Consider the following 72089-nt stretch of genomic DNA (forward strand, 5'->3'; position numbering starts at 1 on the left):
TCCAAGGAATCAACTTTCAGCTAGAATTTTATTTAAAAATTTATACAAGAGGCAACATAAGTTTATATTTTGCTATAAAAATTAAGACGTTATGGCCTAGTACAGAAGCAATTATACATTTTTAATCATGTGTGAGCAATTTGCATACATGTAAGCCAGGTTCACAATTCCTCGGGATGGGGAAGAAGTTTTGAAATAACTTAATTACCTGGACCTACAGCATTTTCACTTACTTTGTTCATAAAAGAACCCAAGAATAGATTCTACAATAGTTTTGTTGTCAATGTTGTTTTGTTGGTATGACTGCATATTGAGTAGATAAATGAACTGAACTATTATATAAAAATACTTGGTAATGTTCATTTAAATATAAGCAAGTGTCTCATCCAGATGATTTTCAGTTTTTGTTAATTGATAGGAAGCTATTTTTTCTTACTGAAATACTGAAACAATTATTTAGCTGTTCATAAAATGACTTCTGAAGCAAAATTTTGTGTTATCAGCAAAAGCAGCAGAATGTAAACCATATGATGTGGCAAATAGTACCAATCTAATCTGAGACCTGAAATAAATATAAGGCAATGAGGTAAGGAATTAGTAGGTAATCTCCCAGTACCAATTATTTGATAGTATTTTTAGAGTATTGGTCTTTAGAGCATTACTACAGTGGTTTCTAGGTCAGCATCTTACTTTTCATTTAATTAAAAAAATAGTGAATGATAAAAATTAAGAGAAAGTTCTTATATTGTTCTTAGTAGTTTTCCTATTAAATAAAAAATACTGAGTAGTGATCAATATTGGATTATTTTTCCTAATAACCTATTTGTCCCTCATAAAAGATTTTATAGAGGCAAAAAAATAAGTGGAAACATTTTCAGGAGAAAGCTACCAGAGAAGCTTAAATGAATGTTCCACCAGAATAGAGCCCGTGATTCTTTTATTTTTTAGTTTAGTAGAGTTAACTGTTCAAATCTATGAAACAGTCTCAAGAGCACATAGCCAAAAAGAACAGTAACAGCTAAAACCTCTGACTTGAACATGTATTGATCATTTTCAAAATCTTTCCAAAACCCACTAAAAGGGTACTCAAAAATGAAAAAGTCATCAGGCATCAACAGCAATAATCACATTAGAAAAAGTATTTTTATATTGTTTTGGAAAAAGTAATGCAGATAGAAGTGTGATAACTGACTTAATATGAAGAAAGGTATAATTTAATAGGCTGCAGATGGAAAAAACTGTGATCTAAGTCAATTTTCCCCACAAAATCTCTTTAGAAACTCAACTTTTTCACACACTCAGCCCCACAGAGGACAGAGGTAGGACAAGGTAGGACAAAGTAGAAAGATTGCTTGAAGCTTTTTATGCTGAACACTGAGAAAGTCAAGTCAGCTCTGGGAAACTCTGGTCTGTTGCTCTTCTAACTTATGCAGACCAGGCAACTGTCATTACCCCTCCCCACTCACCCAACTCACTTCCCAACTCTCTAACCAGAAGACTAGAGGCAAATTCTCTAGAGAAAGGGAACCAGACAGGCACAGCAGATCTATTTCAGAAGAGGTTAGGGAGAGGCATGGGAATGAAAAGTAGGGAGTTCAGAGAGGGTGTCCACCTAAATGCAGGACCTACAACCTCCTTCCTCCTTAGTGTACTTTTAGAATACAGCTAAACATATACCAACTCTTCAATGCACGCGCACACACATACACGCTGACACCACTCAAAATAGAGATAGAACTCTTCCTTGAAGAGACTGAAAGCTTCTGTCGTCAGTGCCACTATTTGCCAAATTACCAACTGCCCTGCTCTCCCTCATGCTCTCCTGGTAGCACACATCTGTAGAAATATTGCTGTCAAAAAAATAACAATAGTAATTCCAGTTGGGCTGATAGGAAGTGGGGCATCAGTTTTCTGTATTCTTGGGTGGTTTCTATTAACATTTATCAAATCCACACATTCCCTCTGTATCACATTTGTCATAAGTGTCTCATGCATGGTTTCATGTTGCTTCTCAATTTTTTTTAAAATTGCCTTTTGAAAATGTCATGGAAGAAAAACCTAGTCTTATTCTTTGCGTATCTATAAAAATTGTTTCTACCTAGATGCTACCTTTAGAACTTACGCTAAGAATGGGACTTCTCCTTCGTGGACTCTGGATAGGAGTAAACGTACTTAACACAATTTCTATATGTTTAAGGGTCAGCAGTTACACTGTATAAAGTAGGCAGTTTCAGTGTTATCCTGTTACATTTGTTTCAGGACTCAGAAAAAGGAAGATATTAGACAGCAATGTTTCTATGAAAACAATTACCAAGGAGAAGTCAATTGGAAAAATTACTTTAACGTGGAACATATGATATTTAATGAAAATTAGAAAACACTGAACTACAACGGGAATGAATTCTGTGCAAGGAAAGTAAACATATATGTGCTTTGTCTTACTGCTTGAACCATATGCTTTCTTTTCCTCCTTTCAACACGTTGCCCACTCTTGGAGGTACTCAGAGGAGTCTTGAATGACTCCTACGGTAGCCAGTTTCCAAATATGGCCCCCAATAAACCATCATGGCTGGCATTCACCCAGTTGCGTAGTCCCTTCCCATGATAATTGTTGGATGATCTTGTTGACTTGCTTTAATCAAGAGAAGCTGGTGACGGACACTGCATCAGTTTCACTTCTAAACCTTAAGATGACCTGACAGCTTCCATTTTCGTGCTTTTGAGATCTCTTAGTTACCATGTAAATAGCATAGCTATAAGAGAGAGATGACTTGGAGAAGCCATGATGATACATAGAAAGGAAAAGGGGCCCTGCTGCCCAGTGTTCAGGTGTCCCAATGGAGCCTCCAGGTGAGTTGAGCCTCGGCTGCCATCTGAATAAGAGAGTAATGAAATAGTCTTTGAGCCCAGTCAACTACTAAATTTTGAGGCATTCAGTTACACAGCAATAGATAACTGACATAAGTCCTAAAATCATATTTGCTTCCTTAGGATCCTGGTAACTTTCCAATTGCTCTATAACAAATATAACTATACCATTTAAACAATATTTTTTCAGAATTTTATTAAACAAATTACAAACATATCTGCATTAATGTAACAATGATACATTTGTGATGTGTAAGTGTGACCCTTAGCTATCTGTTCAGGTTCTTTTTCTCTGTAATAGTGTTCATTTTAACAGTGTTTGTTACACAAACACCAAGCATATCTAATTTAGACACTTTCTGGATTGAAGGGTAGAAGGGGCAGAGAGAAGTTGTGTTTAAGATTTTGACATGCATATCTGTGCTTTTCCTAGTCCCATGTCCCAAAATCACACAGAGCCAAATTTATGGCTCGCTTTATGCCCAGAAACAAACCCAGATTAAACTAGATTCAACAGTTTTGACTTGGATCCAATTACCTACTGGGAACAAATTTTCTAGGCTAATATTTTCTAGTCACGGTAAGAGTGGATGCGCAACCTCCGCTCAGTTTAGCAAATATGTTGAGAATTTATATATATTGGCCAAGACCTGGATTCAAAAGGATACTTAAAAGTGAATATTGCCCCTTCAAAAATTGTACCTTCAAAAAATTCCAAAGTATGAAGTAATATTTCCTCAAATTAGTGAACCATCCTCATGTGACTTTCCTACACATTCTCAGAATTCCAGGTTGCCAGAATATCCTTCTAATCTTGAATGAGAGGTGGAAAATGTACTTCACGGTGTTTTTACACCTCCTTAGAACTACTTCTGCACATATAGTTAAATTTTACCAAGCACCACCACAGTGGAAAGCATGAAAGGAACACTCTTATTGATGTTAACTGATACTCAAGGCTGAAGGAAGTGGATGAAGACTATACTGAAGCTCCTCTCTTTGACACAAAACCACTTTAAATATTGCTGTGGAGGTTCAAAACAAGAGGGGTAAGAAATATAGGTAGGCAGCAAGAACAGATTAGAAACTTTCAAGCCATTCAGACAAGGATGAAAAATTAGATGTAATTATCATTGTGTAACTCTAACCGACATACAGTACAGATGCTTTCTTGGCAATCAGCATGGGGACGGACAATCAATGGGATGTGAGTCATCACAATATGATGTATTATTTGGCCGAACATATACAAAAGTAATTGCTGAAACCTAAGCTACTCTAAGTTCCATTATTATTTCCCACGAGAATCCTGGCAGACTCCCCAACATTCTCTGTAGCGGTTAGCATAGTTAACAACTGAAATCACCATTTGAGTCACCTTGAGTCTTCTCTCCAGGCTGCCACTTTCTCTCTTGGCTCTTTGCTGAAATTTCCTGCCACTGCTGTGCCATCTTGGCATCTCATTTACTTGATGCAGTTTCTCTGTGCCCTGTGTGTGTTGGGGGGAGTCTCTTCTCTTTCTCTCTCTCCTTCCACCAAATCTCACCTTTCCTGGCGAAGGAAAATAACTTAGAAAGTCTCTTTTGTGGGTGGAGAAATAGTTATTTTTTGCTTCTTTGCCCCTTTCCAGGTTGAAGGCACAAAAGTATTCCATCTTTTGAATGGTGGAACAAGGCCTCTCTCTCTCTCTAGCTCTACCAAGGGGTCTCTTCATTCTGCCCCACTCCATTTTCCTCTTGCTCTCCCTCCTCCATCTGTCTCACATATTTATACACATGAATAATTATAGTGTTCAAAGGCACTTTTCTGGAAAACATTAGGCTAGGTACATTCACATATATTAGTCTCAATCCACACAACAACCTTGGAGGAATGTGTACAGGACTATACCACAAAGAATTTTTAACATCAGAAATAAAGCATTTGAACATTATGTGGTATGAAGCCTGGTTCATACTAGTGTAGCAATCTAGTAAGGAAGAAAAACATAAAATTTATTTTAAATTTTAAGGACGTGAATGGTTCCAACTAATGTCCTTTGACAGTTCAGACAAGGAGAAATCAATCTGGGCTGAACTGTACTATAGCCATCAATATGGCTTGAACTAAATCTTGAAGAACTGGTAAGATAGGATAGACAGAAAGAAGAGGGCTTTGAAATGAAATGAGATGTGGCATAACTGAGTTGGAAACAAGCCCCCACAAAGAATAAGGGTGACATAGAGTGGGAATAGGCTTCAGCTGTAATGAGAGACAGAGGAGGGGTTAAATGCCCATTGTGCTGTGTCAAAGGAGGGATTTGGCTAATTTACTTAGCAATCTGACCTTCCCTACCTTATCTCTGAACTATAAGCAATTTTATAAATATGAATTCTCTAACAACTCTTTGGCAGCATTTTCATCACAGTCTCTACTCGTTATTTTAGAATATTGGAAATCATTGTCTTTATTAAGTATGTTTTTAGTTTTGTGTTCTACATAGTCAGATAAGGCTGGAGAATAGCTAGACTGTTACACATTGTGTGATGTATTTGCCGTAAGGAAACAGCTTGGGAATCATTTCAACCACTTGCTTCCCCACAAACTCATCTTCTATTTGGTTCTTCTCGCTTCACATGCAGTCTCTGTCTGTCCAGATGATAGAAGGATGGATCGATCCATTCTGTGTGTTGGCCAGGGCAGGTCTCCAGAGAAAAGAAATGGGAAAGCAGGCCTTCTCCTCTATGCCCTCTATTAATTTTACTTCTCCTGTATCTGGGAATCCAACTTTTGTTTGTTTGCTTACCTCCTGCCTCACACACACACACACACATCACATTATTGCCAAAGAATGTTGCATTTTTCTCAATATATGATATAAAGCTAATAGAAGGAATTGGAAAATAAAATGTGAAATTTGTTGTTAGTGCCATCCAGTGTATTCCAATTCTTAGGGACCCTGTGTACAGCAGAGTAGAACACTGCCCGGTCTTTTTGTGCCGTCCTCTCACCTTTGGTGCTACATCAGAATGCTCCGCTGCTATTCATAGCGTTTCTATGACCAGTTTTTTTGGGAAATGAGTGGCCAAGTCCTTCTTAGTTTATCTAGTCTGGAAGCTCCGCTGAAATCTGTCCGCCATGGGTGATCCTGCTAGTATTTGAAATACCAGTGGCATAGCTTTCAGCATCATAGCAACATATGCTTGCCACAGTATGACAACCAATAGATGGATGGTATGGTACCCTGACAGGAAATGAACCCAGGTTGTGACAGGTACAGAGCCAAACCTTAGCCGCTAAACAACGAGGCTGGCTAAAGTGTGAAATATCAAATGGAAAACATCCTGAGACATTGCTCTTCCCACTTCAAAATTGTCTAATCCTAATAGAAAATCAAGGGAACAATTAGCCCTTCCTCCCCATTCTCTGCTTTAACTATTGGGGAGATAAACTTGGTTATGAAGACAAAAATCTTATCTGAAGCTGAATTAAGTTTGGCGATTATTTTTCAGTCCCTGCTAAATCTTGCCTTTTAGACTAGCTTTGGCCAATTATTATAGCTCAGCTAAACTGCTGACTTTCATGCTCTTAGTGATCAAAGATCTCTGGCTTCACCAAAGCCCCTAATGCCTCGGACTAACTCTTAGGAAATACTTCTTCGTGGTAATATTTTCAAAGTATGATTAATGAGGAATATTTTTCTGAGCCATAGCTAACAATATTTGAGAAAATGTTGAGAGCAGAGGATTAATCAGTTTTCTTGTATTTTTTCATAATAAATATTCAGTATTGAATTTAAATCTCTGTGATGTAGTTCCAGCACCCTGATCATTTACTACCTTAGCATATTCCATGATAGCTGGGGTAACTGCATAAGGCAGATTACTTCAAAATCACTTTGAGATAAATACATTTTTAAAGTAGAAGTTATTAATTAAAATATAAATATCTACGTCTAGATTGATCTCAAAATTTTCACTGAAGTTGAATCATGATAATTCTAGATGGGAGTTTCTGAACTACACCAAGATTGGCATTTGGACTCAGTAATTCTTTGTGTTGGGAGACTATATTGTGGAACATAGGGTATTTAACAGCATCCCTCATTTCTACCCACCAGACACCACTAGCATCCCCTTTGTAGTGACCATCAAAAGTACCTCCAGACACTTTCAATTATTCCTTGAAGGGCAAAATTGCCTCTTTCTAAGAACCACTGCCCTAGATAAGAATATAACTGTAAGCTACGAAGACTGACTATTATCGTAAAGGATAGCAATCATTTATTGATTATCAAATGTAGGCCATCCCCTGCACTAGGCATTTTATGTACAATAACTGTCACATAGAAAATCACTTTGATGCGATGGTGGCATCCACACAAACTATCCCAGAAGAACAGAACAGACTCATAGACCAAATTAAAATGCTCAAATTATATAGTTAATTAATTCAATGTAAAACAGCCAGTGAGGAAACAGGGAAAATGAATGGGATATACTAACAGACTTAATATAGGGTCCAAGCGCACAGACCTGAGTCCAAAGTTATGCAAAGTTCTTATGTATTGTCTTTCTCTCTTCCATAGCTCAGCTACGCGGTTAACGGGATTATGGTTGAGGTTTGAGCGAGGGAACTCACAGATGGAAAGTATTGTATGGGAAAGACAGGTGGCCAGTTATTCTCTTTTTAGCATATCTTACAGATTACCAACTTATTTACCTTTCCCACAAGCTACTTGATTATTCATTATCTATACTTATTAACACATTTTATGAGTTTGGTTTATTATAAGCTACTAGCTTTACTTGCTGTCTGTGCTTAACACTTCCTATGGACAAGAGATTTTCACATATTGAGGTATATGAGGTAACTATTCAAGTTCAAAACTGGTTGGGCTTGAACTAAAAAGCCTGATTTATGGCCTTTCAAACGTACTTTGTACATCTGCTTATCCATTTGAGAATACACTCTCTTAAGAATGCATACTTCCCCTCCCAGGCTCTATTGGTAATGCCCCTTTGGTAATGCCTAGATTAGTCCCTTTCCTGATATCAGGGTCATGTTGACCTGCTAATTTGCAAATGAATACCTCTTAGCAATTTTGATGGAAAAGTATCCTGGGTGTGTTTAATGTATGTTCTTTGTCCTAAAAAGATAGAAGAGCTGTACTGAAATCTGTGCTTCTCTGGAACGCCTTCTAAGGCATTCCCGGATTATGATCCTCACTCTGGCTCATAAAAAACTCACCCTAATTTTGATTTATACGTTGGTTATGGATTATTTGTGCCAACACTATAGATTTCATCTACTCCATAAGTTTCTTTCCTTTAAACAATATTCAATATTCTAAAAACAGAAAAATTACATTATAACAATTCCAATAATACTAACTAATTTTAGTGGGAAATTAACTCAAAGAAGTCACCTTGCTTAATGTTACACAAACAGTACATTTTGTAGAGAGGATCCATGTCCCTCCGTATCCAAACTAATTTTTGTTTGTTTTCCTTCTTTTACTCCATCATGCCATGTTTTTGACTAGGGATTCCTAAAATAAAGCCTAGTAATGTTTCTCTGGGTTTTCCCATCAAATACTTTTTTCCCATATATGTTAATTAAGAAAGCTGCTGGAAGAAAGAAAATCCACAAAATAAATAGAACATATGTATAAGATTGAATCTTACAGTTCACCCTGAATATATATACCAAGAGCCTTAAAGTTTTCTTCAGGTGCCGGCCTGGTGGTGCAGCAGTTAATTGTGCACATTCCACTGCTTCGGTGGCCTGGGGTTCACCGGTTCGGATCCCCGGTGTGGACATGGCACTGCGTGGCAAGCCATGCTGTAGTAGGTGTCCCACATATAAAGTAGAGGAAGATGGGCATGGATGTTAGCTCAGGGCCAGTCTTCCTCAGGAAAAAAAGGAGGATTGGCAGATGTTAGCTCAGGGCTCATCTTCCTCGAAAAAAAATTAATAAAGTTTTCTTTAGCTCTACTAAACTTTACATAAACTTCTTCCTGACTCTAGGCTTTGACCTCCCTTTTCTTAGAGCATCTACTGTAGAAAATGTGTAATTATAAGTTCTTTCTTTGCCGCTTTATGATGTAAATCTTTTTAAAAGTCTCTCACTCATTTTACTCCCAAGGGATGTCTTTGTCAAGGACTTGGGAGGCAGTCCCTTTGAAAGCTAATCATCACAGAAAACAGAGTTCCTATCTCTAAGTTTCTGAGGGAGGGTAAAAATGCTTTCTGTCATGAAGAGAAAGTTTACTTTTCCTTTGGCTAAAGTCCATTAACAAACACAGATGGCGTACGATCTCCCCACCCCACCCAGTCCCAGCTTTGAAAAACTCCCCTGCCTATTGCTCCAGGAAAGTTGAGCTCAGACTGGGTTTTGGCCTCTTTCCCCTGTTTAAACAGCCTTGAAGAAAGTCTTCCTTGCCTGCGCTATATCTGTAGTCAGGAATACGTTATGGCAGAGCACACCATTCCCAAATTCAAGGATATCAAGAGGTCAGACTAGTAGCACTCATTCTATCCAGAGGCTCTTGGACCAGGAGGTTGATGGTGTTAACCCCTCAGCTTGGGGCTTTGCCTCTCCTTCAGCAGCTATATGTCTGCAGCCAGAATAGAGTGGATGGCTCAATATGCATTACGAGGCCGTCCTGGACTCCCTGAACCGTTCTCCTTCCCTAGGGGTCGTTCTCAAAAACCATCTGACTAACTGGCAACCATGGTCCACACAGAGGCAGCGTTGCACAAGCCATCCATCACAGAGAAGCCCATCGCTACTTAGGAGGTTCTGGCCTGCACCCTTAGATTGATGTTACCCAGGATGGAGGAAACCTTGAGTGACAAGGCCCTGAGCACAGCTGAACCCTGTAATGTTTCTCTGGGTTTTCCCATCAAATACTTTTTTCCCATATACATTAATTAAGAAAGCTGCCAGGCATCATGCTAAGAGGCACTCAGAGAGGTGTGTACCAGGCCTTGCTCCAGTGGATTCAGGCCAAAGACGCTCAGAAACAGTTGGTACAGATGACCGGGTGCCCAGAGCAGAAGCAGTGGTTACAGCTCCTCGAGTGTCTGTGGGAGCTGGACCACTGCCAGGCAGTCTTCATGTCGGAACAGAAGCCAACACTCATCAGGGAGGTGGCCTGCTGCATTGTGGGCAGCTGTTGTATCTCGATGAGCCCTGCACAGGTAGAGAAGCACATGCAGCTTGTCTCTGAGTTGTTCCCAGACTGCCTCAGCCTCCACCACGTCTTCACTTAGACGTACACCAAGCTGAACACGTCTGCCAACCTCATGGGCATGACCACGCTGCTAGGCTGCCTTGCCCCTTCACAATTGCCATGTGAGCAAACAACTGAGTTGGAGGCTTGCCAGCCTGGGCCCAATGCCATGCCTGTGTTTTAGTCCCCTTTATCAATGTAATGCATTTTTTTCTTCCCTGCTTCAGAGTCCCCGTGAGGGTCAAAGGTTGGATGTGGACTCTGGGCTGCAGGTCACAGAGAGTCTTCTTCCGATCGTGATGATGGGTATGCCATTTAAACTGGTTCCTGTTGGTGTTTAATATCATGAAAGATGGGAGGGTGAAATGTAAGATTCAATTTTAGTTTGAAATTTTCACTTTCTCTTAGTACATTTAATCGAAGCTTGTTACGAGCATCTTTTTTTTTTTTTTTTTTAAGATTTTATTTTTCCTTTTTCTCCCAAAGCTCTCCGGTACATAGTTGTGTATTTTCAGTTATGGATTCTTCTAGTTGTGGCATGTGGGATGCCGCCTCAGCATGGCTTGAGGAGCGATGTCATGTCCACACCCAGGACTCAAACTGGTGAAACCCTGGGCCGCCGAAGCAGAGCGCGCGAATTTAACCACTTGGCCACGGGGCTGGTCCCTGTTATGATCATCTCAATCCATATTATGTAAATTAATTATTACTTAAACTCCAAAAGTTAAATAGCTCAGGAGGAGGAGAAGTGGTTTTTAAAAGAACTTGTTTTTTTTCCTACCTTGCTAACCAAATGGTGTATCTGCTACTATTATGCAACCTCAATTCATTAGCCTATATTTCCTATCAGTATAAAGGGGTAGTTCAACAATTAATTTCTAATATGAAAATACCACTAAATTTGTCTAAAATATATTCTGTCATCACTGTTTCCTGTAAAATAGCAGAAAAAAATGTTATTTCACAAGAATGCAAAAATGTCTTACTGTGATCCCTTTCTATTCAGAATTTTGAATCAGTACCTCTGTTCAAAGCCCTAATGATTGCTCAGGATTGGCTTATACGTTAGATGCTGGGCAAGCTGCTGATACTCACCCAAGTTTCAGAAAATAAAATGTGCTATTGGAACTCCTCCTTTTCATTAGTATAAATATGTCTGAATACCGATTGCAGCACTGAGACGGACTATTTAGTTTTTTATAGTTTCTATGTCTAGTTTTCCCCTCAGGGATTTTCAGCGTAGCACAATATTTCTATCTGATAAATTATATAGATAAAAAATATTGGCAAGAAGTAGAGAATGTCCTTGGCATCTTCCACAATAATAGAAGCATAAGACCTTTGCCAGAGAAGGTTTAGGAGAAAGCTATCAACGAAAAGATAATTCTGACATTCCCTCAAAATGCTGAAATCTTGCCTATGGTAAAGCAATTAATCATGCAACTCTGCATTAAGCACCTATTTAATTGCATTCATCATTGAACTGGGCACCGTGTGCAAAACTAGAAAAAAAAAAAAAAGTAAAGTAAGCTCTTCACTGAGATGCCTAAAACTGAATTCAGGACACGAGATACATACTCAACAATTAACCTCACTTATTCAATCCTGAGTAGTTCAGCATGAGTTCCAGGAAAACTGACATCAGCATCACCGAAGTAGTTTTCTGAGATGATAACTCTATTGCAGTGTGGAGTATGGACTGGAGTGAAGAAAAGATTAGTTGAAGAGATACCCGTCTATAAAGGAGACTGTTGAAAAGTTCCAGGCAAGAGATAATGAAGGCCTGAGCTGGGGCACTGGCAGTGGAAGTGGAGAGGAAAAGCCAGATTCAAGAGATATTTATGAGGAAGGATTACTAAGCTAATGATTGGATGTGTGAGATGAGGGAGACATCAGGAGTCAAGGTTGGCTCTGAAGTTTCTATCTTGGGAGACTGGGTGTCTGTGATGCTTCCTGAGGTAGAAACACCAGTTGACTTACTTCAAAATTTCCATGATGTGCAGGTTTCCAGGAAGTTCTATTGTGCTTATAGGGAGAATTCATCCTGATATCTCAATTACTGTAAGTGAGACAGAATGTGTCAGTTTCAGCAAAAACGACAGCGTCAGTTCCAGGTTCCCTCCTTAAAGGAGGCTGCATATTTTCACACTGCCAGAGCTTGAGGTAAGCCTAGAGGAAGAAGCTTTCACATCGTTTGACATGAAGGGTTCATATTTCATTATCCTTCCCTTCTTTTCCTGCGTGCATGATTGCAGAGTTTTAATTCCTTAAATAGATTTGCTAGACCTATGCAATTTTATTTATTTTATGACTATAGGAGGAGATTAAGTCAAGGCTATAGTACTTACAATTATATGACTACCATTATACAACAATTCCTACTGAAAGGCATTTGTTCATTTTAAGGATTATGTACAGAATAACCAAATAAGTAACTCAGATTAATTTATGACAGCAAAGAAACAAGCCAAAGCTCTTACAGCACTGGAGCAGGAGTCAGAATGTTTTGGTGCAAATGTCGCTTCTTTTACATATTACCTGTGCAGTTTGGATCTCAGCCATCGCCATCCACTATAACTTCAATATCTTCTCTGAGCATTCTCTTTATCTTCTAGTACTAAATGGAATCGAGTTTCCCTTGGAGACACTGTGTCACATGGGGTCTGCTACAACACTACCCCTGGAGTTGGGGAATGGAGGTGGACACCTTAATCCTCTTTGTCTCTTTTAAACTATCCTTCCATTTTTTCTCATATGCCCACAAATTTTAATCTCATGTCACAAACTAAACTATCCACTTTGCTCTTCTTTTTCTGTCATCTTCCAACTTCTATGAAACTCTATCCTACTCTTTTAAGATTTTACCTCCTGGCTCAATAACTTCTTCTCTCTAATACCATTGCTTCAATGAAAATGGGTGATTTCATTACCTGTGAATCAATATCTGCACCTCTAATCCAGAATCTCCTCCTTTCCAAGGATTTTTGTCCTCTACCCTACTTCAGTCCCTCATTCCCACAGCCATACCATAGAGCTGGTCAGCATTAATAAAAGCAATATCTCAGCTTCAAGCATTCACCTTTCTGACACCATCTCTCTATTTTCCCTCACTCCCTCAGGACTCCAGTCCACAATCCTCTGCTCAAAACTATTACATGAATTGATATTACCACTTTTTTACCATGCCTTGTCCTCTGCATCTTTCATGAATTTTATATTAATTGATTCCCATGTATACTCACTTAATTCTTCATTCCCATCTTCTTTTGGCATTTTCATCTAAAAAGTCATAACCCCGGTCAAATAAGACTCTTGCCTACTCTGCATCTGCAGCCATATAGATGAAGATGTTTAGAGAAAAAAAAACCCAAACATGCTGACTAGGCTCACATTAAATGCTGAATCACTAACATGGATGTCAAGCAATACCATTGAATTCTCCTGCCTTTTCTCTTTTCCACTTTCCCAGTAGACTGTTTCCTGCCTTCCAGTCTCCACTGACTTCCTACAGTTTCTCATCCTTATTCACATATAACGAACTGGCTTCGTAATTCACTGAAGCACTCAGAAGATAACTTGCCGAAGCTCCTAGCACACATCTAACAACTCATCTGCATTCCTGCCCTTTCTATGATCAGTAGTGCTCTGTCCATTTTCTTAACTAGTGTGATCTCTGCATTTAGTGAACTAAAGAACACCCTCTAACATTTGTTTTGGATTTAGGCTTCAGAAATTCTCTTCTCTTTCTCTTCTACTGTTTATAATCTCTTCTACTGCTTATCCATAAAAATATTTTATAATTTCTCCCTTGTTAAACACAACAACACAAAACGGCTTCTCTCTTGGCTCCAAAGAGGGTAACGCAAGTTACCATCCTGTTTCTTTTTATGGCAAAATTCTTTAAAGTGGTTGTCTCCAATTTTTCTCTTTCCATTTGTCGACGAAAATAATCCACAACCAATCTATAAATGAAAAGTTGGGTGAGTTTATTCTGAGCTTAAATCTTAGGATTATAACCCGGGAGAGTCTTTCCACAAAGGAACAGAGCACTCCAAAGAAGTGGGGGTACATAGGGCGGTTATATACCCTCAAAGAGGGTGTTTCACATATGATTGAAATGTCCCTCTCACAATAGTCACAAGATGGCCCTGTCTGCACAGCGCTTGATGGACACAGCAGGTAGTGGTCTGCTATCTTCGTGGGCGTAGCAGGAGGCAAGTCTATTGTCTTGAGCTGGACGGTCACAGGTGAGCACAGCAATCAGTTTCTAGCCTAAGGAAAGATGCTTAATCCTTAAGGAGACACCAATGTTGGGAGGGGGAGGGAACTTGCACCTTTATCTCAAGGGCCTTTTGCTCTTGCCATAGGGAATCTCTAAAGCAGATATACAATGCTTGCTCAACGGCCTCGGTCAGACCCTTTTGGAAAGACAAGGTCAGGCCGAATTAGGTTTACACCAAAATGGCTTCCTCATATATTCCAATATATCCTATTACTTGCCATTTTTATTTGACACATTCTTTTTTGCACCCATGCTAATTAGGTTTTCTTCGCCTATTTCACCAAAACTCTTCTCGTTCATGTCGCCAAATAACCTCCATCTTATTTGACTTTACAGCAGCACTTGCAGTTCGTTATTCTCTCATCCTTGAAACACTTTCTTCATTTGGTTTCCAATACACTTCACTCTCTTAATTCTTCTCCTACTTCACTGGCAAGCAATTTTCACTCAGTTTCCTTTGATGTTTCTTCCTGATCTTACTGAATGGACATTATAGTGCAGTAGGAATCTGTATTTGAACCACTTATCTTTCTATATACCATTATTCTTTTGGTTATTACCTCCAGCTTTATGCCTTTAAATATCTTCTGACTAAACGGTATTTAAGATACTTCATAATTCACAATAGTCGCATGTGTTCGATAAAATGGTATGTAAAGGAAGAAATTCTCAACTCTGTAATGTCTAATTATTGCTTCTCAACTTTATATCTCTATCGTTGAGCTTTCCCATGAACTCTAGATTTTTGTCCAATTGCTTATTAAACATCTCCAATTGTATGTCTAGTAAACATCTCAAATTTTAAATGCCAGCCACCCATTTGATAATAGTAACAGCTACCACCTATATAGTGCTTACTACACACCAGAACATAGGCTGAGTTTTACATGTATTAGCTTACTTATCCCTAACAACAAGCCTGTGAAATAGTTACTATTATAAATGAAGAAATTGAGGTACAAGGAAGTTAAACAAATTGCCCAAGGAAATGTAGCTTGTAATTGAATGCGCACAAAGAATTTAGGTACCAGAGTGCATGTCCAGTATACCACATCTTAGCTATTTTTCCACAAACTTCTTTTGTCTACATCCTTGTTCATATCAGTAAATGGAAACTCTACCCTCCCAACCACTCAAGCCAAACTTTTGGAGCCTTCTTTGACTTAGTTTCCTTTCACAACTTTTAATCCTATCCGTTCTGCCTTTTGAATCTGTTTACTTCTCACTACCTCATCACCCTCATTTTGCTTGAAGCCACATTTGTTTCCCATTTGGATGCCTGTAATAGCTTCCAACTGGTCTCCCACTTCTACCTTTGCCTCCTGTTAGTCTTTCCTCAACACGGCAATGGTATCAGGGCATTCCTATAATTATAAAAGTTTATAGCAGTTCTGTGCTCAAAACCTTTTATTGGCTTACATTTCACTGAAATAAAAGCAAGCATTATGAACGTGGCCTTGAGAGGATGGAAGTCATCTAGCTCCCTGTTATCTTTAGCCTCATCCATCTCTGTTTTTTAATGTAATTTTTTTCTATTTATTGACTTTATTTTTTTAGACAGTTTTTGGCTCACAAAAAATTTGAAGAGAAGTTATAGAGATTTCCAATATACTCCCTGACCTCAGATGGCCTCCCCCAATATCAACATCCCTTGTTTATTACAATTGATGAACCTACACTGACACTTCATAATCACCCCAAATCCAAAATTTACGAGAAGGTTCACTCTTGGTGTTGTATATTGTATGGCTTTGGACAAATGTATAAATGACATGTATTCATAATTATGGAGTCATACAGAGTATTTTCACAGCCCTAAAAACACTCGGTGTTTCACCTACTCACCCTTCAACCCCGTAAGCCCTGGCAACCATTGAGCTTTTTACTGTCTCCATAGTTTTGCCTTTTCCAGAATGTCATATAGTTGGAATCATAGTTTGTAGCTTTCTCAGATTGATTTCTTTCACTTAGTAATATACATTTAATATTCTTCCATGCTTTTCTACAGCTTAGTAGCTCATTTCTTTGTACCACTGAATAATATTCCACTATCTGGGTGTATCACATCTTATTTACCCATTTACCAACTGAAGGACATCTTGGCTGCCTCCAAGTTTTGGCAATTATGAATAAAGCTGCTATAAACATCTATACGCAGATTTTTGTGTGGACATAAGTTTTCAACTCATTTGGTTAAATATCAAGGAGTGTAATTGCTGGATCATATGGTAAGAGTATATTTTGTTTTGTAAAAAGCTGTCAAACTGTCTTCCAGAACGGCTGTACTATTTTGCATTCTCACTAGCAACGACTGAGTGTTCCTGTGGCTTCACATCCTCACTAGCATTTGGTGTTATCAGTGTTCTGGATTTTGGACATTCAGATTTTCAAGATTTTGACCATTCTAATAGATGTGTAATGATATCTCATTGCTTAATTTGCATTTCCCTGATGATGTATGATGCAGAACATCGTTTCGTATGCTTATTTGCCATCTGTATATCTCCTTTGCTGAAGTGTCTGTTAAGGTCTTCAGCCTATTTTTATTGAGTTGTATATTTTCTTATTGTTGAATTTTAAGAGTTCTTTGTATACTTGAGGTAACAATCCTTTATCAGATCTCTTTGCCAATATTTTCTTCCCCTCTGTGTCTTGTCTTCTCATTCTCTCTTTTTTTTTTTAGGAAGATTAGCCCTGAGCTAACTACTGCCAATCCTCCTCTTTTTGCTGAGGAAGACTAGCCCTGAGCTAACATCCATGCCCATGTTCCTCTACTTTTATACGTGGGACGCCTACCACAGCATGGCTTTTGCCAAGTGGTGCCATGTCCGCACCCAAGATCCAAACTGGCGAACCCCAGGCTGCTGAGAAGCAGAATGCATGCACTTAACCACTGCACCACCGGGCCAGCCCCTTCTCATTCTTTTAACGTTATATTTCTCAAAGCAGTTTTATATTTTAATGAAGTACAGCTTATCAATTCTTTCTTTCATGGATTACGCCTGTCGTGTTGCGTCTAAAACCTCATCACCATACTCAAGATGGTTTTGATTTTCTCCTGTGTTATCTTCTAGGAGGTTTATAGTTTTGCACTCTACATTTAGGTCTATGATCCATTTGAGTTAATTTTTGTAAGGTGTAAAATGTGTGTCTAGATTCTCTTTTTTTCTCACATATATTTCTAGTTGTTTCATCACCATTTGTTGAAGAGATTATCTTTGCTCCATTGTATTGCTTTTGCTCCTTTATCAAAGATCAGTGTGCTATGTTTGTGTGGGTCTACTTCTGAGCTCTCTGTTCTGTTCCATTGATCTAATTGTCTACTCTTTCACCAGTACCACACTACCTTGATCACTGTAACTTTGTAGTAAGTCTTGAAGTCAAGCAGTGTCATTTCTCCAACTTTATCCTTCTCTTTCAATATTGTATTGGCTATTCTGGGTCTTTGCCTCTCCATATAAACTTTAGAACCAATTTGTTGATAGCCATAAGATAACATGCTGGGATTTTGAATAGGATTACGTCAAGTCTATAAATCAAGTTGAGAAGAACTTACATCTTGTCAATATTGAGTCTTCCTCTCCATGAATATGTACATCCATCTCCTTTTATGCTTTCTCTTTTGCTCACTCTGCTCTAGTCCTACAGATTCTCTTTGTTGTTGAATATGTCAAGTGTGCTCCTACTTCAGGATTCTCGGTCCTTGCTGTTCCATCTTCTTGGAGTGTCATTTCCCATATACCCAAATAGTTAGTTACCTTACCTCCTTCCAGTCTTTGATCACAAGTCATCTTCTTAGTTTGGTTATTCTTAAAATCCTGCATTAACAAGTGTTTAATGAGGAAAACACAAACTGATTTAAATGTTTAAACAGGAAGGGATTAAATACTTGGAAATAACATCTGGAAAAAATGTTTGAGAGACTGAGGAAGTATGCCATAGGCTGTGTTTCCAGAAATGACTCAGAATTCAACTTCCACTACAACTCTCTATAGTCATGGAGGAAACTGATGACTGACTCTAGAACTTCATAAGCATATGTTCCCTCAGAAAACAGCAAAACTGCAGGAAAATGGCCTTCACCTCATTTCTCCTTTATAAAGCTCACCCAAATGCATCAATTGGTAAACTCTTTTTTGTACCCAGAATCTTAGTTTCAAAGATGTTTGAGAAATGTAGTTTTTAATTTGCTAGATACTGTCATACAAAGAGGAAGAAAAGGAGATGAAAATGGATGCTCCATGCCAACAGATGTAGGCAGTACACCACAATTTAAAGAATTTTATGTCCCACTAACAATACTGTCAATTATGCTTTTCCTCTATATTTCTGCAAAGCACTTACTAAAATCTCATACACTGCATATTATATTAACTGATTTTGCTTATTTTCTATTTTTTCCCATTGGGATTTTTGTCTGTTTGGTTCTATCTATGATTTAAGACCTTAAATAACACCTGGCGAATAAAAAATGATAAGAAATATTTATTGAATTAACATGTGTATGTTCTAAATCTAAAGTCCATTTTATTTCTACCAGAAATATCAGAATATCTACCAGAAGTATCACAAGGGAATATTATTAGTACTATTAAACTAACAGGTTGTTTAGAGTATTACATGAGGTAAACCTATGTGTATATGTTTAATAAATTCCCCACATAGATCAAATCCTATGTTTATCAAGAAATAATATTTGTAAATTTTGTTTGTTTTTCTTTTTCCTGTGTTCAATACACTATAGGAGAATTCACTACACATTTCCTTAGGCATTCATTCAACTTTCCCTCAGCTGGATATCTCCTTCTGACTTTGCAACAAATCACTATGATTCTTCATTCATTAATCTTCAAAAGAGGTGAAGATTTAACTCCTCCTCTGACACTGTCTTCTAAAATTTATTATTGCCTCTTTAAGTCTTTTGCTACACATTTCAATTTCTCCGGAAGATATGAGGACCAATCTGCCAACACCCTGAGATGATGTAACCATGTTTGTAATAGACACAAGCCAAAGACCTCAAGCCCAGTGCCAGTGTGTGCGATGCCATATCATGTGAATTGTGGCTGAGTCTAAATTCAGCAGGAAAGAGTACATTTATGTTAATGATATTTGCAAGGACTTGGAAAAGGAAAGTGGCAACCACCATGTTTACAAGTTCTATATTATTTTCTCAAAATATTACCACTTATTTTTTCATAAGTGAGGTGTCTATAATTCCTTGAAGCTTTCATAGTGGCAGGATTAGCCAGGTTTCTACGGACAAAAGATAAATGCCCCAAACTATTTTAAGCCAAAACACAGGAGGGTAGTAGATTCAGACAGTTTCCAACTTGTTAGCAGCTGAAAAGACTGAAAGAAAAACAGAATGCATGACATGAGATCATTTGAAAGGGTAATTCAAATGAATTAAAAATTTTTGTTGATTTGTACTTCTTACCTAGGGAAGTCTGACAGATTAGACGGACATGACCTGGAAAATCATGGAGATCATACAGTTCAGTGAATCTGCCCTTTCTACATACTTTTAAAATTTGTTTTTCAGTTAGGTGAGATGATTCTCAGATTCTTGTGGAGCCAATGCAGACCAGTAGCATAAGGCATATTTTTCAGTATCAAGATGTATATTTTTTATCCATAATATATTGTATTTGCCACAATCACTACTATTTCTTAATTTATATAATAAATAATTTATTTCTTATGAATAAAATATACTTTTAAATACTTGTAAAAGAAATGTCCCTTGCTTTATATAGTCAATTTGCTTTGATATGTTTTGACACACTTTCTATGCTTTCAATTCCCTTCAATAGTTTCTTCTGAAATAATTTTCAAGGAAGATAGTTTTGTGATTTTGATTAAAAAATCTCTAAGTATTTTATGATTTCCTTTATAATAGTTTAAAATATTTTTGACTTACAAACTCAGTCTCAAATAATTAGAAAGAACAACATCCACCAATTTTATTTTTTACTTTTGTAAAAATAGAGAATAAATGTAAATTTTTAATATTCCTTTTGACTTCACCAATTGTTCATGCATGCACTAATTCTGATATAAATTAGCTTAAATAAAAGGATGTTTTCAAAGAAAGTATTCAGTATAATCCCACAACCAACTCCATAGCAACATGAGTTTAGAAGAAATTCTGGTTGCTGTTTTTTTTTAGAGAAGGAAATAGCAAAATATCTTTGCTATAAGAAATAGACATCACTACTGAGGTTCATGATGTACACTCCTGTTAAATATCAATAATCAAGAAGAATTCAACAGAAAAAAAAAACTCAAAGGAAAATGGACAAAGGAACTAAATAGACATTTCTCCAAAGAAGGCATACAGAAGGCCAAAAGATATATGAAAAGATGCTAATATCACTGATGATAAGAGAATGAAAATCAAAACCACAAAGAGATATCACCTCACACCTGTTAGGATGAATTCTATCAGAAAAAAATGAAAGATAACAAATGTTGGCAAGGATGTGGAGAAAAAGGAATCCTTGTCCTCTAGTGGTGGGACTGAACATTGGTGCAGCCACTATGGAAAACAGTATGGAGGGTCCTTAAAAAATTAAAAATAAAACTACCATATGATCCAACAATCCCACTTCTGCGTACACATCCAGAGGAATTGAAACTAGGATTTCAAAGAGATAACTGCACTCCCATGTTCACTGCAGCATTCTTTACTATAGCCAAGACACGGAAGCAAACTAAATGTTCATTGACAGACGAATGGATAAAGAAAACGTGCTAAATACATGCGGTAAAATATTAGTGTTAAAAAGAAGGAAATCCTGTTATTTGCAACTGCATGGATGAACCTGGAGAACACTATACTAAGTGAAATGAGCCAGAAACAGAAGAACAAATATTACACATCACTTACATGATGAATCTAAAATAATCAAACTCATAGAAGCACAGTGCAATGGTGGTTGCCAGAGGTTGGAGAGAAGGGAAAACAGGGAGGTATTAGTCAAAGGGTATGAAGTTTCAGTTATACTGGATAAATAAGTCTTAGAGGTCTACTATACAGCATAATGCCTACAGTTAGCAATACTATATAGTACACTTATAGACTTGCTTAAAGAGTAGATTTTATGTTGTATTTTTACCACAAAATAATAATAAATAAATAAATAAATAAGACAGTGGGAGGAAGTCATCATCTTTTGGAAGTCATGGATAGGTTTATGGCATAGACTGTAGAGATAGTTTCACAAGCATATACTTAGCTCCAAAAAGAAAAAAAGAAATAGACATCAGTATTGAGGTTCTTGGAGTGTCTGATGTACAATCCTATTAAATCTTCATATAAAGAGATCTTTTATTTCTCCCAAGTTAAACTAATAATATATCTCCAAGGTTATCAGTTTCTGATATGAGTGAACAGCACATGTGGGAAATGTCAGGAAACTAAGCTGATCCAATTCATTATGCTGGAGGTTATAAGCACTGTGGCATGAAGTCGAGCTAGAAGCAACTTGGACTTCAATTCTTAACTTTTTCTGTCTTGCCTACATTTTAAACAATTCAATCCTTCATCCCTCATTGAAGATATTTGACAATGATGGTCGATAACAATGGTAGTTGATAACAGTGCTACGAGGATAATCCTAGCATTTTGAGATGGCTTCTCAGTCAAATATTTGGTGTCTAACTTTTAAAGAACTTAGGTAAAAATTGCTCTTACCTCTTTCCATCGAGTCTTGACATCTCCACGTGCTGTTTGTTTCCTTGTTAATCTTACATGAATGAGTCTGATTGGTGGGACTTAGTCTACATGTTGAATCCTACTGCAAAAGCACCTGGAAAATATAGGTCTGTGTGTTGTTGTCTTAAATCCTGGTTTGTAAAAGTAGGACTCATAATATGGGAAACTCACAAAATGTAGCCAAGTGGTTAAAAGATGTGCTGGGATGTTAGTCAACCCCAATGACAGATGTCCACTACATACTCTATATAGTAAAGGGTAAGCAACAGAATCAATTGGGCAAGTCCTTTAGGATATACATACTCAGTTACCAACACAGGACTACTAAGTTAAAATCTCTGAAGCTATGCTTGAGTAGTAGTGTTTACTGGGAGGGGGAGGAGAATCTAAGGTGCGCTCTAGGATGAGAGCAATGATTCTCTTCTGAGGTAAACCTCACTAACACCTAGGATAATGTTAAAGTTAATATTCCTGGGCCCCATCCCCAGGGCTTCTGATTTAGTAGCTACCAGGTGAGGTTCAATAATCTTCATTTTTAAGATATACTCTGAAGAAGTATTTAGATAGAGCTGGTCCAAGGACTGTGCTTGTGATAGTCTGTTGAACATAAGTATAAAGTTCAAGTAAAAGTGAGAGAGAAGAATGCAATTAATGTAGAATTCCAGGAAAAGATAATATTTGGACAATTTAAAGCCAGCTTGGAAAAAGTGTCAATTCAAACCTCATAAATAATACTTCTCTCTTTAAAATTTTAAGTATATGAACTACACTTGGAACAAGAAACTCATTCCTCTCATAAAATTTAATTTCACATATCACACATAAAATATACTCCGTATTTAAAATTTTAATGTATTGGGAATTGTATGGCATACAAACTGACTTCCTTTGTTAAACCTTTTCCCAAGTCCCCCAAATTATAATTGGCTATAATAATTATAGATGAAAACATAACATCCATAACATTCTATCTACTAACTATCCCTCCCATATTAGCATGAATGTTCACATTTATATTATTCTATTGATCCTGAGAATTGACAAACAACATTAATTTCCTTTTAAAAAAGAGAGAAAAACTTTACTGTGATTCAACTGAATCTCTTTCTCACTATCTTTATGTTTCTTAAAATGATCTGGAAGTTTGTTTCCAGATTTTCAACATTCTTGAAAATAATGTCCAAATTTTATAAACAGTTAAAATTTTAATTTCAAAATTTGAAACTGTATTTAGATTAATTGTGTTCATCTATATATTTTAATGCCTGTTTTGTTTAGCTTCTTTTCCCATTAGCCCACAATTTCCTACTTTCTCAATATCATCCTGGATGACCTAACCAGCATAGTGTGGCAAGAAAATAAATAGAAAGTATGTAGATTAGGAAGAAGAAACAAAACTCTCATTAGTTATTCATGGCATGGTTATTATTTAGATTATTTAGAAAATATCAGCAACTAAGTTAGCATCGTTTAAACCAAGATATCAGTTACAATTGCAAGTACAAATATATGATACCTCTTAAATAAATCTGATAAGATATATTTAAGACAATTGTGAGGAAATTATAACATTTTTGAAAAACTTTAAAAAGTCTTGTGTAAAGTTCAAAGATAGAAATATTTAATATAAAAGTGTGTTAATTTCCCCCAAACTGAACTATAGCTTCAGTGAAATTTCAATTAAAAATCCCAAGATTTTTCATAAGAGAACTTTACAAGTAGCTTTAAAGTGTACTTTAAAAAGCGAGAAGTCTGCAATGTCCAAGGAACTATTGAGAGAGAAGAATAAGAGTCTTTCCATTAAAAAATAAACCCAAATTTATCAAAAAGTTTTAATAATTAAAACAAACGTTACTGGCACAAGCCTAGGTCAATGTTCTAGAACATTCTTCAGAATTGTTCATAAGAGGTAACTTAGAAACAGCTCTTCATTTATGGAAACCAATTTAACGCCACAGAGAGTATTGCATATGTGTGGAATAGAGTAGATATACGTTCATGACAGATTATCTATATACAAACAAAAATAAAATTAGACCTCTATTTCATATCATAAACAAAAAATCAATTCCAGATGGATAAAAAAATTGTGAAGGCAAATTATTACACGCTTTAAAGAACGATAAGTTAATATTTTTGTTACCTTTGGATAGATAAGAATTTCTTAGAGACAAAATATTAAAAACCTAAAGAAACTAATATATTAGATTTCATTAAAATTAATAATTCTGTTGCTCAAAAGATTCTCAAAGAAGACATTTGCGAAACACATAATAAAAAGAATTGTGATCTCTGTAGTATAAAAAGAATCACTATAAATCATTAAGAAATATAGTTAACCCAATAGAAAAAATGGACAAAGGACAGAGCAGGAATTTCCTAGAAGTGGACTGGTCAACAGCAGATTTAATATGATCAACTTATTAGTCATCATGGAAATGTCAATTAAAAATATAATGAAATGCCATTTTACAAACTTCCAGATTGGAAAATATGCCTATATCAGTTTTGGCCAGTAGATGAAGCAGTGGAAACTCTTATACGCTGCTGAATGCAAGGTAAACTGGTATCTCCATTTTCAAAAACAAACTCAGTATTTTCTAGTAAAATTGAATATGTGCACCATCTAACAGCTAGTGATTTCACTTTTGAATATATACTCTAGCGAAACTCTTGCATCTCCACTCCCAGGGAGTGAGTAAGAACAAAAGCAGCATTGTTTAAATAATGTCTATAATAAACCATGGATGGGAGAATGGATAAATAAATTATTCTATATTTGAAAAATGGATTATTACAAAGCAGTAAAAATGAATAAGTAGGAACTAGGATGTGTGTTTTTTTCCACGCCACCCAACAATTCTCTGACACCAGCTGGGTATCCTACAATTCAACTGAATTCTGACACTGCTTACCCAGAGATAGCATCAGACCCCACAAGTGAAGGGCTTGGTCCCACAAGATTCACCCCAGTGCAGATGCCAATTGCAAGCCCAGGCTGTTACCTGTACTTCTGATCAACTGGTTATAAATAGTAGGTTCCCACATCTCCTCCTAGGGTTCAATTAATTTGCTAGAGTGGCTCACAGAACTCAGAAAAATAGTTTACTTGCTAGATAACTGGTTTATTACACAGGCTATTAAAGGATATGAATGAACAGCCGGATGAAGAGACCCATAAGGTAAACTCAGGAGTTTCTGTCTCTGGGGAGTTTGGGGACAGCATGTGGCTGTGTTTTGACTCAGGAACCTGAAAGATCTCTGAGCCCCCTTCTTTTAGATTTGTACAGAGGCTTTATTACAAATTCATGATTGATTAAATCATTGGCCATTGGTGATTGATTCAACCTCCAGGTCCTCTCCCATCCCCAGAGGTTGGGAGGTAAGGACTGAAAGTTCCAACCCTCTAATTGGCTGGTTCCTACAGAAACCAACACCCCATCTTTAAGCGATTTCCAAAAGTCACCTCATTAACATAACAAAAACCTCCTTTGTTGCTCTTGGTACTTAGGGAAAGTCCATGGGTTTTAAGAGCTCTGTACCAGGAGTAGGAAAAAGATCAAATATATATTTCTTACTATAAATCATAATAACACACACACCCATGAACATAATGAATCTCATCAATAAAATTTTGAGGGCAAAGAGAGTTTTAAGAAATTCATATAATATGATTCCACTTATATAAAATTGTCTGTCATTGAGCTTGTCTTTTGGGGTATATTTACATATATGATAAAATTGCAAAGGAAAGAAAACAATGATTAACAATCACTCTAAGACTTTGGTTACCTGTAGGGGAATTATGTACTTGGAATAGGTTCAGATGTTCTTCAAAGACAATGGTAATATTCTATTTTTTAAGTAGGAAAATTGCTGCATAGATCTTCCTTTTACTGCTATTCTGAACTGTACATGTCATATATATATGCATATATATAAACATCCATTATACATATATAACACATATTTATAGAGCACATAGAACATACATACATATATAAGTATACACATATATACATACACACATATATGTATGTATATACACGTATAATGGATACAACATATATTGTATTTTAAACGTTTAAAAGGAATATTAAGCAAAAAAACAAAAACAAAAGAAATATATGTCTGTACTTAATTTTGGATTGACTAATGACTAATGTTAATCTCATAGCGATTCTGGAGAATAGAGACTCAAATTATTTACTTTTGAAGTCAATGGAGTGGATAAAATGCTATCTTCCTTGGATCCCTTTCCATTTCTGAAGGAGTATGTACAGGGCAGAACAATGAACAGACAGGTAAAACGTGGGTGAAGGAGGACTTGTTTTCATGCAGAGACGGTGCAGTGTATTAAAGAGAGCATGGATTTAAAATCAAGTTGATCTGAATTTCCACCCTGGCTCACACTCTTGAACACATCATTTAATTTCTCAGTATGTTTCTTCATTTTTAAAATAGGTATAATAATACATGATATTATAGAGTTCTTGAGAAGATTAATTATAATCACTACCAGTATGTTTCTTATATGGTAGAGTCTCAAAGACTGTTATTTCCATCTACTTTCTCCATAATCTATGACAAGAGCAATAATAACCAAAGTACAAGGTAACATTTCCAGTTCAGTTTGGAAGTATATCCCATGAGAACAGACTTAAGGAGATTTTCATAGAGGCTTTAAAATAAGATGTTCCTGAGACCAATGGTCACTGAGAAAGACAGTAAAGATTACCTATTTTTTAGAGATTTGAAAATAAGTTTTCTATATGTATCATTTCCCTTCTAAAGTTCTAGTCTGTTATGAACACTGCCAATAAGAAGTTCAATTTTGTGTGAGTAAATAGCCAAGCTCAGCATTTCCCTACACAGTAATGCAAGAAAATATTTTGAAAGAAAATAATAGTCCTTTTTTCTTTCTGACATCATCTCCCAGAGTAACCCTTTTAATAACTATATTTCTAAAAATAGACTAAAGCAGTCTGAATTTGACAGTGTCAGATATGCAAAGAAATGCAAATAGCTCTCAAAAGATTAACCAACCAAATTTTTGTGAGCCTAAGTGCTATATTTTGAGATAAATATGCTTTGCAAATCATGGGGTTAAGATCCAGTTTAGTTTTCTGCACAGGATAACATGAAGAAACCCAATAGCTACACAAATGGTCTGAGACTGTCAACTTAAGGAAACACATCAAGTCCAGCTTAGTATTACAAAACACGGCAGAGTTGGAAATTTCACCAGCAGAACTAAATCTCTCACAGGAATTCTAAATTGCCTTTCCTTCAGCCCCTATTTTCTGATTACAGGTAAGATGCTCATTTTCTTGCTCCTCACTTATTCTTGGACCTTGGTGCTGATTCCTCTATACTCTCTCACTTCTTTGCCAGCAATAGGCTTGACCCTCTGCTTTCCAGTGGACAATATGGCCCGTGAGCTCAAATGTTCTTTTGCTCTAGACTTGACCTTAGGAATCTGTTTTATTTGAAGCAGGAGGCTTCAACTAGAAGTCAGGTGAAACTTTTCCATCCCTATTATGTTGGTGCTCGCTCATTTGGAGGTTGTTTGTCCTTTGAAGAATTTCTGTCTCAAAGCTCTCTAGAAGCTGCGCCCAGTTAAGATTCAACTCTCATTCCACTTCTAGTTGGTTTACTTTTCTATTTCTCTCTTTAGACCTTGAGTGTCAATCAAGATAACACTGAATGCCTTAAAAGCATAAGACAAAAACTCAGTCTTCAGCTGAAATTACTAATATAACCTTAAATTCAGTGGTCCTAGTAATAGTATTTCAAGAGATGGTCAGATGACTTTGGTCAAGATCAAAGAAACATGATGCCAAATATTACAAATATTAGATGGCTGGGACTTCAAAACAAATTATCAGTGCTCAAAGGAGAGGAAACAAGAGTCCCCAGGAATATTCAAACATTTTCTCTGTCATTGAAAGCTTTAACTTACCAATGAGTAAATAACCAAATATTAGTTTTTGTTTTGTTTTATTTAGAAGAGGAATTGAGAAAAATGTGAAAAAAGGATAAACAGAAAATGTAATAGATTCCAGCTGGCAATCTCAAATGCCCTGTATCAGGAAGTGCTAGTGATAAGGAAACCTGAGGTAGTTTTGTTATATGAGAGCAATCTTCCTCCAATGACAAAAGCCATGGTATAAAATGAATTTGGGGAACTGAAAAACAAAAACTGTAGGCTCTTTCATCATTTGGCTTTTCAATAGTGCCAGCAATGTGGAAGAGAATATGTCCCATTTGCCCCAAGCTAAATGGGTTTCTGAGTGAACAAGAATGAATGTGAAATCTGATGTCACCCCAGACACTTCTAGACAGTTACAATAGGAACTGAAAATATGTCAAAATCATCCCCTGCATTACAAAGGTACATTCCAGCCTCCAGCAAGAGACTATTTCAGCTATTTTAAGGGCATGAATATATAGCAGATTGGTAAGATAACAAACAAGAACAGATGGAAAATTCATTAACTAGGCTGATCCTGCAAAATAAAGGGTGACTCCAAATATGTTAGAAATGAATATGAAGCAGGGCTTCAGTTTTTTCCCTCCTTACCTTTTCAGTACCTTCCTTTTAGGATTTGTGCAAAAATAGAAATCAATAAAATTAGACTGATGTGTCCTCTGAAAATCTATGGCTTCCTACGAGGATTCTTGATTGTGGCATTTTAGGAATTTCATTAAATTTAATAAACTGTTACTTATATACAAAAGAATTGTGGTGGGCAGAACAATGGCCTCCTAAAGATGTCCACAACATAATCCCTGGCACCTGTGAATATGTTAGTTTACACGGCAAAGGGGAATCAAGTTTGCAGATGGAATTAAATTTGGTAAGCAGCTAATATTAAAAATAGGAGGTTATCCTGGATCATGCAGCTGGGCCCAGTGCAGTCCAAGGATTCTTAAAAGCAAAAGAGGGAGGTAGAAGAGGAAGTTGGAGTGATTTGATATAAGAGAGACTCAACATGCTGTTTCTGGCTTTGAAGATAGATGAAGGGAGTCATGAGCCAAAGAATGTAGGCAGTCTTTAAAAGCTGGAAAGTGCAAGAAAACAAATTCTTGAGAGCCTTCAGAAAGAACTCAGCTATGTCAACACCTTAATTTTTGCCCAGTGAGACTCATGTCAGACTTCTGACCTATAGCACCATAAAATAACAAATTTCTGTTATTTTAAGCCACCAAATTTATGGTAATCTGTTATGGCAAATTATTACAGCAATGGAAATCTAATACTGACCAAAGACCCTATATACATTTGATTTTATTGTCACATATTTGCTTATAAAGGATAAATTAGGTTATACCTAAACCTAAATCAGAAATAAACCCAGGGTATGCTGGGGTGACATCTATTTAATCAAATGTAATCTGTCTAGACATTCATCTCCTCATTCTACAGTCAGTCAATCTGTCAGTTATAAATTGAGCACCCACTGTGTGCCAGGAATCATGGAAGACAATCTGGAGACAGAAATGAAAAGTATATGCACTGTACCTATCTTCTTGGAAACTAGAATTCTGTCTTTCCTTCAACAATTGAGAAACCTGTAGTTACAAATATGCCCCAAAATATCATATACTTAAAAAAATTAGTTAATGTCTTATGCCTGCATTAGTGCAGGTTGCATGGTTCATCCATCTATTCCTCTCCGAGCTGTCATTCAATGATCCAGGCCCCTTCCATTCTGTGGCTCCATCATCTATGAGTTTTCAGTTCCATCAACGGAAATGGGAGAGACAGAAAGCATAGAGGATCTTATGACTGTTTCAGGGCCAAGCCTGGAAGTGACACACATAATTCTTGGCACATTCCCTTAGCACAAGCTCAGTAGTGTGGCCGCAATTAACTGCAAGGAAGGCTAGGAAAAATAGTTGTCTTGTAAACCCAGGAAGAGAAAACGGGATTTGGGAGCATGTTTCCGGTGTTAGCTACAGTCTTCTCTTGTGGGTTGGATTCTCTCTTCTTCGCACACTTGAAATATCGCACCTCTTCCCCAAGTGGACAAACCCAAAGTCTCTGCCTTTACTGCAAACAACTCAAATGTAAGATTGTAGTAAAGCTCAGTTCTTTCCACCTTATTCAATGACCCTAAAGCATCTCCCATCTCCCTTCCAAATAGTGGACAAGGTACAGCATAACTACTATCAACACTCACATTGGGGTAGAAAAGAAAGGGAGACAATTATGTACACCTGTTGTTGACTACTTAAAATCTTTGACACAGTTTTAATGAGCAAGGTATAGACAAGACACCAGATTTAAAAAGTAGTAACCTATAAGATGATGTTAAATATCACAGCTATTGTGAAGATAAACATGGTTATAGAAGTTTAAAGTTTCCACATAGGCATAGGGGAAAAAGTCAAATTTTTTCTACTTCTATTAATTCACTTTAATTAGTTTTGTGGTAGTACAGGCTGATAGTATAAGGTCAATAATATCCACATCACACAAGTATCTATATACAAAATTTGTTAGTATCATGGGCAGTATGTCAAGTCTAATAATAAATTAGCCTGGATAAGTAGGATCAATGCAAATTGAGCTAACTAAATATCCTTATAAAATTCATAAGATTAGAAATCTTTTTAAAAGAGTAACCTGATTCTGGCCTTTTATAAGTTTTCTCTGAATAAAAGGAGCCTGGAAAGTCAAAATTTTATTCAATTCAGTGTGGATATTAAGTTTTGCCAACATGCTGCTTGTTTTAGAAATCTCCTAAATGAAGTTTAGCATATTTGTATTATGATTATATTGTTATAATGTTTCTCATCATGATATATTAATAGTTTGATAGAGTTCAATGTTTATATTTGTTTACAGATATACTTAATATTCCCATTATATTTTACATTTAACTCTCTTTTTTGTAAGGTAAATGGGGAGATGTGCTACTCATAGAGGCATACGAGATTGTGAAAAGTGTTTTTGAAGAGAAATGGAAGCTGCTTGAAGTGGATTTTAATCCTTTTAGGTCCAAGATCACATACTTAGTAGGTATCAGAGCAAAAAGTTGAATCCAGATTTATTTGTCTTCAATGCATATGATGTTCTTTTTATTATCCCAAACTTCCTATGTAAAAATCTTTAAACATTGGTTCTTGAAGAATGAAAGTCTAACACTCATGGAAGAACAGTATTTCCAGATACTTGTATACATTTATAATTTAATTTGGTATTCTCAACAAACCCTCAAGTTAGTATGATTCTGTTAGTAACTCTCTTATCACACTCAAGATTAAACGTAAGCCCTTAGCATGTTCTAGCCCCACTGGCTTTCTTTTTTCTCTTTTTTTGCCCCTCTACCATAGGAAGTACATTTCTGCCTCAAAGCTCTTACTCCCTGCTCCTTCTATCCTAAAGTAGAAGAGTTTTATGTATTTATTTGGTACTCAATTTCCCAGTCTTAGTCAATTCTCCTTGAAGAGACTTTACTCGACTCCTGTGACCGTCATTCTTTCTTCTTTTCACATTTTATTTGCCATATGGAAAAATTATCTGTATATTGATTTAATCATCTGCTTACCTGCCAACCTACAAATCTATGCAGTTCTCCCCACAATTAGAACACAAAAGTCAGGAGAGAAAATCTTTATTTCTTTCACCTACATCCCTAGTATCAAGAACAGTTAATACATATTTGTTTCATGGAGATGCTGACCTTAAACAAATAGACAGCCAGTTATTTCTCCAGTAAAAATGGGTTTGTTTGGAATCAGCAAAGAATTGTGATTTCGGGACTGTAACTGTGGTAAGACACTATGAGTCCCCAGCAGCAAGGGAAGGAGAAACTCTTTTACAGAGAGGAAGAGGAAGTTGGGAGGGCCACTGTAAATGAAGAGTTCAGAGCTGTAGTGTCTTTTCTTTGGCTGAGTTGTTAAAGTCTCTCATTGGCTGAGCTTCTTGTCAGCCAAGAAAAGGAAGTCTTTCTTCTTTCTCTTGGGCTCTGCAATCCACTTAGGGTGGGAGAGCTCCCCCTTTTGGGCTGTCAGCCTCATTTAATGAGGTTTTGGTTTATTTTTACAGAAACGATGTGTACAGCTGAAGAAACAGAGGTTGCAATACAGCTCAGAAGTTCATAGAGTGAATAACTATTGATAGTTTAATTCTGACTCCAAATTCTTCATTTATTTCACTGACTTCCTAAAAGTTTGTTTTTAGATAAATCATATTTATTTTATATTTCAGTCAAAGTAATTTGCTATGGATATAGGAAGGAATGTTTACCACATAGAGCAGGCTAATATTATGAAAATACCAACAAATGAGATTATAGAGAAGACTCTGTGTTCTTCTCTTGTTAGAGGATTTATGCTTGATTATAAAAAGCATAGTGAAGAATTTGTCTTTAAAATTTCATGCAAGACATATGCTAAAAGATAGTCATTTAGTAGAGTCAGTCACTCTGAATAAAAATTTCATATTGATAATGTGGTTGATAAATGATAGTGAACATCAAAGAGATTTGAAAATATGACAGTTTCATATATTCATATAATGGAAATTCTCTTTCAGTGGTTTTATTTTTGTATCCCCTCTTGTTCTTACCATGTCTGTCATTTAAACTTTAAAGGTTCTTGTGGTATAGTGCCTCAGGATATGATTTTCTAGTTTATAAATAAATGATACCTAGCCTAAAGTGGTGAACTATTGGGTAAGTGAAAGGAGAGATGAAAGACCATTTGACTCTTAAAAATCCTGGCAGCAAACAAAATATATGTTGGCAAGAAAAATTAGTCCTAAAAGAAGTATAATTGCTCAAAACTAAAACATGAAATTAAAAAAATATTTTTCAGTTATTAAATATTTACTGCATTTTATCAAGTAGAGTGATACACACAAAAATAAATACTTTATGCCCGGACTTCACAACAACTGCAAAATGCAATCCTGAGAAAAATAAAACTAACAATAATAATAGTAATGTGAAAAGTCAATATATTACATAAAATATAAATTGAGTTAAATAAAAATTGGTCTTGAGCAGCGTGATACTGATTGGGTTATAGGCAACCTCTGCCATCACTGCAGCATTTTTTTCTAACTATTGTAGTGAAGATTTAGAGTGGTTTAGCAGGTTTTACCCTGATGTCTGAAACCACATTATTTTAAACATGTAAATCATAAAAATAATGTGGTGAAGTCACAAGAATATGAAGCAGAATGTTCTGTTTTTGTACATGTTCTGGCTGAAGGCAATGAAATAGTCTATTGAAATTTTAGAAATATTTTCTAGTTTTCTCAAATTTTCAATAGTCCAATTACTTTTAAGCCATAGAGAATTCAATGTGCTTTCAAAGTGCATTAGCACTTTCCACAACAGGTCTTGAGATTTCTTTCTGGCTGCAGTATTCTAGATCCTTGGACAAATGTATAATGACATGTATCCAACATTACAATATCAGACAGTATTTTCACTTCCTTAAAAGTCCTTTGTGCTCTATCTATTCATGACCCCTACCCTAGCAACTGATTTTTTAAATTTTCTCCATAGTCATGCCTTTTCCAGAATGTCATATAGTTGGAAACATACAGTTTTTAGTTTTCCCTTTTGACATCTTTCACCTAATAATAATATGCATTTAAGTTTCCTCCATGGTTTTTCACAGCTTATTAGCTCATTTTTCTTTTGTGCTACTGAATAATATTCCATTGTCTGGATGTACCACACTTATTTATCCATTTACCAGCTGAAGGATGTCTTGGTTGCTTCCAAGTTTTGACAATTTCAAATAAAGCTGCTATGGAAAGAATCATCAAAAAGAACAGGCAGAACCAACGCAACAGCTCACACAGTACAGAGAATAATTTGTGTTCTCAACATGAACATTGGAAAAATTCACAATTAATGAGGCACTGGGTAATCAGGATGGTCTTATTAGTTGGGAAAAATCAGATCTGGACTAAAGTTCTCTGGTTCCAACTAACAAAGCTTAAAAATATAGCCTTGAAAGGATCAAACTGTTTCCAAGTAAATTAACTGCATCCCAGAAGAAACTCAGCAGTATTTATAAGAATACAAAATATAAACTGCTCAATATGGTAAAATTAATAATTTCGGTATCCAGTCAACAATTACCATACAGACCAAGAAACAGAAAAATGCAACCCAAAATAAAGAGAGAAGCAATCAATCAAAAATGATGCAGAACTAACAGATATAAGAATTAGTAGACAAGGATATAAAAACAATAATTGAAACTGCATTGTACGTGTTCAGAAAGGTAGCGGGAAGATCGAACATGTGAAGTAGAGACATAGAAGATATAAAAGAGACCTAAATTGAGCTTCTGGAAATAAAATAAATACTACAATGTTTGAAATGAAAATGCACTGATGGCATTAATAGCAGATAATAAATTACAGGAAAGAAGATTAGTGAATAGGATGACAAACGAATAGAGGCTATTCTAAATGAAACACAAAGAAGAAAAAAGACTTCAATGACACTAATAGAGCATCTGAAAAGTGGGATAAGGTCAATTGACCTGATACATGCATAATTTGAATTCTGAAAGGAGAATAATCAAAGTGTGACAGAAAAAATTTGAAAACTAGTGGCTCAAACACTTCCAAGTTTGTTGAAAAATATAAACCTATAGAGTCAAGAATCTTAGCAAACTCTAAGCATAGGAGTCAAACCAAAAAAAGTGACACAAAAACAAATTATAATGAAATGGCTTAAAACCAGTAATAAAGAGAAATTTTAAGCAACCATAAAAAAAGACAGATTGTATGCAGAAGAATAAAGATTAGGAAGACAACAGACTTTTTATCAGATAAGATGCCAGCCAGAAGACAATAAGGCAAATATCTTTTATTAAAATATTGATAGAAAAAGAAAAATGAACAAAACAAACAAAATGCTCCCAACCTAGAATTCTGTACCTAGAATTAGTATCTTTTAATAATCAGGAAAAAACAAAGAGTTTTCCACACCTAGAAAATGTGAGAAAATTTGTTATAAGCCAATTTATTCTACAAGTTAGAGGAATTCCTTCACACAGAAGGAAAATGATAACAGATGAAAATCTGTACAAAGGAATCGTAAACACTGAAAAAGGTAAGAATGAGTGTAAACATGAGTTATTTTCCGTATGTTAAACTATGTTAAGCTGATAATTGAAACTTTAAAGCAAATATAATAAAAATATATTACGAGATTTATAACATATAAGTATTATAAGTTTATGAGAACAATAGCACAAAATATGCTTGTATAATGTTCTTATATTTTCCATGAAGTAACATGATATCACTTAAAGATAGGCTGGGGTCAGTTTAGTGTGTATACTCTAAGCCCCAACACACCACAAAATTAAAAAAGAATGAGAGGGCCCAGCTCAATGACGCAGTGGTTAAGTTTGCATGTTCCGCTTTGGTGGTCTGGGGTTAGCTGGTTTGGATCCTGGGTGCAGACCTGCACACTGCTTGTCAAGCCATGCTGTGGCAGGTGTCCCACATATGAAGTAGAGGAGGATGGGCATGGATGCTAGCTCAGGGCCAGTCTTCCTCAGCAAAAAGAGGAGGATTGGTGGCAGATGTTAGCTCTGGGCTAATCTTCCTCAAAAACAAAAGAGAGAGAGAGAGGGTTATAGCTAATAAGTCAACTGCACTAACGTTGGGAGACAAATAGGGTTGGTTTTTTAAAAAAGAAAAACAGGACCTAAAATGTTATCTTTTATAAAACTTCAATATATTTCAGGAAAATGATACAATATAGCAAAAGCAATAAAATAAAATCTTGCTTTGCTGCAAATGGGCTGTCTTACAGTGAGCAATCTGGAAATATTGAGTAGACTTGTATTGTCCTCTCTTTGCAGAATTATTCCAGACTCACTTTTTCTCTTATATCAGGAACCGCTGACATGAACCAGAACACTTCAGAACCAGGGAGCTCAACATGGAGTCTTGTCTAGATTTCTTACACCCTGCTGGTCACATAGGAACATTATTGTTATGTGATCAGCCACAGTGGCAAAACCTATGAGGGTCTCATCAAAACCAGGTGCAAAGCATCGATCTTGCTGTTGCTGATAATACTGACAAGTTGGCACAAAATGCTCCCAAACTTGTTTCAAATCCAATGTCCTGTCAATCAGCACATTTGTGCATGACCAGTGGTCAGTGCCATGCAGGCACATCTCCACTTGAGCAAAATAACTCAGGCCAATTCCAGGGCTGCTGGAATGAATCTTCACATCATAGTCCACTCCATTGACCCATGGACAGAGAGTTTTATGACAAAACAATTGCTCCTAATTTGACAGCCTTACAACATCATGTAATCAATTATAGAATAAAAATGCACATGCAGTTACCTAACATTTTCAATAACTGGTGATATGGAGTTAAACACACAATTTAAAAATATGATACCAACATATACTTCATAAAATGAGTTTCTATAATAACTTGACAGTTGTTCTTGCCTCCCAAATCTAAAGTTATCTGCATTTTTTAGTGTACATCTGCTGTATAATTAAGAACCATAATCAATCTACCATTAATCATATTTAAATCTGCTTCAAGTCAATTCTTCTCCATATGAATAATGTCTCAAGAGGATTATGATTCAATCTTCCACTATGCTTTGATCATCAACACCAGTATTATACTTTTTTTGCTTTTCTTATATTAATTTTACTTGTGATTCCTGTATTTCACTATGTAATACTGCTATGTAGTACTTCAGTGCATTGCTACAATATAAACTTAACATAATTATAGTACTTTTCCTATCCAACAAAATCTACCTTGTTCCATCTACAATACATGGTTTCTCATAGGAAGATAGTTTAGAGACCATGACTCTGTTATTTAAGGATTTCAAAGTCTTGAACAGACAACCAAATTCCTTTCCTAAGGTTACATGGTTTAACAGATATTCATTTCCAGTAAGAAGTTTCCCATGCCAGGACCTGTCTGTCTCCTATAGAATATACTCTAGCCCTGTTTCAAGTTTATCTTAAAATATCCACTAGTTGTACTACATGTAAAGAATGGTTAGCATTCAGTTGTGGCACCAGAATTGTCCAAGAGAATCTCAATAGATTATATTCTCCACTTAAAAGTCTCCACAGACTAGGTGGCTCATATATCTTCCACAAGTGCATACCTTATACTCCTATGAGGACCACCAGCCATTTTGTCTGGGATACTTCAGATTCCCTTATAGTCACCATATCTAATATTCCCATTTATTTCAGTATGTAGACTTGCTCCTACCTCTGGGTTTGAGAATCTTGATGTATACTCTAATTGCAAAGCCCAGGCTATTTAGGCCATGTTATCTTTCCAATCAGCTTGCCAACCCTGTCCATTTACCTAGAGTAGGATGCTTTCAAGATGTCCTATCAGTGCTAGGATATGCTCTTTATCTTTATCTTTATCTTTTGTGTGTGTGTTTTCTCATTAAAAGAGAATTTTAACTAGCCAGTAATCTTACCCCCCCCCCCCCAAATTCAGCTAAAATTGTCTTATTTCAAATGAGTCAATTCTGTTCAATCCACTTGATATATTGTTGGTGAGTACTAACTGCTGCTATATTGCAATCAGGAACTAAACATGGAACCCCCAATTTTTGAGTTCCCAGGGGTCAGGACATATAGATACTAAGTAGTAGTCACTCCCAAATGGTTTGAGTATAACGTAGTGCTCGCTATAACCACTCACATGAAATTTCTGACTTTTTCTTCTGGGGAATGTAGGACCACCAAGTTATACACAATTCTTGTTTGTTGTCAGTGACTCAAATGTACCTATTGGCTCTCCAACTCTTTTGAGCATTCTACCCGCAATGACCAGCCAAATAGTTAATTTTACATATGATATAATGATGGTGGGTCATGCAGCAGACAACATCCTACCATTATATCCTAGTACTCTTCTTATGCCTTCATCATCAAAATTAATGGCCACACAATGTTCATTCAGATTACTAGTCAATGTTCTCTGGGTATGACTGGGTAAATACTCCTAACACGGATCCTTACTATTCTGTGAAACAAGAATCAAAAGACACAGTGACATTAGTATTTTTCCATGTGGTCACAGTCAGAGCTCCTCTCTGTTCACCACTTTGAGGTTGTAGACCAGTCCCAGAAATATGTTTATTAGGTTGGCTATTATCCAGTTCATTCTTCGTTCTTCAAAAAAGAGGAATTTTCAGCAGACATTTAGGTAAGGGAGATGCCACCAAAGTGTAAAAATTTTTTTTTATCATGCATCGCAACTTTTAAGGAGATTTATTTTTTTTCCTTTCTACTTAGCATCCCCATATCTTACTAAAGTAATTCGGTGACACCTAAGCTGCTTATCAGTAGTCCTAGGCAGTACTGTATTATGTGCCTCTGTATCTGGTAGACCTTTAAAGGGAGTTTTCTCCAACACCATCCCATTTCCCCCGCACGTATGTAAAAGACTTGAATCCCACAATGGGAGTTGTGTCAAGAAACACTGGCCTTCCTATCATTCATCTTTCTCCACTACCACTTGAATATTAAATGTAGGCATTTTGTTGTCCAATGCTGGAGGCTTTCTCTTTATGTAATTCATTTAAACTCAGATAAATTAAGCATATCTGCCTTGTGATTTTCACATTCTGGGAAGTTTAAGGAGACACAGTTGTGTGTTCCCCTAGCTTCTTATAAAACACCAACAAAATTTTGGGTTGTACACCAATGATTTCTTCTTTTTTCATACTATTTTTAGTTAACCATTTAAGGACTTCCAAATGTAAGAATCTAAATTATTATCCTCTTTCTTATTCTTATTTCCTTTTGTAAAGCCTTAATCTTCTTGCCTTGAAGTCATTTATGGGGAAGCTGAGACGACAGATCTACAACCACCTTTGTTATATCTTCCTGGAGTCCCAAGAACAAAGTCAAAAATGGTGCCCCTGATGGTGTATTAGTTGGCTAGGGCCACCACAATAAAGTACCACAGAATGGTGTCTTCAACAACCGAAATTTATTTCTCACAGTTCTGGAGGATAGAATTCCAAGATCAAGGTCTCTGCAGGTTTAGTTTCCTCCAAAGCCTCTCTCTGGGGGTTGCAGATATCTGTGTATTTGCTGTGTCCCCACACGGTCTTTCCTCTGTGTGCACACATCCCTGGTATCTCTTTTGTGTGTCCAGATTTCCTCTTCTTATAAGAACACCAGCCATATTAGATAGGTCCCCCCATATGCTCTCCCATAACACTTACTTATCTCTTTGAAGGCCCTATCTTCAAATTCAGTCATATTCTGAGGCACTAGGGCTTGGAATTTCAACATCTGAATTCAGAGTGGGGGACACAATTCAGTCTATAACAGCTGGTGAGCCACCTTTTTTGTAGTATCAATCATAATCTTAAAGCAAAAATGTAGACCACAGACAAATGTTGCTCCATAGCAACTTTTTATATATATTTATATATATAGATATTTAAAAGAAACTGGAGGGACTATATTTCATACCAAAAGAAGTAGATTTCAAAACAAACAATATAATAAGAGATAGAAATAAATATTTCATAATGATAAGTGATAAATTCACCTAAAGGTCATAACAAACCTGATGCTTATGTAACTAATAACTTTAAAATTATGAGAAAAAATATTCTGTTCGACATAAAAGGAAACAAAGATAAGTCCACAGTTATATTCAGACATTATAAAACCTTTATTTCAATAGATAAAATTCAGCAGATAAAATTCATCAAGGGTACAGAATATTTGAACAACACTATCAACCAACTTTGTCTAATTTGTATTTGTAAAATACTTACCCAAGAGTAGAATACACATTTTTTCAAGTATGCAAAGAATATTTACTAAGATATACCATAATCTAGGTCATAAAACAAATTTGATTTAAAAGGAATCAAATCCTATAAAATATATTCTCTGAACATAATGATATTAATTAAAAATTAATAACATAAAGATATCTGGAAAGTTCCCAAGTATTTGAAAACTAAATAACACATTTCCACACAATCTATGGGTCACAGAAATAAAAAACCCAAAGAATTTTAAAAATTACTTGAACTAATAAAAATGAAACACAGCATATCAAATCTGTGAGATTCATCTAAAGCAATTCTCCTAGAGAAATTTGTAGTGCTAAATGCCTATGTTATAAAAGAAAAATGGCCTAAATATCTTGAACTTCTGCCTTAAAAAACCAGAAACCGAAGGCCAAATTCAACCCAAAGTAAACATAAGATGAGAAATAATAAGTATCAGAGCACAAATCAATGAAATGGAAAATTTTAAAAATAATAGAATCAGAAAAATGCAGTTTCTTGGAGAAGATCAATACAATTGATAATTCTCTACAGAGATTGATAACTAAAAGAAAAGAGAGAGGAAATAAAATACTAATATCAGAAATAAGAAAGGGGCCATCTTTACAGTTATTGACTGTATATAGTAAGAGGAAAATAAGGAAATATTATGAACAATTTTATTCCAATAAATCAACAATTTGGATGACCACGGAAAAATGCTTTGAAAGATGTAAGCTGCTAAGGCTAACTCAAGAAAGTTCCAGGTGCAGATAGCTTCCCTTGTGAGTTCTACCAAGTATTTAAAGAAGAAATAATATCAATTATACATGAACTCTTCAAACAAAGTCAACACGAAAAAATACTTTTCAAATAATTCCATGAATTCAGCATTACCCTGATACCAGAAGTAGACAAAGATATTACAAGAAAACTACAGTCCAACCACAGACCAATATTCAGGAACAGAAACACAAATATTGTTAACAAAATTTTAAGCACATTGAATCCAACAATGTAGATATTAAAAGATAATACATTTTCACCAAGTTAGGTTTATCTCAGGAATGCAAAGTAATAAAAGAAAAAGAAAATCTTAACAGATGTTGATTTAGGACACCTAAAAATGACTTACAGCTAGCTTCATACATAAAGTTGAAAGACTGAATGTTTTCCCCCTAACAGCAGGATCAAGACAAGGATGTCTGCTCACTGCTTTTATTCAACATTGCAGAAGAAGTTCTAGCCAGTGTGATAGGAGAAGAAAAAGGCATCCAGCTTGGAAAGAAGATGTAACTGCTGCCTCGAATGCTTTACCTCTCACTTTATGCATACAAGGCCAGCTTTTTCTTTTCCCTTTGACCTCAACTGAAACATCACAGGCTCAGAAGGATGTTCTTACATCCAAATCTAAAATGCTCCGTAGTTACTCTCTTCTCTATCTCCTCATTGGCTTTATTTTCACATCAGGACTTGTTATTTTCTGGTGACAATGAGAATGCAGGTTTTGAAGAGTAGAGATCAAGCAGACCTTTCAGTAACATACCCCAAATTTTGAGAAGAGTTCTTGACACGTAGTAGGTGGTCAATAAGTTTATTGAATAAAAGACTATGACACAATTTAATAAAAGAATTGGTGAAATTAATACAAATGCACAAACTTGTTTGAACAAAATTCTGCTGCTTAAAAAACTGTTCTTTAGTCTTAGCGTTTTCTGGTCCTTTTAATTTAGATAAAGTATGGTTAATTTTAAAATTTATATCTACTTAAATAGTTTGTCCTTTAATTTCACACTATAAGTGCAGAAACAGACATATTTTCCAGGGCTATTTTATAAATTTAAATATTAAAGAATAATAATTTCCCTACTTGACAATGTCCTAATTGACCAAAATCTATCCTTTTGTTCTTCTTCATAAGTTCCTTTTTAATGAATTCAGCTTTCTTAAGGGATCAACAATTTTATGCAAGTTAATTTAAGAGATCTTTAAAAAGTCAGAGCTTTGATGAAAATATATTTCATGTTGCTGTCTTAAACTTAAAGGGGAGATATTAAAACATAATTCAACTATATAAGTGTACCATTATGGCCATAATATATTTTAAAATGTGATAGGATGGGTTTTAACATTAGGATATTAGGTATATAAATTTAATTGAATTGAGGTTAAATGCTGTCATATTACTAGAATGCTTGTGTATTCTTCGAACAGTTTGGTCCATAGTTGTCTGATTTTCTTTTAGGTTAGCTCTGCTAATATAGATCTACCAATTTTACAAACCTCATACTTTTTCCATGTACAATTTGCTTTCAATTGGAAAGCAAACAAATTAAATTTGTTATAATTCTGTGAAAGATAGATAAATCACCTTTGAGTAAGTTCTGATGAGCTCTCCTAATGTCTAAAATGCACAGACTCTGAGACAGACAGTGCTGCTGGTTAATAGCTTCTCTTTATATCTGTGATTCTAGGTCACAGTTCTGGGCTTTGGAGAAGTCTGGGAGAGTTAATAATTATATGCTTTTGCATAATCTAATTCTGTCCACAGAAGAAATCGGCATTTACAAATTTTTGTCTCCTTCTATGCATTCATGTTGTCCATTAACGAGTTAATATTTTGGGGGGGGGGTTGACATAGGCTACATATTATTATTATCATAATTACTATTCAAATATCAAATTGTGGTACATATTACACTTAACTGTTTTGTTTTTTAAAGATTGGCACCTGAGCTAACAACTATTGCCAATCTTCTTTTTTTTCCCCCTCTTCTCCCCAAAGCCCACCAGTACATACTTGTATATTCTAGTTGTAGGTCCCTCTAGTTGTTCTATGTGGGACACCACCTCAGCATAGCATGATGAGTGGTGCCATGTTGGGGCCCAGGATCCTAATGCGCAAAACCCTGGGCCACCAAAGTGGTGCGCGAGAACTTAACCACTGGGCCACGGGGCCAGCTCCTACACTTAACTTTTAAAATAAATACACAAAAGTAAGAATGTTGACTTTCTCTATGAAATTGAGAGATTAGAGAATACAGTACTATTATTCTCACTTAACTAAAGCAGAAAAATAAATTCCAGTGTTCCTGAGTTAGGACGCCATGTCTTCTAATGGTTCGAAGGCCATTCCCTAACACAGAGCATCCATTCAATAAGTATCTATTGATATAGAGAGAGCTCTTCTAGGGCAAAGTTTTAAGCCTTGGTTTTTGGAGTCAGGAATCCTGAGAGTTCCTCTCTCAACTTTAGATTTCTTAACTATAAAATGGAAAAATTGTACAGGATATAATGAGGATACTGCCAGTAATGTGCTTAATATGGGACGTGGAGTTGAATTTAACAGTGCTAAGTGAGTGGAAATGACTTACAGAAGGACATGCAATTATATAGGAGAAATCCAGGAGGCAAAAATAATTCTACTCATAGCTTTCCCATCCTTCTTAATGCTTTTTTTTCCTTTGAAATATTAGATTGTCTCTAATATAAGTAGCATGAGCACATACTCACAAATAGAATAAAAAAAATATTTTGTTTACTGCTTACTTAGGATTTCTTCCAGCTGGAAAGAGCAAGTAGTTTTATTCCCTTACTCTGCTTTTATCTCTACCAAACTTGGAGATTATTGTCTAAAAAGTTTATTAGCTTTACTGAAGCTCTAGAGCAGAATAGGTCATAGCAAGAATTGCTCTTACCGCCTATAAGAGCTTGAGGCTTAGAACATGATGATTTACAAAGACATGGCTGGGACAAAGGTAAAATAATAATAAGTGAAAAAGTTAATGGGGTTCAAGCATTGACTGGAACTCTTCTTTTTTTTTTTTTTTTTCAAAGTTATACGAGAATGTCTGGTTTCTATGGTGCTTGTAAAGTTGATTTCAGCAATTCCAAAAGGTAAAATTGGAGTGAGAGAAGAATAATTCAGCCTGGGTAAATATCCTTGTATTTGAATGTCCAGTTATCTTAGTGTAGCATTACACCAAAATGTGCTTTTCATTTTAAACTCAAATTGTAATATTGCTTCTTCAGTAATTTCCTTAGTACCTATCGCTGTCATACCCAGCAAAGCAATAGAATACAGGTTCTATTAAGATCTATAGCAGCTAAATGCATTATGACTGAGACTCATTTGTGAGATAGAAAACTTTACATCATAATTCGAAGATGCAGAATTGATGTGCAATAGTAAAAAGATTTAAAGAACTGACTTCTATTTTAATAGCTATGTTTTAACATGTTAGAAACAGCAAAGATATCTATTATATAGAGAAAAATGCATATATATGAAGGTTGCTTTTAAATGTTATGTTCATGTTATATATATTAGATGAATTGTATATGTTATGAGTACATTATATGTCATTTTTCCAGCTACAGCATATATTAAATGACTTCAAGCATTCTCTTGGAAGTGATAAATCTGATTTATTTGAAATAGGTTTATTTGCAAGTGTATGCAGTATTGTGCAAAAGTATCTTTAGCTTTTAGAATAAGTACTCCTGAAATATAGGGGGAAAAAGAACTCTAAAGTTCAGAATATCTGGAATCAAGGACAAGTTCAAACGTATTTTGGCATTTTAAAAAGTGGCTTCCTTAATAGGCCTGTGTTACAATAGACAATAGTAATTGTGTCACTTTTATCTTCAAACCAATTGTTGTTATTTAGAATTCTGGTAATAGGCAAAACACTATTTTTTTTTTTTTTGAGGACTTTTAGCCCTGAGCTAACTACTGCCAGTCCTCCTCTTTTTGCTGAGGAAGCCTGGCCCTGAGCTAACATCCGTGCCCATCTTCCTCTACTTTTTACACGTGGGACGCCTCCCACAGCATGGCGTGCCAAGCAGTGTCAGGTCCACACCCGGGATCCGAACTGGCGGACCCCTGGCCGCCCAGAAGTGGAACTTGCGAATTTAACTGCTGTGCCACTGGGCCAGCCCTAGGGAAAACACTTTTAAAAGCAGATTTGCAATTCATAAGCGCACCAATACAGGAAGTACTGGTCATAAAAATAAAAATCATAGTTTGAATAAGGATTGTGAATTAAGACACAGAGGACAGAAGTTTATGTATGACTAATGTAAGAGTTTGTGTTTGTAAGAAACCTGTTGTTCCGGGTTTGAGTTAGACTTTCAGCTGCACAAAGTTAGCCTAAGGAGAGACAATAGTATGTCAAACCCCAGTTTCAGTCCAGTAAGCTCATGATTTTAATAAAAATGAATGTGTTCAGATCTCCATATTTGACCTTGAAAGATAGAACATCTGCTTTTCTAAAGCAGAAAGTGCCGTCACAGGAACTCTTAAGCATGTACAAGCAACACCCAGAACTCACTTTATTGGCTATTTACTTCCCCATACAGAAATAGGTGAAATAGAACATTTTTGCAAACTTAACCCAGATATGCTACTCGTCCTGGCAATACAGCTTCTTGTCCCACCTACATCTTTATTTTCAGATGGAGGGGAGAAGTTTCAAAGGAAAGTGAAAAATATTAGTATGGACTGCATGGTATCTATTCCCTATACGGCCTCTGAGCACTTTATTTCACCTCCTGCAGTTAAATAAGTGAATATCCAAAATTGGAGAAATCATGTTTTGAGAAGGATTTGGTAAGATTTTAGGCAAAGGGCTGTGTCCAGAATCTGATGGGGCTATTCTCAAGTTTGTGTCTGCGATGCACGCAAAGCTATTTCAGAGCCCAGTTGAGTGAGTGAGTGAGGAAGCAGGTGAGAGGCAGTCGTCCTATCCGTGCGTGGAAGCTCTGGCACAGGCTTAATGTAAATATTTGGGGAATCCAGAGATAGTACTGCCGAAGCAAAAATTGCACTGGACGAAGTTAAACAGGCTATTGCAATGGGGGCGAGAGACCAGAACTCAGTCTGACCTCAGCAGAAACAAAGACTGGGAGTGAGAAGAAACACAGGCCATCTGTGTCCGCTGATTGACATTACCCAAAGGAAAAGTAAATTTTCTTGTGTCTTTGTGACAGGACGTAGTTTGTTTTACAACCTGGAGCAAGGTGTCCACAAACTTAGGGTTCTTTTCCCATATAAATGGAAAAATAGGGGTGCTATCTCTCTAAATGTTTACATTTCAAAGAGATGGGTCTCAGATCCTTGAGAAAGACATTACTGGCTTGTAAAACTGGAAAGAGGTCTTTCAAAAGAGGTCTCTCAAAGGGGCAGAGAGGGAATTTAAAATTATACGTTTCTAAAATAAATGCTCTAAGAAAAAGGTCAGGACCTAGAGTCAGAAAGAAGCCTGCCTAAACTTTAGTCACACTGCAGAGAATATTCAGGACATTTGGGTCACTATCATTGGTGTGGACTGTGTTTGCTGAGGCTCTGCTGGTATTTTCACTGATAGAAGCCACTCACAAATTGAGGCCAGATCAAGAGAGAAACAACAGAGTGGGTGTCCTATGAAACATGAGATGACAGCCCAGATAATAGGGAAATGGTGAAGCCCTGTTTGGGTACTTTCAGGAATAAGAAGGGCAGAGAATTACCAACAATTAAACAAGCCAAGAGCTGTGCCGATATAATTTGTGTTTAAAAAGAAAAGGAAGTTATGTCATAGTCATAAGCTAGAAAGACCTGGAACATGTAAAGTAAATCACGCTGTTCTATATTCTATTTAATTGGGTTAACTGAGTCATTCTAAGGACTTTTTTTTTCCCTTTATAAAGTTATGAGTTTCCAGCTATTAAATAATGTTGTCTTAGATAGATATTACTTGTTTCTAAATGTTAGAGACAAGATAGTGGTACCTGTGTAAGCAAACCAGACAATTGACCTTCCTCCCTTATTTAAAGAATTCTAGCTCAGTTATTCTATTTTTTTCTGAGCACAACATGAATTAGAAAAGAACACTCTCTTTTTGCTAGAGAAGCAAGAACCAGATGAGAATTAAGGGAAAATTGTTGATTGTCGCACAAAGAAATAAGCCTTCCCTAGCAGAAATGTCTTCTTGTTTAAGACTTAGTCTTAAGCAGATTTCTTTTCCACTTTGGGATTTCTCTGTGTATTTAACATACACTTTATACCTCCAAGAGAGAGATTAAAGATACAAAGTTTCTTAACTTACTTACCCATAGCATTTGTTGTTCTTACAGAAAGATTAATATACTGTAGAACCAGGGTTATGTGGCCCAAAGTTAGGAAAACGATGCAGTTTACATCCCTTAGCATCATTCCATAGAGAGCAATTTTTAAAGCTTCACTGGTGAAGCTGATACAACAAATATCTTGCAAATGGATGAAATGAGCCAAGAACTACCAGTAGCTAAATCCTCTTTCCTCCCCTTGTGTTGAAGACTCTGGTCTATAGTATAAAAGAAAGAGACTCATTTTCAGAAAACAAAAAAAGCAAAAATCAGGTTTAAAAAGAGTCATTGTGTTACTGAATCCAAACACAGGTTATTTTACCCACTGCACAATAGGGCCAATAACTGAAACTCCAAGCTGTGGCAAGGAAAAGGAGGGAGAGTATGTGCTGGGGTTTTAGGTGGGGGAGGGCGAGCATGTGGCCTTGCTGGTTGGTGTCTTCCCACCAGCCTGTGTTTAGCCTTGAAGACTGAATTTCTTTTCCCTTCACTATCTGGACTTTTCTGGTTAGTTTCCATCTTCAGCCTCCATTTGGCCTTGTGAGGCTGAATCTTGATGTCTGGACCTTGACTTCCTGGGAAAGACAGCTCACTCATATACCAAGGAGGGACAGAAAGACTATTAGTTTTAAACAACAGTTGATTATGCTGAATATGCACAGCTGCAGTTAGCAAAGCTTATCTCACAGTTTTTTTGCTCTAGGGAAGTTTCTTTAACATCCTTGTGCTTCATTTCAATTGATGGTCAAGTCTCAATTCATGGACTTGATTTTTTTCCTTCTTGAGTAATTCTTAAGTTTCTTCTACATGCCATTGATTCAAACTACTGCAGCAAGAAAATTCTAATTTTCCTGCCTCCATTGATGACTTAATTTTGCTACTATGTGTTCCTTCCATTTTCATCCCATTGTTTCTATCCCTGAATCTCTTTGAATTCATGTTGAATGTTTACAAATAATTTCAATCCCTATAATGCTTTCCCTTAAAATGTTTACAAAGAATGTCTGTTGTCAGTGTGATATCTTAGAGTTCAAGATACATTCTAGCCAGATAAAATAAATTCTACATTTCATTGATTTTAAGAAGCACATTTTTCACATCTTAATATATTTGAAATTGGGATGCATCTTGTAATTTATGGCATTATACAATTACTTTGGCCTCATGTCAAATATAGTTGTGTCTGTATATGTACAACTATCAAAACCATCTGCATCGTGTAGTCTTCAAGGCTAGTATCTTCAAACTTTTTCTGCTCCATCTTCACATCCTCTCTCTATGTGTTGGTGAATAAAATCTCCCTTTGCCTTCCTTTTCTAAGGATCCATGTGATTGTATTTAAGGCCCATCTAGAAAATCCAAAATAATTTCCGCATGTCAAGATCCTTAATTTAATGGCATCTTCAAAAACGTCTTTTCTCATATAAGGTGACATTTATAGGTTCCAGCTGATAGAAACTCCATTCGCTCAACTTATGAAGCCAGAGTCCTTGGAATCATTCTTGGCTTCCTTTCCTCTTGTGCCCCACATTTAATATGTTGGTAAATCATTTTGGCTCTACCTTTAAAATAATTACATTTCTCCACTGCTACCGTGCTGGTTTAAACCATCAGCAATACTTATCTGGTTCATTGTAATAGCTTCCTAAAAGTTCTTCTATTCTTGCCCATGTGCATTTAATTCTCAACACAAAAACTAAGTCATCTCTCACATTCTAAGGCAGGTTATAGCAGTATGTTGATTAAAACCTGCAAGTTCTCCCCATTTCATTGCATATGAAAGCAAAGTCATTACAATGGTCCCTAAACCCAGTGTAATCTGCTCCCCACCCTGTAACTGACTTCCTTTCTTACCACTCTCCCCATTCATTCCACTCCAGCTACACCACTATCTCTGCTGATTCTTCATCACACCAGGCATATCCTTGATTTGGAGCTTTAAATTAGATACTCCTGGGCCCAGAATTCACTTATACCAGCTATCCACCTGATCAGCACCTTCACCTACAAGCCCTTACTCAAATGTCACGTTAGCAATGAAGCCAACATATAGCATCTTTTCTACCTCTGAAATTCCCTTCCCAGCATGCCACATCTGATTAATCTTTTCCCCCCTTTCCCAGTAGCTCTTTTCACTCTCTAACAACTATAAATTGACATCTTTGCTATTATAATTTTTTATTATTTATTTCCTGCTGGCAGAATATAACTTCCATAAGGGCAGGGATTGATTTTGTTTACTGATATATCCCCCAAAAGGTAGAACATTGCTTGGTACAGAGTAGGCATCCAATACGTGTATGAGTAAATGAATTGCTCAGTGCTACCACCTGACCCACAATGGCATATCAACTCATGTTGCATCTTCTTTTTAAACATGTTCTTACTTTTTAATTCATAGCTGTAGCTTCTTCTCTCATTTGAACCTTTCTTTGATGTAAATCTCCAGTGAATCAAACTATTCAGGAGTAGCACTCAGGAAAAAGAAAAAAAAATATATATATATATTTAAATTAAGCTTCATGGGTGATTCTATAGGAAACTCAGATTAATCACTTCTTCTATAGACTGTAAAATTCTGAGCTGATTCCCTGTTTAAATTAGTATACTCTACAGATCCAGATATCAAAAAGTACTATGGAATTTTTGTGAGGGAACTAAACATTACATGTTTGGACAAGAACATCCATAAAAACTAGCACTAGGAAGAAAGATAATGCACAAAACTTTAAGCAATAAAAAACTAGTACGTGTAGAATTTTTTGCTTAGTACTCATCAATTATATTTTATTTTATATATTTTCTATAAGATAACTCAGTATATTGAGGTGGTATGAGTAAGATGGACATGTATTATTTCATCCATAAATAATGAGTGAAATTTGTCCCCTTCCCTCAACGAGTTCATAGTCCAATGGTGGGAGATGCTTTGAACAGAAGTCTCATATGAAGTGTGAAATCTTATAATAGATGTATATTCTATTGAAACACCAAAGGTAACAGAATAGGTTTTATGTAGGGGTGTAAGATAAACCTACACATCAGAAAAGTCATTGTAACTGAATCTTAAAAAAATGATTAAAATATATTAGTTACAGGAGAGGACTAGAAACATTCTAGGAAAAGAGAAAATCAGGGTTGTAATAATCACTGAATGGTGAGAAGTCCAATGTAGCTTAAAGATGGGGATGTATTTGTTAGATACTTATTGGCATAGCGAGACGAAAAAGGGAATCTGAAGCAGAATTACCTACTTGTGAAATGAATCTACCATAAAACACTACAAGGCTTATTTTTTTTTCTTAAAGTTTTAGAAATAATATTAAAGGTAGAATTTTGAGTACCTCTTAATTATAAACCCTTTTCTTTTCTCAGTAAACAAGTAATTATTTCTCTGAACAAGAGCTTAATAATTGCTGACAACTGTCAACCCAGCAGCATATTTTTGCTTTCTGTTTTCTATCTGTCAACAAAGAATGAAGACAAGTTTGAGCAATGATATTTCATGTCAAATTACACTTTTTTAGAATTGCAGACTCAAAACCAGAAGCAACCACCTTGAATTGAGAAAATAAGCTATATCCTGAAACCAGTTTCTACTTAGTTATTGTGCAAATTGTTTAGCATATTGTCCAAACTTCAAGAGACATGCCACACAAGTATCAATATATGTCACCATATGAGTGCTTTGGACATTTCTCTGCTTATCATAAAAACTTAGCCATAGGGAAGGATTCCTGAGAAAAGGACATAGTAACCTGAAACTATTTGCCTTGTAAAGTAGATAAACAGATATTACAGGTTAAAGACCATTTTTAACTCTCTCTCTCACACCTGCCAGTCTAATGCTACTGTCATATTGACAGCACAAGGACTTTTAAAAGTAGCCAAGGGTATTACCAGTCTGTTCCTCAACTTTGGTAGTAAGCTAAAATGCCCTGTATTTTTTAGATCAAATGGTTTTACCTTTTTAAAAATGTTGAGATGAAGGAGCTTTGTTGAGCTCTTGCGACTCACAACAGTTTTTGCTGTAAAAGTCACAGCAGCAGTTGCTGGAGGGTAGCCGCTGGGGAGAGGAATAGAAACCTACACAACGCAGTTGATCCCACTCTTAAAAAATGGTTCTGCAAGTTATTAAAAAATATTTTAAAAGCAACTGGGGATATAGTTTTATAGGCACAAAATTATGTGCAAGAGAATCAGTTTAATCAAGACCCAAGGGGAGAGGGAAAGTAGTGAAAGGTTTGTTGCCAAAGGCACAAAGGAGAATAGCGTCATGGCATCTCACCTTGCTGGAAGGCATAGGAAGGAGAAAATAGACGCTGGACACTGATACCGTGGTTTTCGTCATAGACACACACAGATACAGCAAAGTATGCAATTGCATTAGTCAGGGTTCTCCAGAGAAAAAAGAATCTATAGAAGAAACAGAACCTATAAGAGAAAAAGAATATATATACATATGTTTATAAATATGTATATGTATATATATAGAGAGAGAGAGAGATGGATTTTAAGACGTTGGCTCAGCAGTTGTGGAAGTTGGCAATGCTGAAATACATAGGTACATAGGGCAGGCTGACATGCAGAAAATTCAGGTAACTGTTAATGGTGCAGTTCTGAGTGCGAATTCCCCAGGGAAGCAGCCTGCAAACTCAGGCAGGTTTCCTCTGTCGCAGACTTGAGGAAAATTTCTTCTTCTTTGAGAGACCTCAATCTTTGTTCTTAAGGTCTTTGACTGACTGGATGAGGCCTACCCATGTTATGGAGGGCAATCTAATTCGCTCAAAGTCTACTGATTGAAATATTAATTCTATCTTAAAAATTAAAAGATTCACTTCAGAGCAACATCCAGACTGGTGTTTGACCAAATAACTGAGCACCATAGCCTAGCCAAGATGACACTAAATTAACCAGTATAGCCAATTAAAATTAAAAAGATCTAAGACTCACAATGATCATTCCTGATTTCTACAGCTTAATACAGCTAGTATGTCTTATAACCTACCCATCATTTGAGTCAGCTATTCCCACTCAGCTCGATCTGAGCCTCAGAATAGCCAGTTATTCAAAGAAAGTTTCCATTACCATCTATAATAAGTCAGGAGGTTGATTCCCACAATTTGATTCCAGGATTCCACTTTCTCATACCTGGATTTACTGACTTGTTACAGCTAGTCTCCCTACCTAGATTTCTAATCTCTGTTGCTTTACCTACTTCTTGACCACCGGACAGACTATGAGCCTTATGAAGACCAGGCTCTTATCTTCTTCACAGCTCTAACCCAAGCACAGCCCTGTCACAGAGTGGATGCTCAGCACATGTTTGATGAAGTTTTCGTGTTCCACCTGGATTCTGAATCTTTTGCATATCCTCAGGTACTAGGCTATGATAGCATTAATTTTTATTTATTTTTAAAAATTCTGTAAAGATATGCAATAGCATCAATATGAATCCTTTTCAAAAACAATTCATTTGGTCTTCCAAATGTAAACTGAAACATAATTGAGGCACTAGTTTGCATCTTGGGGAAGCAGAAGGCACGTTAAATGATGCTATGTGGTTTCATTACGAACAATTTCTTCTAAATAATGATTTGAATCACAGGATAATTGTAAAAGAAAAATCAGGAGAGAAAAAAGGCTCTGCTTTTTTGAGGAGTCCCTTCATTTTAATTTTGAAATATCTCCTAAGCCCCAATTTTTATTATATATAGTATATATATATATAAGTATATATGAACACATATAATATATCTCTATTTTTTAGATACACATATTTTTGGTGTTGGGGAATGGATGTGTGAGTGTAGAGGAGGAGCGGAGGAGATATGTTTGTGTGTATATGAATTCACTTTACATGTACTCTGACAAATTTAAATGGATAATACTATGAAGTGACTATTTACAGCATATTAAAAAGCTGCTGATAAAGTTCTCATGACTTTCACATTTCATGCAAACCTCTTGAATAACTTCTGAATGTTCCAATCATGAGCATTAATATATATCTACCTCAGGCCTACACAAATTTAAATCACTATTAACATCAATCTTTAGAGGTATATTTTATTTCCTTTCTTAATGATAGTTTTAACGCAAGTAGTTATCTCATTGGTAAAATTGGAAAGACTCTTCTATCACATAGGTTTACAGAGCAATGAATGAGCAAAATCATGTGAGTATGTTAGAATTTTCCCTGGCCTAGAGGTAGTATTCATTAAGCATTGTCATTAAGCATTGTTCATTATTATCATAGACTATTAGAATTCCTTTCTTAGAAAGTAACATATAATAGCATGGTCTAACTAAGACTCTGGAAGTAACATTTTTATAAGGATGTAAGGGATTTCATAGAAAATAAAGCAAGCGTGCTTATCTGGCTGCAGAGAATCGCTAGAGCCATGGAAAGTGACATGGGCTCATTTCTCCATCTTTTATTTCTGTGTGTCTCCTTGTTCCTTCTTCAGTCCTTTCTCTTTGGAGGCTGTCTTCTCAGCTCCCTCTATACATGACAGAATATATGGCTTAGTCATAAATATTAAGTTTATATTACTTGGTCATTCTATGTCGCAATTTCAAGCTCTCAAATGAGAAACTCCAATTAGTACCATTTGAGCAAAAAGGTTAGTCCTTGTCTAACAGCTCCTGAGGCCTCCTGCTTAGGGTGTACTGGGGGACATTTAAGCAGGTGAGATAGATAGACACACTTAAAGTATTCAAAGGTAACTTTTTCACTTGTACTATAAAGACTGGAAACTCCTGAGCTGCAAAGATCCTGTCCTTCAAAACCCTCACTTCTTCCCAAGCTGAACACCGTTCGTTGTCATAGGAGAAGAAAGAAATTTACAGTTATACCCTGTTAAATTTAATACGGAAGACAGGTAAGGAAAAAATTCAGTGTAGTATAACAACACAGTACCAGTTTTATCTCAATGACATTAAGCCTCATTTAGAAAAATAATTCTCTGTAGCTATATATTTCGATAATCCACCGGCCAAGACCCAAGACCTGATTTTAGATCATGGATATGCCTTTGTCATCAAAATTTGCCTCAGAGTAGACTGGTTGGTTGCTCTTTCTCTCTCTTCATGAAACTAGAACACGTTTTCCCTCCTATTAATTGTATATATGTATTATTTTGAATTTTCAACTCACCTTTGCTCTTTTTTCAGCACACTCAAAGAAATGATAGAACCAAAATGAATCACATTTTTGCATCTGAATTATGACTAACCTTGATTTTTTCCAAGTAATTGCATCTGCATTTGTAAACTAGATTTTAAGAGATGGGCAGCAACTTGACGTTTCTTGTATTTTTAATAAATCACTTATTCTATAAAATTTCAAAATCTCACTTAAACACAATATATTCACACAGAAGAGGAAAGCAAACCAAAAATGAAAACAGTGGTAGTGGACTTCACAGTTATGCTTTACCCACCCACAAAAAGTAAACACTCATTCCAAAAAAGTGGTATCTTATTTTCATTCCTCAACTTTCCTTCACAGCTAAGATGCGGGGGGAATATGTATATCAGAATTGTCAGAGAAATGAGAATAGAACGAAGTAAACAGAAGTGACTGACCAGGTCATCATAAGTTGATGTTAATGCAAGAACATGCAGAAAGAATAGTTTCAAACATGATTCCAAACTTTGTTATGGTTATAGGCTGCATTGAGTGAGTTACTTTTGATCAAGCTTATTAACTTCAGCTGTATTGACATTTTGAAATAGATAATTCTTTATTATGGACAACTGTCCTGCTCATCATAGGATTTTTAGCAGCATCTCTGGCCCCTACTCACTAGATGTCAATAGTAAACCCTCCACAGATATAATAACCAAAATTGTCTGTAGACATTGCTAGATTTACCCTAGGAAACAAAATCAATCCATTTTAGAACCATTGCTTTAGATCGATTCCTAAAATTAACCTCAAAGTTGAGCCAACTGAATTATGAAATTAATGTGTTAAGATTTGCAGAAAACAGGTAGGATGTACACATCTTCAACAAACACTATTTATCGAAAAAATAATGCACAAATGTAAATCTACCATAAATCTCCGAAAAATACCACAATAACAAACATCAAAATTGCTATGAAAGTTCCCCTAGCATATATAAGAAACTGAAAAAATTCTATAAATAAACTTTGAAAAACAAACTTTGAGAATGCCTTCTCCAGTCTATAAACTGCTTGGCAAATATTTCAAGAAAGAGAATGCAAAGTAGCTACACATTTTTCACATTATCATCAGTTTAGAAAGATAAAATGACAAAGTATACTCTAATTCTATCAACTAACCACAAATTCAGCGATGAATTTTGCTTGAAACCATTTACTTTCTACTTTATAAAGAGGGCAGTGGTTAAACAGTAATTATTCTAATGACGTAACAAACCATGAACTAGAGCTTGTTATAATTATAATTCTGGACTTCAGAAATTTTAGTCATTAAGAAATTATATGTCCAGAGATTTCACGTCTATAGACAGCTTGGTTTCCTACCGATTTTAAACCCATCATTTGTTTTGCTTTTTTTCTTCCTAGAAAAGTCCAATTCTGAGGCCACCTCGTGAATACACTGCACTTTATTTAATACAATGTTTTAAAGATTTTTTTTTATTTCTAACAAACACAATAACCAATCCAAGCCAAGAAAGATTGAAGTTTTTACTAGCTTCAGGCATTTATTTGTCAAATGAGCATTTTTCTTCTAAAAGAAGAAATCTTTTCTTAACAAGGAAGAAACAAGTCGCTTGCTTGTCGATGAACTAACAAAAAATGGTTTTAGTGGAGTAACGTGACAGAGCAAAGGATCAAGGAAAAACAAAATTCCTTTTTCATGTGAGACATTCATCAGCAAAGAAATTATTTTGAACAGAGCTATTAAAAAGGTAGTCTGTTTATTTAACTCTAAAAATTCAAAGAGGCTGGAGAAAATACAGCAAAATTCTTTGCAAAGAGCATACATTCCATGCACTCATTGCTTTTTATTGCTTTTATGTAAGCTGTATGCCACAGTGGGATCCTAAGTATTCTCTTCTCTGGTTAAGCCTTTTTTAAATAACTCTATATAAGTCTTTTCCTGAAACTAGTGACATCCTTCAAATTAATTATGATTTGAAGAATTTGTCAATAAATAAGAATAGTGTCTAATATGTGCCTGTGTTGTGCTTGTTAACATAATTAATCACAGAAGTCTGCAGTATAGGGAATGGTTGCTAGTCTTAGGGCAAAAAGTGTCAGTCAATTATTTGTGACTACTAGGAAAGATTTCTTCAGTTGGCACAAAACCTGGAGAGTTCTCTTCCCACCAAAAATTCAGGGGCTGTAAACCCCTCCCATTGATACAGAACTACTAAGATCGACACCTTATATCTTAACCCAGAACAGAAAAAGATAAATAAACGGATGCAACAACACTCTACAGCTGGCATTTTGAAGAGTACAAATTGAAAATTTTAGCATAGTCCATAGCTATGTCAAGGAAAAGGAGAAATAATTGGAATATAAAAACAAAACTCATATTGGAAGATGAAAGAGGAATGATTGCAGAAAGAGGAAAATTTCTTTGCAATCAAATTAAATAAAGATAGACGTTTTACAAAAATAAGGAGGTAATGAGGCAGGAGGAGCGATAAAGAGGCCATCATGGTTTTTGAAGCAGCTATTCGGTATTAAATTATGTGCATCACAAAAGAGCATGGAGTCAATGAATTATCTAGAGCCAGATGAGAAAAGGAAGACTGACCAGCTCAGAACACAATCTTTAAATCATATGTGACTGAAGCTCAAATTGAAATGAATTGTACTAATTTTAGATTTGCTATTTTTTGATAAATTCACATGTACACACAATATAATATATATACACACTTATATACACAGAGATACACATAAATATATACATAAATTCTTACGTAAACAGGTAAATTGTGTATTCTCACCTGCTTGTGAAGATTTAATAAAATTTTATAAATCCATTTTACATTTTTAAAGTGTCTGCAAAAGAAACTAAATGGATATTTAACTGAGTACACTAGTTGAGGCAGCTGCAGCAAAGATTGTGGTGCCCAGAATGGAAAATTCAAGCATTATCCCACACAATATTGCCATAACTAAACAATCTTTTCCGTGTTTCCTGTGTTATATCAGTGCTTCTCCAATTGTGTCTCCACCAGCATCAGCATCACCTGGGAAATTGTTAGACGTACAAATAGCAGAATCCACTTCTGTCCTACTAAATCAGGAACTCTGTGGCCAGGGCCCCATGATCTGGGGTTTTACCAGCTCTCCAGATGACTTTGATACACAGTGCTGTTGAGGACCACTGTCTTATACAACACTTTGGGACACACTAATCCCCAAAATACATTATAAAGAAGTTTGATGCAAAACATTCAATACTCCGGGGAAGGGTGAGGCTGTAAGCAATTAGGAGCGGGGAGCTGGTGACAGAAAGATGGACGGGACACCAACTGTGTTTATTCCAGGCACATTATGGTTCGAGGCGGAGATCAGAAACTCTGCCTCATGGACCAAATCTGGCTTACAGCTTATTTTGTAAATAATATTCTATTGGTTCACAGTCATTCTCATTAGTTTAAATATTATCTAGTGCTGTTTTCACACTAAAATGAAAAAGTTGAGTAGAGACATGGAGACCATATGGTTTACAAAGCATAAAATTTTATTATCTAGCCCTCTACAGAAAAAGTTTGCTGACCTCTAGTTTAGAGAAAGAGAGTGGTCTTTGTAGTCAGACCAACCTTGGTCAAAAAGCATAAATAGCATGCAAAAAACATAATGATAGTGCCCTCCAGAACATCCTAGCTCACGGCACTTTGGCATATTTAAATCAAAGATCTCCTCCCCAGTAGCCAAAGCTTCTTAACTTTCCTGTAAAGAGTTTGCTGTTGGGAGGAATCTTCATGAAGTACCCCAAAGGTAAAACTGTGATATTTCACGACATAGATTGGGCATCACTTCCACTGAACAGATGGCTGGGAAGAACACTCTGACAGAAAGAATGAATTTTCCACTAGTGAGAAGAATAGGCATCTAGCTGTCAAAATCCAGGCAAGGTTAGTTTTCCATGTATTTGAGAACAGGGTGGTCAGCTGGAGTGGACTCTGAGCAAGCAAGATTCAAGCAGTCGTTACTCTTCTTGCCAGTTTACCTGGGTGACATTCCAGACTCAGATCTCCGATGTTTTGGACCTTTAATTCCTTTTATCATTATCCTATGAATACCTATGATATCTATCACATACATTTATCACAAAAGCCCTTTATGGTCACTCAAAAAGCATCTAATGATCCATTAAAATCAGGGCCTTTTAATGCACTGAGTCATTATGAACAGCAACAGCACCAAATATATATATATATTTCCCCTTCTTGCATTACTAGAATTATTTAGTCTTCGTGTAACATATTTGGCAATTCAGCTTGGACTCATTCTGTCATGGAGAAAGTCACTTTCATTCTAAAGTAGGCAAAATCACTCTTGAATGAAGCAAAGGAAAAGAAGGAGTTTTGAATCAAAAGAGAATGGCTGTTCACATTATGCCGCAATGTGAAGAAAAACACATATTGTTATTAAATACAGTCATATAAAGGATAGATTAAAAAGGAAACTAAGTGGAAACAGTGGACAGATATCCATTCAGTTATTATAGTGTTCCAGATGTGAGGTATCTGTGCCCTAAACTTGGCTATTTATCAACAAAAATATGAAGGAAAACTCAAGTTGATTAAATTACATTTTCTGAGTGCCCATTATGCGCCAGGCTGTGATATCTAGATTTTCACAAGCATTCTCTCATTTATTTCTCATAATAGTTCTGTTAGGTAAATACTATTATCACTGATGTCAAGATCAATCAAAATTCAAAAACGTTGAGTAAAATGTACAAGGCTTCAGTATACGTTAGAACCAGATTTTCTGTTTTTGTTTTTCCCAAGATGGCCTGACTACAAAAACCTTACTCTTTCTCTAAGCCAGAGGTCAGAAAACTTTTTCTGTAGAGGGTTAGATAACAAAATTTTATGCTTTGTAAACCATGTGGTCTCTGTCTCTGTTCAACTTTCTCATTTTACTGTGAAAAAGGCACTAGACAATATCTAAACAAATGAGTATGAATGTGAACCAATAGAATATTATTTACAAAACAGGCTGTGAGCCAGATTTGGTCTGTAAGGCCGTTCCTGATCCCTGCCTCAAACCATAATAGGCTTGGAATAAACCATCCGTATTTCTGTCATCAAGTCATTGCACTCATTTCCCAGCTCCTAGTTGGTTACAGTTTCGCCCTTCCATGGAGTATTGCCCGCAACTGATGGCACAAGTCAAGCTTTAAATATAAAAAGAGGTATGAATACCAAGATCAACCTCACCTAAGCTGTCATTATGCTGAAAAGAGGAACTGAGGGGAAATCTTAAAAGACACATTACTATCAAACAGAATAAATAAATAATGGATAACTTCTCAATAGAAAGGATTAAAGTGAGAAAACAATAGAATAAAACATTTTTAAATATAGAAAGAAAATATCTGTCAAAGTATAATTTTACTTCTAGAAAAAATACTATTGAAAAGTGAAGGCAAAATAAGGATGCATTCAGATATACACAAACTTGGGCCAAGCAAAACTACTCCTTTGACCTCATCTCTTATTAATTTCCCAATTGCTTATTCTATTCCAACCATACTCTTTCATGAATTCACCTGAGGGCCTTTGCACTGGCTAACTGCCTACACCTAAAGTGCACTTCCCAAGATATTTATAAGGCTTGCTTCCTGATTTGTTCACATCTTTGATTAAAACAGAAAACAAAACAAACAAAAAACATCATCTTGGTTTTTCTTTTGGTGAAGATTTTCTTGTGATAGTTTAAAAGAACTTTTCCTTTATTATTGTAATTATGAGTGAATTACATCTCTCAAGATCTAGCATTGATGTGGATAAACTGTGTGTTGTTAATTAGAACACACATAGGAACATACACAGAACACATTACTTAATAGTAACAGCTGGCATATTGACATGTAAATTTTGCATAATATCTAAAATTTCAAATGTTATTTATACATGTTGATCTATTTCCAGGGCAGATTTTATTGTCCTATTTTAATAAGGGAAAACTAAGAGTTTTAATGTGATCTGTTAAAGACAGCTAAATTAATGAAAGAGACAAGAAAACAATGCTTGTCATGAATGTTGTCTCCTTCTATTTCCATAAAGCCATACTGACATAGAAATATGTATATATTGGTAAAAAGTCAGAAAATATTATGTAAGTTGGAAGAAATGAGAAAATGTATAGTCAACTACATTTAGCTTTTAATCCTCTTTCTCTTGAAGACTTTTATTCTTCAATCACACAATGAGAATGAGATACAATTATGATAAAGACTATGAATGCTTTTCATAACTGACATTAAATTTAATAAATTTTACCCAAAGTGTACTGAAGTTTGCATTATAATTATACAAAAGCAAAACAAAAAATCTCAAAATTGTTCTTAATTGTGTTTCAAAGAATAGTAGCCATTTATGGTTACTTTTAAATTCCAGAAGTCTGAATTTAAAATTCCTTATTTGGGTTTGTATTTTAAATATGTTGATTCATGTATCCTATATTATTGAACTACTAAATAAATGATAAATGTAAAGGTACCCCTATAGCAGGGATGAGCAGACATTTTCTGCAAAGGGTCAGTTATAAGGTGCCTGTCTCAATTACTCAACTATGACTTTGTAGCACAAAGGTAGCATAAAGTATATATAAATAAATTATGTGACTGTTTTTCAATAGAAATTTATTCATTAAAACAGATGCAGACTGGATGTGACACATAGACGTAGCTTGCCAGCCCTACCCTGCAGCGTTGAGAAATAGCCCATCACTTGCTATGACTAGAATTCGTATCATAGAACAGCTATCTGTCTTTGCAACAGTTTTGATATATATTTGAAGGAGATCAAGCATTTTATATGTTCGTTGACCTCAGCAAAATCTCTTAAAAATAAAATTAATTTGAATATTTTATTTTTTCCTTTTGAATTTTAATCATGGTTTTCTTCTCAATATTTTGTCACAAACATCATACATTACCTACCAAAATATATCCTATGTAATTGCCCAACTTTCAGAAATGAATAGAGAGACACAAAAACTAAGTTGGAAAGTAAGTTAATTGAATTAAGAGTTGTAATTAAACCAATTTGCAGTAGTCATGTATATGATGTTTTGAACAAAACTAACTGAAGTAAATTTTTAATAATGATTTAAAAGCAAAGTTTTAAAATTATCAAAATATTTATTCATATTCTCAGTTTACATAATAAACGCAAATCAATATTAATTTATTAGTTTATCATTAATGTGACGTGTTTGTATATAATTATTATTATTTTTAGACAGACATGGCTGTAAAAAGGTGTAGCATAAATTAATACAAAAAATTAAATACCTCTTTTTACTTTAACTTTCTGTACAAAATAATATCACTACTAGTAATTATGTTATTTTATAAATGCTCATAAACTATTGTTTTAAAATTATGGCCAGAATTATCATCCAGCATATTTACCATATTCTTCAGGATTCATGTTTATCACCTTTTTTGAATAAAAGGAGCATTTTTTAATTTCTGTTTCTTGATATCTCTTTTTAATAATTGTCATCGACTCCAAGATCATATTGACTTAATCCTTTATTTGTTCATTCATTCATTCGTTCATTCTTTTCTCCATTTGTTCTTTTTTGATGAGTGCCCCTAAATGCAAATACTTGGGATGTAATTTGTACCTAGAGGTTAAAATTAATTTTAAAAACTTGATTTAAGCTATCTAATCACACATCACTTTTAGGCATTTTTTCCACCTTTGAGATACTAAATAGACCTTTTCATGTTTAAATATGCCTGTTGAGGCTAGAAACATTGCAATATAGTGGTTAAAAATATCCTTTTTTTCCCTCTAAGAACAGTAAATATTTTTACCATGCCTCAAAGTGGTGAGTTTATCCTTCTTTTTTCTTAATTTAAATATAGCTTCTGAGGCTTTTCTTAAAAAACATATATAACAATTGATGCCTGTTTCTTTTCAATTACTATAGCTTGTCGATGTCTACCTCTCACTTTTCAGTTCACAGATGACAGTACGTCTCAAACGTCTTGTGGTTGGTGGGACCATGTGACAAATTTTAGCATATGGACCATGAATGGAGGTAATATGTGTCTCTGGTGAGATACTGAAGAGCCCGTGTATAGTGGGCCTTGTTCTTTTCCTTTGCCACTGTGGCCAAAGAGAAGAACTTGAGCTGAAATTATGGATCCACAAGACCAAAGCATCTTGGATCTCTGGAGGAACATTGCCCCTAAGATTCCCTTAGACAAACAGTGCAATTTATGTAAGCGAGAAGTAAACCTTTATTGAACTGTCATTGTGATTAGGAGGCTGCCTGTTACCGCATTATAGCCTTGCTCATCATAATTAATTTAAAAACAGTAAAAGAGAATAAGGAAAAAAATCACCCCAGGCATGCGATATATATGAGTTAAATGGCATTATTCTTTACATACTATTTGTAGTCTGCTTATTTGGTTACTGCTTCATGACCATTTTCCAAGCCATTAAATATTATTCCACAACATGATGTTTAATGATTGCATAGTATTATATGGTAACGGTCTATGAAATTCTGTTTAATCAATTTCCTATGCTTAGATAATTAGGTTATTTAGAAACTTTTTCCATTGTGAACTACATTGCAATGAACAATAATATAGCTATATCTTAAATGTATCCACAATTACTTCTATAAAATAAATATTTAGAAACAAAATTTCTGGTATGAATGTTATAAAATACTAAGGCTTTTGCCAAATTATTCACCATAAATGTAGTAATTTATACCACCAATAACATTACATACAATTTTTTTCACTATTCTTAAGAAATTACCTTTTTAAAATTCTTAAGTTTAATGGTATTAATTATATAAGAAATTGAGCACTTTGTTTTCCATGTACATAAATGTTTAAACTTTGCATCTTATACATATTTTGAAATTGATGTAAATTTATCAACAATTTGTCAGAGATATTGGAGATGTTAGGAATTGGATTCAATTTAGTTCAACAGCTATATATTAAGTACTGACTATGTGTCCTATCATCTCTAAAGCATTGAGTTAGCCAGCATTAGATTTGAACATTGCATGGAAATTTCAGCTCAAAACCTCAAGTACACTTTCCTATCACAGATATTTTTTAAATTGTGCCAACTAAATTCTAGGTCATTTCCAATTTCAATTTTCTGTTGAGAAATTATATATATCAGAATTCTAGCCAAGTAATCATATGTCTAATTTCTCTAAAATTGTTTGGAAACCTATTTTTTTCTTGAGTCTGACTTACATGCTTGGCAATATATTTAGTTTTATTTTTATCTTCATTTATTGGGTGCTTAGTATTGCCAGCCTCATTTCAAAAACATTATTGATATCATGATTATTCTTCTTAATTCCAATACTTTGGGAGAAATTCTACTTATCTCAGGTTAGATTAAGTTCCTACCTCGATGATATCTACTGTGGCTACAAATTGGGTTACATTGTATGAAAACAACTCTTCCTAATGCAGTTCTCCCAAAATTGAGGCGTTGCTTCCAAAAATAATGTGTGCAAAGATGAGTAGGCGAGAGCATCTTTGAGCAGAAGCTGCAACTCCATGGGTGTTTAATATTCAACCCTCTAATTACTGTTCTAAAGCACCATATATTTTCCCTATCATTACAAACAACACACTTTGTGGTCATTATCTTTCTGATTTAAATTCTTTTATGTCTTTTCTAACAAACAATAAGCTACCTGAGACCATCAACTTGGATGTCTTATTTACCAATTTATCTCCTAAGCCAAGCCCAGTATTTGACACATAGTAATTTCTTCATAAATAAATGCCAAATGAAAGAATGAATTAATACTTGGAGGATATTGTTCCAGTAAAGGAAATTTGTAGCCTGAATTTTAACATTTTCTCATGAAGATATTTTGAGAGCAAATGGTATTCAAATAACTCAAGTAGATTAAACATATATGTATTGAATATTCACTCTGTGAGGTATTGAAGCCCTACACATTAAGCATATAGAAATAAATAGGCATTGGTCCTGATCTTAAAGACCTCACAGCTTCGAAGAGGAGAGAAACTTAGACAGATGCACAGTAATGGTGATAAGGAAAGTTGAAGGCTGTGCCGGATGAAGAGATGGTACCACGGAAGGAAATTCAACTCAAGAGTGGTTTATACAGTGATCTAATCCATTCAACCAAGCAAAAAGCATGGTCTCATAATCACATGTTTCTTTGAAAAGAAGACTTCAATGGGTCAAGTTAGATTTCAGGTCCTTTGTGGTGAAGCTGCATAGGAAAAATGATATGCCAAACAGTAGCACAGCATATCTCTCTCATATATATTTTTTTCATGTCCAAAGTGTATGGCTTTTTTTTGAGGTATTATGTTTCAACTCTTAAAATGACCTTGCCAAATTATTCATATTCTTTTTTGTCATATTATGAATGTTACTGAGCTATTCATAATCTACCTCTGCCCACTCAAGGGCCACCATACTCCACGTGACGTGACAGTGTGAAGCTAAATTTCTATACACAGGACAGGATTTGTTTCTGCTCACTGCTAACTAACCTATCTGGACTGAAGTGAGTTTATACTCATCAGTAAAAATATAACTGAAACTATCTAATAACTGTTACAAACGTCCACTGCCAGAATTGAGTTAATCAGAGCAAGGTGTTTTATTTACTCTCTTCCCTCATCACCTGAAAGGAAAAAAAGAATAATGTGAATATGAATGCGATCAGTGATCATGAGAGGAGAAATACAGTGGTTTCATAAGACCCTGAGGGTCTCTAATTCTGAGAGTCATTCACGAAATTGGTCTCTGTATGCTTTTGTAACAATGTATACAAGTATCAGTTTCTCTGTAAATCACGTTTTTATTGTTAGTGCCATCAAGTCAGTTCGGACTCCTAGCGACCCTGTGTACAGAAGAAGGGAGCTTTGCCAGGTCTTTCGCACCATCTTCTCACCATCCGGCTCTCTATCAGACAATGCTCTGCTTCTATTCATGGGGTTCTCATGGACACTATAAATCACGGAGGCAAGAGAAACAGGTTTTGAATCTTGACACAAGATGTGAGCTGTAAACCAACATTGGCTCAGCCCCAGTTTACAGGGAGGAAGGTCTCCTCCTCTTCCCCCCCTTCCTCCTCCTTCTTCTTTTCCTCTTCCTCTTCTGCCTTCTCCTCTTCCTCCTCCTTAATAATTTCACTAATTCCTAGCCAAATAAATTCTTTAAAACAGTTCCTGTTTTAACTTAGAAAAAAATCTACAAACCCATAATCATCACCACCACCACAACAAAAGTACTTATTTAATACTGCAACACTTGTTCATTAGAACAGACACTACTTCATTGTGAGTAAAAAGGAGAGTCTGAGGCCAAATCCCTGAAGTCTGAACCTGCCTCTATCATTTGCCAGATGTTACTTTAGGGAAATCTCCTAATATCTCTTTAGTGTGGTTTTCCAATTGTAAGGTATTACCTACATCATAGGGTTCTTGTGAGAATTAAATATGTTAATAAACAGTAAACAGCTATAGCCTGGCACACTATACTGACTTAGAATGCTCTGTTATACCTATATCATAGAGTTAGAAAGACATTTTACTTTTCTGAGCATGTATGTCAAATATCAATCACTCGTTCCACATAAAATTGAAGATTCACAGAACTAAGAGCCCAAAGGACAAACGATTGTACAGGAGGAGGAAAAGTCAAGGAGTAGACAAAATTCTACAATATTCTGGAGATCTCCTCTCCCTATCCTTTCCTTGAAAATGTGAATTTTGAGGTCAGCATACTAATATACTGATTGAATAGATTAGTGCTTTCTTGAAAATGTTAAAATATTAATTTCAGAAACACTGTGATAAGGGTGTCGATAATTTTTTTAACATGTGAATCAATATTCCTTAGTACAACCAGAGAGATAGGAATCAATACATATTAGTTTAATGTCAAAGCTAGACATGCAGTTTTAAAAATAGGAAATTGCTTTCTGAGGGGAAATAGAATGACTTTTTCTTAAAGTGGAAGATCTTTTCAGAGCCCAGCTCATCGGCTGGTGATTCTCTCAGGTTGTATCACGTCTTTCGAGCTATTGGATTGTTTTTGGCCATTTATAGTATTCATTTATTAAGGTTTTTACTCTCCCCTTGAAGCAGTACTTTCTCTTTGACAAGCTGCCCCCCAGACTCTCTTTAGCTTGCCATTATAACAGGATATGGAATGGAGGTTTTACACTAATTGTGACTAATACTTTGAAAACAAGGGAAAATTCTTCTTCTAAATTGAACTTGCACAGAATTTCCATCAGGGCCGCATGTCTTTCTCTAAGAATTACCAAGATTTGTAAGAAGGGACCCCACCATCACCAGTCCCTAATGGAATGCACGCCCTCTCTGTTTATAGAGAGCAAAGTAAGCCAGAGAAGGGCAGTTCAGTAGTAGCATTCTACTCTTTCCCTGCCCCATCTATGCTTCGAAGGGGGCAGCCCCCATTCAATATGCTGCTTTATAGACTGCAAGGCAACCAACTTGATGATCTGCACTTGTGCCTACCTAAGAATTGGAGAGAAATGTCAAGTTGAATGTAGCTACCTGAGTGTAGCAGACTGTACTCTCTCCTTTTGAGGTATATCAAGGATATGTGAATATTTTTGAATCAAGGATTACTAGCTCAACTGGCCATTTTATTACTACCTGACTCAGGAGCACTGTCTTCTTGCACGAGAGATCCTAGTAGCAAGAGACAAATACATATATGAAGATGGCACTTGTAACTAAGGCAGGAGAGCTGTTTGGAAGCAGCCAACTAGCCCTCAAGGAAGGAATTTGGGGACTTGGGGAAGCTTTGCTGGATCCTTTAAAGAATGCAAACGTACTTCTGAAAAATGTTCCAGCATTTGGAAGCTTGCCTCACCGAGGGCACTGACAGTCAATCATTATTACCCAGAGATTCAGAAATAAATCAATGAGAAAATAACAAGCTCTTTTAGTTAAATAAAGAGATATTGTTCCCATGAGGGCCCTTCATATCTTCAAGCCAGGTATAAGGGCACAAATAAAGGTCCAAATAATATATATATATATATAAAAATATTATCAACTCATGAATCAGGATGACAAATTGTTCAATAATATTTATTCTATTCTCCTACCTGATAAATGTACTTTCATAATGATAAAATTTTAAAATATGTGTGAGGCTATGGATTTTATGAAAGAAAACTATGACTTTAACTATTATTGTGCACATCTAAATATTTTATAGATAGCAAGTTATCCTTAAGTAAGAAAATAAAATATATACATAATTTATATTTTTTTGTATTTATTCCATACTATCTATTTTGTCATCCCTTTTTCAGAAAAATAATAATTATACTATTATAATCAAGATTTCCATGTGGTTTATGTTAAAAAATGGTAGTAATCTTTAAAAAATTAAAAATAAAATGTAATTGCATTGAAAGTGTAAAAATGTGGATATTTGTACAAAAATGTAAGTTAAGTTAAATGTAAGTAACTAAATCATATGTATATGTTTCAAAAGTTATTCTTCTTCTAAATTGCTCACAATTTTCTATTAACATTAAAGATAAAATACAATTTTCAGTAATGAATATAAAAACATTTCAAAATTATTTAAATTAAGATAAATTTTGTTTTAAAAAATATATGAAAGTATTTCATGTAATTAAAAACATAAAATTTGCAAGCTAGCAACGTTTTGCCAGTTTAATGAATTGGTATCCCATTAATAATGCACATTATGCGTAAGCACATATACACACATGTAATATGTACAAATTTAAAAGTGTTATACATTTTCAAATGTTAAAAATGTTTCTTAATCACTGCATGCAACTGTTGAAAGTATTTCACTAATTCTGAAATCTCAAATTGGAACACATGGAGAAACAAGAAAATAGAAATTTGGCACTCCTGAGGTGGGGGTATAGCTCACTTAGAAAGAATCTATTGCATTCATGCTATCTGAAAGAAAGGATATACTAAGTTAATGAATTAGGTTTTTTTCTTACTGAAGCATTTCCTTCATGCAAATATTATCTGACATGTGAAGTACTTATTGTGTGACTCTGACACTGAAAACAGAATACACAAACTTCCAAGGCACTAGAATGTAGGCACTTTTCCTTTGAAAGATATACAGCAAGAGAGATGAAGTGTTCCCTTGAGCTCTTAACAGTGTTAGCTAGGAGGCTAAATGCCTTAAGGTTACAGGTCTTGCTGTATCGATATTGAGCCAAGATCTTGCATAAACAAGCCATATATATTCTTGAATATATATATTGCATTTTATTATTATTTGCATATTTTTTATGATATGCAAGCCATAGGACAAGGGTCCTGCTTGCCAAGGTCTGGAAAAAGTATTGATTGGCTGCTTTTCTTTCATCCCTATTCCTGAGCCCTACACTACAGTGGGGATGGAAAACTGGAACGAATGGAAAAACAATCAAAGTTCCCCTCTCCACTCCAACGCCATCCAGCCACAAACTTGGCTAATAATTGGAGTATACGATTAGAAGCAACAATGGAGTGTTATTTTATTAAGAGACAGGAAAGAAGATGTATGAAGTCATAGTTCAAAGCGGGGAATGTTGCACTGTAGAGATTGCCTGCAAGTTCTCTGAAGAACCCACTAAAGAACCCTACTAAATATCCAATATGTGGGTAACTTCATGTGGTCAGGTTGCCTTTGATAGGCAGAAGAGAAATGCAAATAATCTTTACTAAGTAAGAATCAAAAGCAAACAAAACACATATTCAATCATTTTCCTGTCATCCCTGCCTCCCTAACACCAACTCTCTTCAACCACAAAAGGGACTGAAGCAGAAGGAATGGAAACAAGAGTAAAGACAGGACTAGGAAAAGATCTGATCCTGTGCCCTCCCTATTCCTCACTGCTGATTTTGAATCCCTGATCAGACTTGAACTTTGGGGAAACGCAGAAACTCAAAATTGGATTTAAGTTTAAAGTTGGGATTTAACCAAATTGGTCTTCTGTAATACGTGAATTTTCAAAGCGACTCTAAAGTTATGCCATTTGCTCATGATATCATCAAGCAGCAACAGAGGGAGATCTGATAGATCATGTTTGAATATATTAGTTGCAGAAAAAAATCTGTTTCTGAATGTACCCTAATTAGCCCAGTCTATTCAATAAAATAGTTACATACTTAGCTAATTTTCTGACATTTAGACTTTCCTCAATGCTTTACTATTATAACAATGATATAATGAACATCTTTGTTACTCAGTGTCAATGTACTTCCCCTGGAATATTCCTTGGAATATCTTATTATAAGTGTGAGATACCTAGTACCAAATTGTACTTCACTAAATTGTATAACGAACTAACTTAAAATCCATTTTGCTTTTCATATTTTTGGGACAACGCTTTATTAATCCATATTTAAGTTTCTTCTGAGGAAAGTGAATACAATTTCAATGACTTTTGATATAGCCAGTTTAGGGGCTCAGTGCTAAATATAGAAGAGTAACTCAAAAGAAAAACAGAATGAGTCAGAGGATGTCTTAGGTTATAAAGAAGTCCAGGAAATACCATGATGTTTGTTTGAAGCTGTGCTCTAAACATCTTTCATGTGCTCTAACAACACTTTTAATTTGTGGCTGACACACTGGAGGAGGGTGACCCTCAATGAGTGGTAAATGTAGCTCCTCTCTGAGTGGAGGTGACACCTGTACGTTGCTCCTAACCAATAGAATATAGCAAATTAAATGGGATGGCATTCCCATGAATGTGTTATGTTATAAGGCAAAAGTGAAAGGAATTCATCATCATCCACAGGTTCAGATATATGATTCTTTTAAATGTTTTTGCCATAAAATTCTTAAAAGAGCTTGTACATGGGCAACCATTTGGATAATGAAATCTTTTCTTTGACTTCTGAACATTATTTCTGAGAAGTCTTATTATATTAAGTGTTATCTATGTTAATGCTCCAGTAAATCATTGTGCAAATCATTAATTTTTAAATAAAGGGTTTAGATAAAGGGATGAGTCAAAAAATGTAGTCATGAGTCTGTTTTCTTATGGTCTCTATCCTTACTTTCATTGTCTTTCATTATTCATGATGCTCTCTGTACATATCTTTTTGCACTTAGGACATATTCTGTAGTTTTCTTTTTGTGTATTTCTCATTCTCCCTCTGAAACGTTCTGCAAACTTCACTAAGCTGTTTGCTATAAACCAATTAGATTAACCTCTCTTGGACTTTTGGAAACTTTTCAAGTTATACATTTTTACTATGTCATTAAAAGAGAGGGCTTAATCTTCAACGGTATCAATATAGTTAAATTACAACGTTGCATTTATCAAACATGAAACTTATCTTTCATTCAAATTAAGCCAGTTAAACAAATAAGGGAGCTATGTGGGAGCTTATATGAATGGAAAGTGACTAAGTCAAGTTTTCTGTATCTCTTGACAAAGCTCACTATCTGGGAGCAAGACAAACAAAACAACAACAATAATATTCGTCCCCCAACATTCCGTTCTGTAACAAAATAACATTATTTAATATATTTTTAAAACATATTCTATCATTACTCTCAAAGTGTTGATGGAGGGTAGTTTAAACATGATACAAAAGTTCAGAAGGAGAAAATGGTTTATCTTGACTTTACAGATTAAAAATTAAATTTAAAGAGTCTTTTTTTTGTCTGAAAAAGTTAGTCAACATTCATTTTCATCTAATGTTTTAACTGAAGGGACTATAGCATGGTAAGTCGATATAAAATATTTTTAAAATAAATTTTCTGTATTTCATTCATTATTTAACATCCCTTTGTAAACTTTCTTAAGACTAAAAACTCTACAATGACTTTCTGTAATATCTCGCCATCTTGATGATTTAACTATCTAAGGAGTCTGATTAACTAAGAGAAGAGAAGTTTAAGAATAGAGTTTATATGATCTGCAAACATTTTCTCCCAGCTGGTGGGTTGTCTTTTTGTTTCATTCATGGTATCCTTTCCCTTGCAGAAGCTTTTTAGTCTGATATAGTCCCATTTGTTAATATTTTCTTTTGTTTCCCTTGCCTTAGTAGACTTGGTATTCGAAAAGATGGGGCCACTACCAATGTCAAAGAGTGTACTGCCTATATTTTCTTCTGGGAGTTTTATGGTTTCAGGTCTTACATTCAAGTCATTAATCCATTTTGAGTTAATTTTGTGTATGATGAAAGATAATGGTCTACTTTCATTCTTTTGCATGTGGCTGTCCAGTTTTCCCACCACCATTTATTAAAGAGACTTTCCTTTCTCCTTTGTATATTCTTGTCTCCTTTCTCAAAGATTAACAGCCCACAGATGTGTGGTTTTATTTCTGGTCTTTCAGTTCTGTTCCATCAATCTGTGTGCCTGTTTTTGTGCCGGTACCATATTGTTTTGATTACTGTAGCTTTGTAGTATATTTTGAAGTCAGAGATTCTGATGCTCCAGTTTTGTTCTTTTTTTCTCAGGATTGTTTTGGCTATTTGAGGTCTTTTGTAGTTCCATATAAATTTTAGAATTCTTTGTTCTATTTCTGAGATGAATGTCATTAGAATTCTGATTGGGATTGCACTGAATCTACAGATTACTTTAGGTAATATGGACATTTTAATTATATTTATTCTTCCAATCCATGAGCATGGAATATCTTTCCATTTCTTTATATCTTCTTTGATTTCTTTCAATAATGTCTTATAGTTTTCAGTGTATAGGTCTTTCACCTCTTTGGTTAAATTTATTCCTAGATATTTTATTCTTTTTGTTGCAATTATAAATGGGATTGTATTGTTGAGTTCTCTTTCTGCTAGTTCATTATTAGTGTATGGAAATGCAACTGATTTTCGTAAATTGATTTTGTACCTTGAAACTTTGCTGTAG

Source organism: Equus asinus, chromosome 3, assembly GCF_041296235.1.
Source record: "Equus asinus isolate D_3611 breed Donkey chromosome 3, EquAss-T2T_v2, whole genome shotgun sequence".
NCBI classification, from domain to species: domain Eukaryota; kingdom Metazoa; phylum Chordata; class Mammalia; order Perissodactyla; family Equidae; genus Equus; species Equus asinus.